We start from the raw sequence: 72089 nt of genomic DNA on the forward strand, positions 1-72089 counted from the left end.
ATGAGCGGGAAAAGTAATGAGAATAAGAGAAAACTTTGCAAAACTCTATCCAAAAGAACTTAAAATTCAAGAGAAATAGATATTTTTTTAGGAAAACACAAATTTCTGAAATTGATCCCAGAAGATAGAAAAAACTAAAATAGATCAACTTCCATGGAAGAAACTGAGTAACTTCACAGAGTGAAAAAATTCGAATGCTCAGAATTCAGAAAGGTAATTAAAAATGAGAAGATGGGATTTGTGTAGCAAGATATGAGTAACCAAGGATACCAATTCTTAGAATGTGACTTTTATTTAGTTGTGATGTGACCACTGACACGGTAAGAACATTTGTACGCCTACAGATGTGTTTAGATGGAAAAGCAAACACAGAAAAGCTGTTCTCTCCCTATTCTTAACCTTCGATGCCAACTTGACTAGATTGGCTTAACAAAGTTCCTGGCTAGCTGTTAGTCCTTCTCTGCTAGGGAGCCCTAGGAAGCCCCAGTTATTGGTGGAAACGATCTGTGTCACATGACCCCCATCACTGACTGGACCCAGGATGAACATCTGATTAAAGGATAGATAGCACAGAATATGACCAATGGTCTACAAAATTTTATTGTTCAATCGCAATCACTTTGGAAATTTTACTAGTACCAAGAAAACCCCAGTTGTTCAGTGAGTCATAGAAGCCTCGTAGATGAGGGCAGTTATCTTAATAGCCATATGGCATTAATAACACTGACACATAAAGGATCCCCAAACTCAGCCGCTAAAAGGCAACATCATAATCCACCCAGGGCGGCTTTGTATCTTAACAGGCTTTCAGTAACCATGCCCCAAAAGCCTGGGTAGACTAAGATTCCTGTTCTTCTGCGGAGCCCCAGTGGATTGTGTTTCCTTAGTTTCTTACAGGCCTAACAATAAAGCTAGAAATCCTGTCTTTGTCAATTCTACTTCCATCCACATGGTAAAATACCCCCTCCCTCAGCTCAAGCTGAGGAACTTCCTGTTCTAGGCTCTAGTCTAAGAAACTAACAATTCTTAGAAAACATTTTGAATTCCTGAACTTGTGGCTTGATTTACCATTTTGGAAAGATTAAAGAAATTGGTCTTTTTCTAAGGCTGAAAAGATGGTGGGGAAATTTATTAATGGTATTCAAGAATATGATGGATTCTTACACAGGTGGTGCTAACCAGCTGTTCTCCATCTCTACTGAGAGCAGAACAAAGGGAAATGGTGTTAAATTGCAGAATTAGGGATTTTGTCAATTTAATAAATCACCCGGTCCTCATTCTCTCATCTCCCATTCCCTGTCCCAGTTGCTAACCTTTTCAGCTAAGTGTTCATTACTAGGCATTTCATTTTCAATTCCATTTATTCCTAAGTAGGAGGACCTGGGCAGCCCTGCTCTTTGATTTATGGATGTACAGTGTACCACACAAGTCCTTCTCAAATCTGCCTCTATGATGAAGCATTGCTTGTCAGAAGCACTATGCTGAGCAGTGGAATGAGGACAAATGCTGACATACTTTTCAATTCCAATCACAGCGAGCCTCCAATGCCAAATAACACAGAGGCACACAATTTTTCAACATCATTTTGTCTATTTCCCTCCAAACCACATGGTCGCAGGACACTTGGCTATCAGTTCTAGGGCAGCCCTGACAGCTGGGAGTTTTAGTATTACATGGAGAAATTTAATTCTATGAAATAAACCTAATGAAAGTACACAGGCACAGCAGAGTCTTGGGGCCAACAAACAAACGGAGAGACACGGAGAGAATCTGTCCGCGGAGAGAGGGTTGTGCTTAGCGGAGATGGCAATATAGACAATGATAAAGACTTGTCAGTGACATCCAGTTGAGATGTGCTGAGAACTGGAAGACTCAGCTCCCCAGGATCTACCCCTTTAGATACTAAAATAAAGCAGGCTTCTTTTAGATTTTAAGAAAATTACCTGCTGAGGTGCCCAGAACAAGAAAGACTACAATGTGTTCTACCCAGAGATACCTAATAACAACAACAACAAAAACACAAATAAAAAAGGTTAAAGCATATGCTGGAAGTTTTTAATGTGTTTAAGTAGAAATAAAAGTCCATGGACTATTCCATATACTAAAGGAGGAGAATAACAGCTAACCAAGTCCTCAATGACATCACACCCATCGAGTTAGAGAAAAACTTTTCACTTACATAAAGCTTTCGATTTTTTCAATCTGATTGTTCCCCTGGGAGTAAAACTGCTACCCGTGAAGAGACATCAGTCTTCCAGAGACTAACACCAGATCACTGCCTACATATTATGCAGAACAACAAAATATGCTCGTACCCTTTACAAATACCATCAGTATCTGAGCACCACCCAATTCATTTGGCTTTGATTTTGCCATCTTCCAAGATTGTGAAAAGCAAAACAGTCATACGGATTTATGGTTGTGCCAATGCTATTTGCAGTAAATAAGCACACTCCCTGAAAGGCACACACAAAGAAGGTAACACAGTCGATGTGAGGGGGCAGCTCTCTCTGTAGAACTTATATTCTACCAGAACCACAAGATCATGAGCTTAGTAGTTTAACATTGATGTTCTAAGTGTGAGAGACTCAGGATGAAAAAAGGACTATAAAAAATACTTAAACTCATCTTTCTTCCACTATTTGTAATCTTTTATTGAAAATTAAAATGAGCAAGCAATTTAAAACTTGTTTTTATTTAAAACTGGATAGGGATTCCTTCAATAATGTGTGTAGGTATATGCATACATATATGTATGTGTATAGTTCTACATCTAATGTGTAATATATGTAAACCTACGATATATAGATATATACATATGTGTTGTATACATATAATTATTCTTCAAGTTTGACTTTTCAAATCCATAATTTATCCCATCCCCTATGACAGATCTATAACTATGAAAGAAATCTGTAGTAGAGGCTAAAGTAAAATGTTGATTTAAAAAGTAAAAAAAAAAAAGTAGCAACTCTGATTCCACAAAACACAGATACCTCATTCTTTGACATCATGTCTCACACTTACTGCCTGCTATAGTAATTGTCACTGAAAGAATCAGAAGATATGAAAAAACAGCCTTAGACCCCACAACTCTGAACTTAAGGTGGGAGGCAAGCGGGACCCATATCTGACACTTACCTCAAAATACGCGCAAATCAGAAGCTGACCAGTACCCCCACTCTGCATGCCTTGTATGCCTTGTCTTATTCTCAAACTGCTTGAGAGCCTTAGCGGAATACTCTGGCCAAAGTTTCCCATACTTTTAACTTTTTTTTTTTTTTTACTTTTTATTTTAGAGGAGAGAGAGAGTGAGCACAAGCAGAGAAGGGGCAGAGAGAGAGAGAGAGAGAGAGACAGAGACAGAGAGACAGAGAGACAGAGAGAATCTTAAGCAGGCTCCACGGTGAACAGAGTTCTAGCCCATGACCCTGGGATCATGATCTGAGCTGAAACCAAAAGTCAAATGCTTAACCAGCTGAGCCACCCAAATGCCCACAAAGTTTGCCATATTTTTAAATCACCAGTGAAATGTTTTAGGACTTATATAAGAAATGCCTATGTTTCTGGGCCATGCAACTGACATTGGCTTCCAGAGCTCATAAATTATTCCTCAGAGGCTTTAAGGGTGACAGGTGGTAAATTTGCTTACCTTGTTCTACACTTCCTTCCAGCCTCACAACAACTTTCTCAATTTGGCAAATTATCTTTCTCCAGCCATTAGAATTGACAGGTAGGCAAAGGGGGTTGAGGAGCACTGGCGGCCTAATTATCCCAGTGACCAAACTTCTAAAACTCTGGAGTCTAATAAGAAAGGGTATAAATGCAAGACATTCTCCTTGATTATGTGGAGGGATGTCATTATATCCTCTAAAAGTATACTTAATGAGATAGTTTAAATACTCTGGAAAGAAAGGGGCTTGATTACTACAACCGTTGACATAGTTAAGAGCTCATTTATTGTGGTTTTATGTATCTAAAATGCACTTTCCGTACATAAGAATGGAAATCTGCTGGCTGATAAACTCTTTTAAAAGGAAGATTCTATCATATACTTAAATCCCTTTGAGGATACTGAGTGCTCCATATGATAACTATTATAATTATAAGCATTTGTCAAGATGGTTTAAAATACTCTTATCACAAAAAGCTTGATTATAACAGTGGACTGATGTGGTTAGCAGCTCTATCATAGTGATTGCATATAAAAGCCTACATCATACATTTGTGAAATGGAAGAATGGTTTTGGTACTAAATGCTAAAAGTCTAGAAAAGCTCCATTTGTGATTTAAGTGCCCTGAGGAAGGACAGGGAGAGCTTAGACATGGGCTTTGAGGCCTAGGCTAAATCCTCATTAGTGAAGTCTCACAGGATTAATAATACATCTGTGGCATTGGAAAAGGCAGTCACAGAGTTTGACATTGTTTTCTACTGCTGACACTACAGAAGAAACATTTGACAACAGCTCAACATATCTGAATGTTATCTCCATCATGATGTGATGTATTCATGGCATGCTATGAATTATGTTGTAAATAGCTCCACGTTCATTTTTACTTTTAGTGGTGGAGTAAACCAAATGGGTTTCTAGGTCCAGTTTCAAGTTCAACTGTTGCAACCACTCCAAGAGATTCCCTTATCTATTTGAATTAAACTTTAAATCACAATGTAAAACCCTGCAGAATCTATTGAAAGTTTCATAGATTGGTTGTGCTGAAAGTGGGTTTAACTGATGGGCATTTTGTTTGACCTTCCAAATGCTTCCTTGAACAAAAAATAAAGAGTGGCAAAACAATAGAATCATACAGATTTATTAAAGTGCTTATGTACCAAAAACACTTAAGGCATAATGTTATTTGATATGTACAGTCGATCTGTGGCGAGAAATAATGATTTTAACAGGCAAACATACAGTTTTAGGAGCTATGAAAGGATGATACTTTCCTAAAAAGCATTGGAAACTTCTCAGAGAGCTATAACTTAAACTTTGAAAAGCTGAAGGAGGTAAATAATGAAAGAGTATGATATTACTTCAGGAAACACCCAATTTCAACTTAACGAGAAGCTGTATCACCTCTCCATACCCATTTCTTACCTAGAGGGGGAAATAGTACAGAGACATATTATTACATTGCCATCTACTCTCTGGCTACTACATTTTCAAAATTCATCAGCAGATGAAATATGATGGAAGATGCTTCATGTCATTTTACCTGAAAAAGTAACCAGTTACTGAAGAAACAAGTAAGGCATTTTATAGTTGGAAGTCTAACAGAATTTTCAGGCTTGAAGCCTCCAGAGGGAGAGGTACCAATTCTTCCAGCTTCCTGGAGAATATGTTTGCTCTTAAAATGTCACCCAAACCATCTCCCAGCATATTTTTTTATTCTCAATTAATATTCTCTCATTGCATCACTACATGGTATCATACTGTTACCGCTGTTGTTATTCTTACTATCCTTATGTGTGTCTAACTTGTCTCAAAGACTAGCGGATCCTGAAATTTTACACAGCACATACAAAAAACCATACATATGCATGCCACACTGGTTTAAGTGCAGGAGCTTGCCAGGCTGTTCTGGGATCTGAGGAATCTCTAGCTCGGCTTACCTGTGACCCACTAAGGTACCATATGAAAAAGTGGTGTACTAGATTCTGGGCTCACTGAGAGCAGGGTATTTATCTTCACATCCACGGTTGCTGAAACAGTGGCCCCAATCAGTACATGTAAAGAAAACAGAAACAAATTCCTTAAAGTAGATTATAAAGCACCTCACAGCCCTGGCTCTAAACCAAGTTCTGTGTTATCTCCAGCCACTCACCCGCCTTGTAATTCATCCTCCACTCTGAAGTATTCTAATATATAGATCTATGTGCTAGTCCTATGCTTACTAACAAGGTACGTGGTAAACATTCAACAAAAAATTCTGAGTATGATCCTCAACAGAGCAATGCCAGGATGGTGCCGATGCGGGAACAATTTATAATCCTCCCACATACACCATCAGAGCCTGAGTTAACCCAGATCCTTCTCTCTCCTATCCTTATATCCAGTCAAGAGCTAAGAAATACCAATCTAACCTCCTAATGTCTCTCCAAACCATGCATTTCTCTACATTTCCATATCATCAGATCACATCACTTTCTCATCACCTTTCATCTGGACAATTTCCATGCCCTCTTGATCTCTCTCAAAGCATTCACCTGCCTTTCTTCACAAAGCAGCCCAAAAGAGACTTGAAAAATACAAATATTATGCCAAAAAACTGGACAATCAAGGAGAAATGGATAAATTCCTAGAAACATATAAAGTCTCAAAGCTGAGTCATGAAGAAACAGAAAATTTGAACAGACCCATTACTAGCAATGAAATTGAATCAGTAATCAAAACACTCCAAACAAACAAAAGTCCAGGCCAGATGGCTTCACAGATGAATTCTTTTTTTTTTATTTTTTTAATGTTTATTTATTTTTGAGAGACAGAGCGTGAGTGGGGGAGAGCAGAGAGCAGAGAGAGAGAGAGAGAGGGACACACAGATTTCGAAGCAGGCTCCAGGCTCTGAGCGGTCAGCACAGAGCCTGACGCAGGACTCGAACTCACGAACCGTGAGATCATGACCTGAGCCGAAGTCTGATGCCCAAACGACTGAGCCACCTAGGCTCCCCATCACAGATGAATTCTACTAAACATTTAAAAAAGAGTTAATGCCTATTCTTCTCAAACTTTTCCAAAAAATTGAAGAGAAAGGAAAATTTCCAAATTCATTCTATGAGGGCAGTATTACCCTGATACCAACACCAGATAAAGGCACCACAAAAAAGAGAACTACAGACCAATATCTCTGATGAACACAGATGCAAAAATCCTCAACAAATAGCAAACTAAATCCTGTAACACATTAAAAAATCATTCACCACAATGAAGTGGGATTTATTCTTAGATGCAAGGGTAGTCCAATACTTGTGAATCAATCAACATGATACATCATACCATTAAGAGGGAGGATAAAAACATGTGGCCTTTTCAATAGATGCAGACAAAGCATTTCAAAAAGTAAAACATCTATTCATTATAAAAACAACAACAGCAAATTATGTTTGGAGGGACTATACCTCACCAAATAAAGTCCTTCTATGAAAAATCCATGGCTAATATATACTCGATGAGGAAAAACTGAGACAAGGATTTCCATTCTTACCACTGTTTTCAACATAGTACTGGAAGGCCTAGCCTCAGCAATCAGAAAAGAAAAAAATATCAGGTATCTGAATTGGTAAGAAAGAAGTAAAACTTTCACTCTGCAGATGGCATAATACTATACATAGAAAATCCTAAACACACCACCAAAAACTATTAGAGCTGATAAGTAAATTCAATAAAGGAACAGGATACAAAATCAATGTGCAGAAATCTGTTACATTTTTATACACCAATAATGAAGCAGCATAAAGAGAAATTAAGAAAACAATCTCATTTACAACTGCATCAAAAATAATAAAATACCTAGGTAAACTTAACCAAAGAGGTGAAAGACCTGTATTCTGAAAACTATAAAACACTGATGAAAGAAATTGAAGACAACACAAGGAAATAGACATGCCATGCTCATGGACTGGAAGAACAAATATTGTTAAAATGTCTTACTACCCAAAGCAACATACAGATTTAATGCAATCCCTATCAAAATACCAACAAATATTGGGTCTACATCAAAATAAAAAGCCTTTGTACAGTGAAGGAAACGACCAAAAAAAAAAAAAACTAAAAACAACCAACAAAACTAAAAAGCAACCTACTAAATGGGAAAAAAAAATTTCCAAGTGACATATCAGATAAAGGGTTTTTATCCAAAATACATAAAGAACGTCTACAACTCAACACTAAAAAACAATCTAACTTAAAAATGGTCAGAGATGTGAACAGACATTCCTTTAAAGAAGACAAACACATGGCTAACAGACACATGAAAAGATTCAGCCATAAAAAACAAGGAAATCTTGTCATTTGCAACAACATGGATGGATCTACAGAATATAATGCTAGGGGAAATAAACCAGTCAGAGAAAGACAAATACCATAAGATTTCACTCATGTGTGGAATTTAAGAAACAAAACAAGTGAATAAAGGAAAAAAAAAAAGAGACAAACCGACAAACAGACTCTTAACTACAGAGAGCAAATGGATGGTGACCAGAGGAAAGGCAGGTGGGGGACGGGTAAAACAGGTGAAGAGGAATAGGAAGGCACTTGTCTTGGTGAGCATTGAGTAAATGAATGGAACTGTTGGCTCATTATATTGTACACCTGAAAATAATATAGCACTGTATGTTAACTACACTGGAATTAAAATATAAAAAAAAAAATACAAATGAGAATCTCAACTAAAATCTATCAGTCTATCTAAATCGGTCAGTAAGAATGAAAAAAAAAATTCTTAACGTGTCCTATGGTGGTCCTGTGTGACCCACTAGCCACTTTCTCTTCTTCCCTGTTATTTTATAGTCACCACTTTCTCCTACTTCCCTAAATACAAGTTCACCCCCACTTCAGGACATTGACAAACACTCTTTGTTTTGGATGATCTACTCACCCTTCCCTCTTAAACTAGTTAATGTCTAGTTAATCTTTAAACACAGATCAATAGTTAAAATCTCAAGAGAAATTTAACTCTTGAGTTCATTTATTTATTAACTAGGGTTCCTAAAAGATGTTTTGCTCTGCCCGGGGCTTTGGAAATACAGGGGTAAACAAGGTATAAACTGTGCCTGCTCTCGTGGAGGCTATGAAGTAAGATTTCATGTAGCTGCAAGTAACTAGAAACCCTTCTAGAGTAGTATAAGCATGTAATGAATATTGTTTCTTATGTACACCAAGTCCAGGAGAGGCAAACCTTGGATTAATACAATAGGTCAGCTAAATGACGTCATCAGTGATCAAGGCTCCTTCCATGTTTTTATTTCTTGTCCTTAAGGCAGAAGCCTCGTATATTCATTCCTATCATTATTTTTTAATATAATTTATTGTCAAGTTAGCTAACATACAGTGTATACAGTGTGTTTTTGGTTTTGGGGATAGACTCTCGTGATTCATTGCTTACATACAACACCCAGTGTTCATTCCTATCATTCTTGGCCACAAGATGTTATTCTTTAGACTCTAAGGCAGGGCTACAGGGATAAAGGAGTGATACTTCTTATCATAATAGCAAACTCTGCAAGAATTACTCAGTTAGACTCCCCATTATAACTTATTTGCCAGAACAATGCCACATTATGCCTCTGTACTACAGCAGAGGTCAGGATATTGAAATTTATTAGCTCAGCAATTGCCACAGAGTCAAACCAAACGTGTAACTAAAAAAGAAGAGAAGAGTGGATGCAGAGTTTGCTACATGAGATTTATAGGTTGGGGGAAGGAAATAAACACTGTGGTGAGCAGAATAATGGCCCCCAACAACTCTCACATCTTGCTCCCTCAAATCTGTAAATATGTTAGTTACATGGTGAAGGAGAATTAAGGTAGCTAACCATTTAACCTTAAAATAAGATTATCCTGGATTATCTGGGTGGACCCAATAAAAGCATCCTTAAATGTGGAAGAGACAGCCAGAGAGATGGCTGTATGAAAAGGACTTGCTCGATGTGGTTTTAAAGACTGAGGAAAGAAGGCATGAGCCAAGGAAAGCAGGCAGCTCTACAAGTGGAAAGGGCAAGAAAATGCCCCCTTCTAGAATTTACAGGAGGAATGCACCCTGCCAACACCTTGATCTTAGTTCAGTGAGATTCATGCCAGACTTCTGACCTATAGAACTATAAAATAATAATCCTCGGCTCTTTTAAAAGCCACTAAGCATGCAGTAATTTGTCATAGCTGCAATAGAAAACTAATACAGACACTAAACAAAATAATTACTTCAATAGCTGATTAACTACAACTCTAATGAGTGTTATAAGCAGAGTACTATGAGGTTATTTAATAGGGGCATGGAATATAGACTTGGAATAAATGCCCAAAGGCCTACATTTAGCACTTAACTTTTGAAATGTAGTCTTTTCATGCCTTTCTGATTCCTGCTTCAGTTCTCACCACCTTTCTTTAAATTCATCCACCACCTTCCAGGTTAAACCCTGGGTACTCAGAATACCACCTAACACATACTAAGATCTTCATGAATTAATTAACTGATTATTAATAAATTAATTAACTAATGGACATCTAAATGGTTAATATTTGCATATGTAGGCCTAAAACACATGTAGATTTGTGACTTGTAAAGTGTTTACATGTTAGCTGTTCTGATAAGAAAATTGAAAAAGACCAGGGAGATTACAGAAAGAAAGAGAAGAGTCAAAACAGAATCTCAAGAAGTATCAACATTTAAAAGGTTATGGATAGGGGCGCCTGGGTGGCTCAGTTGGTTAACTAACTTCAACTCAGGTCATGATCTTGTGGTTCATGAATTCGAGCCCCACATCAGGCTCTGTGCTGACCGCTCAGAACCTGGGGCCTGCTTCAGATTCTGTCTCTCTCTCTCTCTCTCTGCCCCTCCCCTGCACTCTGTCTCTCTCTGTCTCTGTCTCTCTCTCTCTCTCTCTCTCTCAAAAAATAAACAATTTTTAAAAATTTAAGAAGTTACGGATGGTTATATATAACGTTAACATTAAAAGACACTTGGTATTTCATGAAGAATCAAGATTTCAAAACTTAAATGGATAACACTGTATGTTAACTACACTGGAATTTAAAAAAATAATAAATGTAAATGGTTTGATGAGACTAATGGAAAACACATAATCACAAATACATACAAACATACACACAGTCCCTGGGAAGAAATTGATCAAACTGTTAACTAGCTGTGTTTGGACAGCATATATATTGGTTACACTATATTTTGACACTGAAGAATATTGCTTTATTCATTCTATACTCCAATTTTATGAAATAGAATCCACTCATCTTTAAAAAATGTTTCATCATCTCTTTTAAAATGACTCAAAGAGTTTCCTCTTTTAAATGTCCAAAGGGAAACCTCTCATCTTCTTACAGCAAAGCACCTTCCACCTTGACCTTGGATGGTGTCTTTCACCACTGTTCCTTGCCCACTGTCATCCCCTCTGTTCACACACTTGGATCTACATAGTCCAGGCCAAATACAAATCCCATTCATCACTCCTTTTCCAGAAAGCACTGCAAATTGTTGTTGACAATTTCAGTGTTCTGGTTCCACATAGAAAAAGTCAGTCTAGCTCAGTCCTGAACAAGAAGTCCAGGATGTTTATATTTAAAATGTGGGTACAAGAACTGCATTTACATATCACCAACTCCTGAGTGCTGTGGGGCTTGCCTGCTGTTTACACCGGCCTTGCCAAAGCTGTCAATCAATCCTCAGTCACCAGGCACTTCAGGAACCAGACAAGAGACATAACAGCTAACACAATGACTGAATCTATTCAGCTATGAACTCAGAGGATCAATATAAACTGAAAATAATCATGGAGACATTTTAAAACCCAGAGATTAATGGACAATAACCTTAATAAAATGGTCATTGTGTAGGCCAGGTACAAGGTGTCATTATGATAAACTAAATTGAAGGTTATTTTTAACTACTGATACTGCCTCAAGAAGATGGATGCAGTAATGAATGAATGAAAATTTATTTTTACCTTTCTCTACCATTTCATGTCTTAACTTCCATAAAGAATAATTGTAATTCCCCCTAGATATCTCTTAGAAACTGTGAATAAATACTTTATATGTATTTTTATATATTTGTATTTTTAATACAAGTATTAAAGTATAAATGTGTCTAAATGTTCTTGTTTGGATATTTATCTGAAAAAGAAAGCCAAGCCTGAAGTTTCCATTATACATTCAAAGAATTGGATTCTTTGGGTCGGGTGGTAAACCACATTTTTAAATATTTGGGATTAAATCTCTTCTGGGATTAAAACAAACTGGTATAAATACATACCAATACTAATGCTCTATTAGGTAAAATCATTTGGTTATGTTGTTGGACAGGAAGAGCAGAACCTTCTTGAAGATATTATTCAACTATGTAAAAACTGTGATCCTCATGGTTTTCCATAACTCTCTAGTATTATAATGCTAAGATTCTGTCACATATTTCTCTCCCACCCCCACCCACATCTCTTTATTGGCTTAATGTTCTCTTGATGCTTTATTTTTCACTGACATATATAGGCTTCAGATCTTGTTCCTATTCAGAGTAAAACCTTTCACAAATGTATCATCCATTGTGTAGTGCTTCCTTGTCATTTATTACGGGTTGAATTATGTCTCCCCAAAATCTGTGTAGTGAAGCCTAACTCCCATTATCTCAAATATGACCTTATTTGGAAATGGGTTCATTGCAGACATAAAGAAGATGAGGTATTATGGTGGGCCCTAATCCAAATATGACTGGTGTCCTCAAAAAATTAAATAAAAAAAAAAGGAAATTTGGACTCAGAGACAGACATGCATAGAGGGGATAAAATGTGAAGAGATATAGAAAGAAGTGGACTAGAAGAAATTCTTTCTCACAACCCTTAGAAGAAATCAATCTTGCTCAGCACACCTTGGTCTTGGACTTCTAACCTCTAGAAATGTGAGACAATTTGGGTTAAGCCACCCAATTTATGTGCTTTGTTATGGAAGCCATATTATATTCAGCATTCAAGTAATTTTTCCAGATGAAAGATTACTTCTTTTTAAAATATGTCTTCCTATAGAAATCTCTTTCTCTACTCAGTTCTTCAGATTCCCAATCCTAATTTGAAATGGCCATTTCTGAACATTTTTTATTTTCGTTTTCTTTAGAAGCAGCATCCAGAACTAATTGCAGAAGCCTTGATGCAAGGATCAATCAATGAGCCTCCGTTTCCTCACTTGCAAAATGTATTAGAAGTTACTACACAGGACTGCTTTGAGGATTAAACAAAATACCATACATGAAAATGTTTGAATTGCTACTGATGTTTCTGTGTCCTTTGCAATACTCTAACAATTCACAGAATTATAGTAACTGTTTTTGTCTCCACAGACTTCAGGTAGAACTTTCCAGAAACAGAAGATAAATAACAACACTCGAATCTTTATCCTGTGTCGTCACTGATGCTCAACGGTCACCATCATATACTATGATTTATATCCTCTTTCCTTATTCTACAACATTCACACATCCCTGGGTAAAGTTCATCTTCATGTCCTGACCTCATACACAAGCAGGAAAGATTTTTCTGCAGTTTATCCTTATCAGCCTGACATTTAATTACCCAGAGAAGCTTAGTGTCATCTGTGAACTTGAAGATTTTACTGGGCACTTCATCTTCCCAAACACCATAAAAACCTTAAATGAAGCCAGTCCTGGCAGTAATCCCTAAAGCAGAGCCTCTAAATCTGAGTGCTGGGAATGGGTTACAGATGTGCTGAGGTGCAGATGTCTCACGAGCAGCCTTTTCCATGTGAGTAGACAATGCCAACATTATCATTTTCTATAGGTGTTGGGTAAGAAAAATTGGAGCCTGACACCTTAAAGATAGCTTCTGTTAAGATCATTTTATTCATAAAGGTAGTTCTTTTGCCCTTGCCTTTTTTCCTCTCAATAAACTAGGTGGCTAGCCATGAACCTATATTCTCCTTAATTTCTATGCAATTTGTTCCGTGTGTCTGTGTGTGTGTGTGTGTGTGTGTGTGTGTGTGTGTTCTATGTCTATTTTTAGTAGACTACAGCATAGATGATTTTCAAATGTGTTGCCGTCATGATAACTGAAAAATCACAGGAGAGATGGAATTCAAAGTAATGTGCAGAATCAGTCCCGTGAATAAATAAATCAGAAATGAAGGTCAAAGCACTCATATGAGGTATCAATGTCAGAATCAACAGATGAAAACATCTTATGTTCATCATGTGGAACTATATCGTTATGGAGTCTACATACATTCAGAAGCCTTGTAAATGTTACCTTTATTTTATGCCTACTGGATATTCCTTGGGCCATTCCAAAAGGTCATCTCAATTGAATGTTATTTGTTTTACATAAGCCTGGCCAAAGTAAAGCTTTCTGAAAAGATAAGGAATTCCTGTGCAGATAACTCTTCTCTCAGATGATAATGAAGTTGGGGGTGGAGGCAGTCCTGTAGTGTAAGGATAGGAATTCCCAGAGTAAAAGTTGAGGGGGAACAAACCCCAGCAAGGCTGGGACATGTGGTAGAAATCTAACAGCCTGAACAGAGGAGTGGCAGACTCATCCAATGGTTTGGAACCTAAACTCCCCACAGGAGTGGTTCAGTAAACAAATAAAAAATAATAATAAAGAGCAATAGTGAGAGAGAGGTGGAAAAAAAGAAACATGAAAGCAAGAATAAAAGGAAGAGATAGTGGGAGAGAAAAAAAAACAAAAAACCTTGGTGAAATAACCCAATTCATGTCTTGTAGTAACATCTGCTGCTATGTGAAGACAGCTCCTACATATGCCAATAGCAAAACTCAGTTTGAAACTTAAAAACTGTGTGTGTGTGTGTGTGTGTGTGTGTGTGTGTGTGTGCGCTCAATATTTTAGGTAGGTATCTTGTGTCTGAAGAAAACAATATAAGAATTATCTGGAAAGCCAATTACTGATGCATATTGTGCTGTCATAATCATTGCGCTTCTGCATTGTATCAGAAGCAACAAACCTGAGCGTATGACCTCTCTGGGGTAGGATCCACAGTGAGAGGAGGTTGAAGAGAAAAGGCAGTATTGAGCAACTTGTGAAATGATGTCCCTGATCCTAGGAGACCGGCCTATGTGCCAAGCTGACTTTTTTCACTACTTGTCTTTGTGGGAGTCTTTGAGATTCTCTCTCTGCCACCTCCTACTGTACTACCAGTAATACACAGGGTGCCTGCATCATTCTCAGCCTCACACCCACAGACAGGCCCTTGGTGGGCTATGTCATGTCAGAATTATTTTGAATGGATTTCCTTTCCAAATGGTTCCACTCAGGCTCCCTCCAGGTGGGTGGACTGGGAGATCCCTCCGAGATTCTTCCCACTTCATGTGAGGTGTTGAAAGGAAGCTGTTCTCCTGTCCCCATAGAAGGGAGAACCCACAGTGGGCCCATAATCTCTCAAAAGAAGATTTCCCTCATTCATTTCCTACCTCTATGCTTTTCTGGTTGGAGGTGGGTGATCACTAGTGTGACAGAACCATTTTAACTATCTCTTAGCACATCCTGGTTAAAAGGTCTGGCTCCTTCCTTGGAACTTGTGAGATACTTGACATCTACTGCATCATTCCTGGCCTTGAGGGCCTCAACCAAAAACCAAACACAAGCATTTCTTTTTAATTCAATTTTAAATGGCCATATTTGAGGTTAAATATGGTGTATTTAGGTAACTTCACATGTTTCAACGTAATGAATATCTTGTGTATCAGTTTTCCCCTCTCCTACTCTTATCACCTAATTTTGTCAAAATGAGACTTATTAGACAACTCTTCTCTGTCAACCAGAAGTTTTTAAGAGAGACCCAAGAGAAATATATATACTAAATTCAACTCTTTCCCATTCCCGAAATAGTGGTTCTTCTAACAAATAAACAGAACACATACCTCATCCAATGTTCTCAAAGTTACAATCTTCTAAGTGGTCTTTTACTGTAAAATAAAAGAACAAATTGTTACTCACAGCCCAACTTGGAAGGATCACCAGATGCACTGGGAAGAACTATGTTTTGCTATTACTTACAGAAATATGTGGTTTTTCTGTCTAACTAAAGGAACTTTGCTTAGAGAAGCCCTGTGGTACTAAGTCAGAGGCAGGTTCCAATGTTATGAAGCCACTTAATGATGATGGTCACAACTGCTGGCCAATGACTTTTACCTGAGACCAACTATCTTCAAAATGCATATGCACTTCTGTGATATTCTATAACTTTTACTATTTGTGCCTCTCATTTTTAGTAAATGAGTATATGTTTAGCAAACATAAATGTTGTTTTCTCTTCTTGACTTATATCACAATTAAATTTCATGTGTATTTCTGATCCTCTAATTTCTGTAGATTCTGTGCTCTTTGCATAGGGCAACCTGTAATCTGCTGTGGTACATACAGTTTTCTGTTCCCCCTTGTGCCTCTCTAGCCTTTATACAGTGGAAAAACTCAGGAAGTACACATTGAGTGAGCTAATTAAGGCTACTGCTCTTGAATGCTGAATTTCCAATGTCTGTATTATTCTATTTAGCTGTAGTATCAATTTTTTGAGATTATTCAAATCAACCTATCACAATAGCTGGACAAAGTTACCTTTTCATACTGCCCGGAGAATAATATGCATTGTGTTTAACTTTAGGAGTTCTCTGATTTATTCTTCTGACCTTTTAATTCCTTGCAAAAATGAGATCCTTGAGATATACTCATCTTAAGCTAAAACTAATAAGAGAATTTGCCTAATGTTTAGCTCAGAGAAAATGGAAGTGTTCTGTGAACAGCAGTATGGTCTCTAAAAATTCCTTTGTCACCTCAGGATATATAAGAAGTTAAATAATCATATCAGAATGACAAAGAAAATAAGTACAGGATTGTATCACCCCTCTTGCAAGATAAACTTTTCCAAGAATATGGAGAAACTATTGTTTGTTCTCTTCCGTTAGCTGCTATGAAAGGAACAATTTAAAGAGCAAATACTGCATTGTTAAATTCCAAAAGTTTATCTCGTACTTAAAGTAATCTGTGCGTTCATTTAGAAACAAACTACAGATTTTCCCAGAATGAATAACTACAATTTAGAAATAGAGACAATCTTATAAAAAGACTAGATTAAAAACAAGATACTTTATTCATGATTGCTGTTTATTTTTCTAATAGATGTTCTTTTTCTTCTGTAGCTCAAAGAAGAGTTAGTCAAATTGTTTCATCTGTTTGGTTTTTAATGAAATTTTCTGATTGAGTTGATGATTATATTTTCAGCAATCAATGAGTAGTAGATAATGTAGACCTCAACAGCATCTTCTTGGCAAGAACTCCAGGGACTCTTATAATTCTTTATAGAACATCTGTGCTAAGTGGAAACTGCAAGAGAAAAATGAAAGAAACTTAAATATTCGCAAATGGATGAATTTTTATAAATGGCAAATGTTTGGCAGGACTAGTAGAACTTTGCTTATATTTATAAGGAAACATGCTATCAAAAAATGAATGTATGAACATTGTCTTTATTATCCAAGCAATAACTGCTTTTGTCAGTAAGCAGGTATTTAAATGAGACAAGTCAGAAGAAATTGGAAATAAGAGAGATTGAACTGGGGAAACCTACTAACAAGTCCCCTGAGAGGAGATCAAGCAGAGATAAGGAATGTCTCAAAAGAAACAAATTCTTCCAGGTGCATAAATCCAATTATAATCAAACTGAAGTTGTGAGTATATCAAAAAAATGAATGTCAGTCAAAATGGAGTTGCTATAGAAAATAGAATGATGAAGGTAAATATCCAAAGTCAAAACTACATTCGTCAAGTGCATTCAGGTATGCAAGGAAGATTGCCAAGAATATTCCTATCACTGTGTAACTAAATGAATTGGTATTAGCTTTAAACCATTATGCATTTAAGTCATTAACTATCTGTGTCTGTTTTGATTCTATGATCACAGAGAAATCCACTTTATATTTTGCCTTCCTAGAATGAGTTGGTTCTACTCTCTACAATACTGTGGTCCATACAAGAGTTACTTTGCTCATTACAAACAAATCAGTTGACATTCACGGTTTATTCACCAGTTTCAAGGACTCTGGTGGATTCACCAATATAATATCTGTTCTTTACGTAGCCTCTTGAAAGCCAGGCAGCAGCAGCATTTTCCTGGTTTTCATAAACTTTTCTAAAGTGTTACGGGAAAACTGAGCCTTTTAGACATTTAAATTTCTACATCTGTATTCTAGTCTCATCTATAAAATCCCACAATATGTTGTCTAACTAAAATGAAGAGTAATCACAATTAGTCATTCTAGTACTCCAAATTCAATTTAAGTTTTATTTTACAGCTCTTCTGAGAACTATCGTGCACCATTTGTAGAATTATAAAAAAAAATGGTATTACATGAAAACATTAATGAACTTAAATTTTATCAGCTTGTCAATATGTTTATATTGGGGGATAAAAAAGAATGTCGAGAGCAATTCAAAATCAGGTGTCCATTTCTTACACTTGAGCAAGCAGAATGTGTGTGCAGACTATTATGTGTAGGTTGTCAACAAAACACGTCTAGAATTTAAGAATCACCTGAAATTATTATGCCTTAGAAGTTTGGAAAAAGCAAGGAGACTGTCAGCCATGTCTCCCACAAAACAAGCAGCTCATAAAAGACATTCCTAAAGTAGCACATTATTTTACTCAACATAAAATTTTGTACCTAGATTGAAAAAAATTTTTCGGAGAAACTCAAAGTTAGGTTTGTAGTACTTGGTATAATAATATAACAAAATTGAAGAAGAAAAGCCTTCTATTATTTGAATATTTTAATTCTTTGTTCAGTCCATATAAATTGTATATATTACTAAGACTACTGAAATCATGGAATGGTTCTGTTAAATCAGAGACACTTAAAACTACCCAGGCCATGGATAAGACAGGATAGTCTGGATTATGCTACAATAACAAACAAGCTCAAAAATATCAGCACAGGCATGGGGTGCTTGGATGGCTCAGTTAGTTAAGCGTCTGACATCAGCTCAGGTCATGATCTTGCAGTTTGTGAGTTCTAGCCCCACATTGGGCTCTGTGCTGACAGCCAAGAGCCTGGAGCCTGCTTTGGATTCTGTGTCTCCCTCTGCCCCTCCCCTGCTTACACTGTCTCTCTCAAAAATAAATAAACGTTAAAAAAAATTTTAATGTCAGCACAGGTATATTTCTGATGCTATACATCCACTATAAGTTGGTTAGGCTTCTGCTCTACATAATTGCCTTCCTTCATCTATGGCTCAGGCTGATGGAGCAGCCATTGCCAGATGGCAAGGCAGAAGACAAGAGAATATAGTGAAGAATCTATTGATGGGAAAGTGAGATCCTACTACCACGTGCCCAGAAGTAGAAAAAAATCCCCAAACACAGCAGTTGTTCACAGATCTAATGAAAATAAAGGATAAAGAGTAATGATAACATATATAATTACATATCACAATTTTAACAAAAAAAACCTGTTGAACCAAACAGGCTCTAGGAAAGAAGAAAGGCCATTAGTGTGTAAATAGAAATAAAACATGAGCAATGTCTTTCTTGCGCTGAGACAACTCACAGTGTTAAAATTTTGTACTAGGTGAAAGCAAAACATAAACAGGGCCGAAGATAAGGCTATTTATGTTCCCTGCATTGGATTACTCTAGGATTCTTCTAATCACAGTAAGGTAGCACTTCTGAGATATCAAAGGACAGGCCAGCTGTATGGTCTTCCTTATATTCCTTACAACATGAAATATCAACATTATTCTCCTCTCTGCTGAAAGCCCTCACCCAAAGTGATAACAGTGTTTACAACTGCCAGGGCCCCAACTATGTACCTTGTTTGGGGGCTGGAAACACCTGGGGATATTGTCTGAGGGCCCAAGAAAAAACACTGCCAGGCTGACCTTTCCAGCAATGGAGGGCAGTAGGTATTCTGACCCCTATTCTGATTTCCTCCAGAACAGAAATTATAAATGGCATCTGGTAAGTGGCATCTGATCACATTTTATTTGTGCTTTTATTTGTGATATAAAGGGACATGTATTAATTTTTCTGGGAGGAAAAATCAAGCAAACAATCAAGTATAATTTCTAGACAAAAGGACTCTCTCAGTAAAGAACTTGCAGGTATTACATATTCTCCTCCCTCATACAAATACATAGTCTCTCATGAGGAAAAAGCACATAAACTTTAACACACATACCTAGAATTATAGCACTCAGAGTCCATTTATCCCATTTGCTTTCTAAAAAATAAACTAAAAAGGAAATTTATTACATAATGGTATTTTATGGTATTTTACTAATGATCTTTTTTAATGTAGGTCAGGCAAATACAATCAGCTATAAGAAAAAGACCTTAGAAATGTTCAAAATGTTCAAAAGAAGGTAGTGTTGATACTATCTATAAACAACTACAAGGTTCAGAAAATGAGATTTACCACGGAGTTTTCTATAAGGTACACAATAGAAGAATAATGTCCTCCCTACATTTGTAAGTGCACAAATGTATGCATTTCTGGAGTATGTACCTAGGGTAGAACTTGGGAGTTACAGGTCATGCATGCATACATTCTACCCACAGTGCTTCAGTGTAGTGATACACTATCTACTCCTACTAGTAACATGAGTTTCCATGACAACATCTTCATGTACACTTGGTATTTTTATACATACAGTGGCCAAGAAGACCATTGCTATCTGTGACAGAATTCTAAGATGGCCCCATAATCTCAGTCCTGGTGTTACTTCTATAATTTTGTTCACTACATGGTAAGAGGTATTTAGCAAATGTGATTAAGGTTACTAATCAGTTGACCTTAAAATAAGGACATTATCTGGGTGGTCCTAAACTAATCACATAAGCTTTTTAAAAGGAAAGCATTTCTTCTAAGTGGCTACAGAAGAAGAATTCAGAGAGATTCAAAGCATAAGAATGATTCAGCAAGACAGAGATACTCTATTGCTGTAAAGGAGCTAAGACAGCCAGTAAGAAAATGGGGACCTCAGTCCTACAACAATAGTCAACTGAATTCTACCAAAAATATGAGTGACCTGGGAAGCAGATTCTTCCCTAGAACCTCCACATAAGAGGCCAGCCTGGCTGCCACCTTGATCGTGGCCCGTGAGACCTTTAGCAGAGAAACCACCTATGCTTAATAAAATTTTGACCAATCAAACTGTGAGTTCATTAATGGGTGTTATTTTAAGTTTCTAAATTTGTGGTGATTTTTTATGCAGCCACAGAAAACTAATACACTGTCTGTGACTAACCAGGTAGTATAGGACCTGACTTAACCAACCTCTACTCTGGTCTAACTGATTGTTGGCATAGGAATGTAGGTTTGCTGTTTCCCCATGTTCTACTTATGAGATGCTGAAAATTCATATTTTTATATTAAATGTTCTAATATTTTTTGAACCTGGCAAGTAATTCAGTTAAACCAGAAAAAATTTTAAAAAGTCACTATGCAGGCCAGTTTGTAACTCTGGCCTAGCAGTTCCTTTAAATTCCAATGTTCCATGATCTACTAATGAATGTTAATAAAGGCCTTTCACTTTTTGTTTTAAATAATATATATTGGAAATGTTGTAATGCACTAAATGGCTTCTAACTTTTCTCCCAGATGAAAGATTTATAATTATTAATGCACTACCCTTCCTTATCTATGAGATCTCTTCCTGTGCAGAGGATTACAGGAATTAAGGTTTATATTAAAGTTTTGCTTGGGAGCCACCTGAAGAAGTTTCCATGCACCTAAGATGATACGATTTAACTCCTGGCTAAAAACCACCATGAGTTAAAATCCATCAAATACATTTAAATCCTTGAGTTTATAATGATAAAAAAAATAAAACTAAAAAGTAAAATGTAAAAAAAAAAAAAAAAAAAAAAAAACAAATTATAAAGTTTTGCTACATTAAACCATCAGACAAATAATTCAAAACTAAGAAATATTGGGGCACCTGGGTGGCTCAGTCGGTTGAGTGTCTGACTTTGGCTCAGGTCATGATCTCACAGTTCATGAGTTCGAGCCCTGAATCAGGCTCTGTGTTGACACTCAGCCTGGATCCTGCTTTGGGTTCTATATCTCCCTCTCTCTCTGCTCCTCCCCTGCTCACGCTCTGTCTCCCTCTCCTTCAAAAATAAACATTTAAAAAAAATCAAAAACAAGAAATATTTATATTGATGTATAAACTTTTTTCTTGTAATAGAAATATGGCAATAATGTGTATCAGGAAGGAATAGCTGTTTTTTCTTCCCGACTACAGAGGTGGTAGTTATGATTGTGATCTTGGGCAAGTTTCTTAACCTGTGTCAAATTTCTTGATATATAAAATGAACTTACAGTAATAGGAAACTTATAGGATTTTTGTAAGGATCATATGAGTATGTCTGAAGTACTTAGAACGTTGACTAGAACTTAATGTTCAACAAATATTAGTAATTTGCAAAGAGAGGCATGAGAGTTCTAAGTAGAGAGGAGATCTCACCTTGGCCAGAGATATTCAGTAGCTTGATGGTGCTTCCATACTCCTTTGTGTGGCTTTAAATCTAGCTTTAGTCCATCTTTTCAGATCCCTTATCTGCTCTAGTGCAAGCTGTAGAGTCCAAATCATCCAACTGTTCCACATTTCCTAATCTCATGATGTATCTTCCCTCTCATTTAGATCCCACAATATGGAATATCAAGAGTCCTATTTCCCTTTGTCCATCCTAGACAGCAAACCTATAGACAAGTCCTCCACAAAACCGCCCCAGATTTAGCAGAAACTTGACTCCTAATTTCCATGGTAAGTGTCTAAACTTCAGGTTAAAGTACATGGCTAACATCTTGCATTATATTCATTTGCATCTCAATCTGTTTCATTTATAGATGATAAATTCCTCACAGAAAAGTGTATTTTATTTGTGTTCCTACAGAGCTTAGAATGAGGACTTCTAATGTTAGGAACTCAGCAAATGTTAATTGAATTGAAGATGCTCAAAAGCAGCAGACAGGGGCTGCTCACTTGGGTTAGCATGACTCAGTTGTTTAAGCATCTGACTGGAACTTAGGCGATGATCTCACAGTTCATGAGTTCGAGCCTCACATCAAGCTCACTGCTGTAAGCACAGAGCCCACTTGGGATTGTCTGTTCCCCTCTCTCTCTCTCTCTGCCCTTCCCCCATTTGTGTGTGTGCATGCGCAGGCATTTGTTGGGATGAGCACTGGGTGTTGTATGTAAGCAATGAATCATGGGAATCTATTCCCAAAGCCAAGAGCACACTATATACACTGTATGTTAGCTAGTTTGACAATATTTAAAAAAAAAAACACGTAACAACACTCTCTCTCTCTCTCTCTCTCTCTCACACACACACACACACACACACACACACAAACATTTCATGAAAAAAAAAGCAGCAGACAGGCCATTCAATAATGAACACAGATAAAGAAGAAAGAGATGATTCAATATTTACATATCATAAATTGAGACGGGTTTGGTCTGCCCATTTTTAGAATTTTGTGTTTGTTTTGTTGTGTATTCACCTTTACAGGCTAAAAAGTAAAATAACTACCGGGATGAGAAGCCTGAATGAAATCATTCCAAACAACATAATTATTTTTATATCCTCTTGAATTCAGCAATTTCCTATCATTAAATAAGTTAGACTTCCAACACAGCACAATAGCCTTGTAGCACTAACTACTTAACTTGGGATTCTAATGTGCTATCTTATTTGGCCAACAGCTGTTGCTACTAAATATCTGCCTCTCTGAAAGTAATCACATGGCAGAATAGTCTGCCAGTTTAGACATGGATGGTTCTCCTGCTGATTTTCTTTGCCCTCTATCCACCATATATAAAAATACCAGATTTTCACTTTGTGGGACTTACTTACATCTAGGTTACAGATTTATAAGCAGTGCTGGTCAAGGGGACCTTGTTGTAAGTCTACTGAGGGTATCTGGGAAAGGTTTTCATCCACAATAAAAAAAAAAAAGACCTCTTTTTGCCTTTGAATATGTTATATGAGGATACGCCTCCTGCCCAGTGGTTATTTTTTAGCCACAAGAGGACATACCTGAAAACTAAAGCCAAGTCACCAAAAATAGAAGTCAGAAGGACAGGAAAACACCCTTGTCCTGAATAACACTGCTTTTCCAGAAATCAAATCCTAAGACCTGTCATTTATGGAATTCTTTTTCTATTAGATCATAGATCCTTACTGTTTTCCATTTTGTTTAGTTTGCTTATCCAGATCTTACAATAAGAATACTAAGTCTGGGTGCCTAGGTGGCTCAGTGAGTTGAGCGTCCAACTCAGTTTTGGCTCAAGTCATAATCTCCTGGTTCACAGGACTGAGCCCCGCATTGGGCTCTATGCTGACAGCACAGAGCCTGCTTGGGATTCTCTCTCTTCCTCTCCCTTTCTGCCCTTCCCCTGCTCACACGTGTGTATGTGTGTGTGTGTGTGTGTGTGTGTGTGTGTGTGCGTGCACATGCGCATGCATGGATGCTTTCTCTCTCTCTCTCTCTCTCTCTCTCAAAATAAATAAGTAAACATTAAAAAAAAAATACCAAGTATAAAGTGTTTCCCGAATGATGTAGTATTCATCACAATCACAGCAGACTAAAACTTGTGTTTCTCAACTGGAATTTTTTTCATTATAAAGTCCCAGTTAATAGTAATATTCAGTCATAATAAAATGATGACTTAAGGGACATTTAAACTGAAATTATGTGACTGTCTTTATAAACTGTAATACTTGGAAAGATAAAACTAGCAGCAATTTTGTGCAGTTAAACATTAATATCTTGCTAATCCTGGACCTCCCTGGTGATTTACAGCTCACTGAATAGTGCTAATAAATATTCTAGTGTAATGCATGTCGATAATACTTACTATGTGAGAAGGACTATATCAGCTTACCTCCAAATGAAACAGCAAGACATTTGAGCTAGAAATTTTTCAATTATTTTGTGACAAAGAAATTGAGGAAGTTTCTATTTCAAAACTCAATTGATGTATATGGCTTAGTTTTGGTTTGTTTTCCCTGAGGACTTATTCTGCCAATATAGGGCACCTTTTTGTGTATACAGCCATTCCTATACAGTCCTGTTCACATCAGGAGAATTAGCCAGACTCCTAACTCTAACATTCCTATCCTCAAAGGCAGATATCACCTACCTGTACCAACTCAAAGCAAGAAATACTTTAAGATATACAATTAGCAGTATCAGAGTTTGCTGTTTGCATATTTATCTATGAACAGACCTTACTTCATCCTTTTAAAATGAGAATTGTATATAATAACTGGTTACAATAGAATGGGGCAAACAGTGGCTAACTACACATTAAAGTATGTAGAATTCACTTTTTCTTCTGAAGAGAGGGACAATTAAAATGTTAATGACAGAAATTTCAACTTAGGCCAAGTTAAGTTTAAAAAAAAAGGAAACCTATTGGCTCAGGTATCTGAAGAGACTAGGCCAAGTTCTTGTTCAGTTTGATCCAAGAATGCACTCAATATCATTTGAACTTGGTTTCTCTGTTTGACTTTCTCTCAGACCTCCCATGGCTTCAAGTTCATATTCCTCCTCATTACTAACAACATCAGAAGATAAGCACCAGGCTCTTCTTTCAATGGGTCCAGAAAAAGTCTCCTTGGATTCCGCTTACTGGATCTTGGTCCATTCCTAGGTCAGTGATCAGAGCAATATAGTTCCAATGAGTCAGGAGCCAAAAGTGGAGATTTCTGCACTGAATTATATGAATTATATGAAGTGATAATAAAAGAGAGACTGTTCATCAGAATCAAATTGTGGATTTATTACCAAGAGGAGAAACAACAGTTGCTGGGTATCTAAGACAACGATGTTTTAGACATCTTTATAAAGACTTTAAAAAGAGTCAAAATAAAACTAAATTGACATATTGACATACACTCTTTAGACACTCAAAGAAATAGTCATTTAACTGTCAAGAGACAAAAATCACTTTAAGTTTGATTGAAATGATTCATTATTCCCAAATCTTTCAGTGTAAAACTAAATATAAAATATATTTTATACATATTACTATATTTACATTCTTTTTACTAAGCAATAAATTATTCAATGTGGTAAAGTCTACCATGAGGTCAGCACTACAAAGGTGTTTTCATAGAATTAGAGGAGAAAAGACATGACTGCAGATACCAGATTACCCTAACTGAGGTGAAAAGACTTGCTTCCATGAAGTGGTGTTGACCAATGGAATGGAAGACACGGTGATGTAAAATGAGGTGTTCTTGCTATGGACTAAGTGTGAGGGATATAGAAAATGTTCAAGATTGAGTCTTACATTGGAATCCTCAAGGAATTTTAGGATTTAATAATATGAGATCAGATGACAGTCTAGGTGGAAGGAACAACAGTCACCCCCCAAACCACCAAAAACAAACAGAAAAACAGAACAGTGAATAAAATAGTTTTTTAGTGAGACAGTAAGGATATCAGTGTTATAAACACAGAAGAATGAGTGATACACAAAGTTCTACATCAGGAAATTGTAGGGTCCAGGTAAAGAATGACTGGCAAAAAAGAAAAAAAAAACCAGAATGACTGGCAGAATATGGTAAAAATGGGTAATGGAATCATGCAGACCAGAACGCAAATCCCAGGGCTGCCATTTAACAAGTGTGTGACCTTGAACCAATTACTGAGCCTCTCTGTGCCTCATTGCTTTACCTGTTAGCGAAGGTGAAGAAAACCCATTTGAAAAGATTGTGAGGACTCAATGAAAGAATGCATTTAAATGTAGCACAGTCCCTGGCATGTGTGATATATGTGACAATTGTCAGTGGTTATTATTATTACTATGTAAGTTAATGTGATGAAAAAGCAAAGATCCTGAGTTGGGCTCTTTTAGGGAACACACACACACACACACACACACACACACACACTTACACACCAGCCTTACTCAATTCCTTCAGATAACGTGGAATTGTTGTTTGTTTGAGGAGTAAACATAGAAAGGAAGACAATGCATAGCAAGGTCTCAAAAGAATCTAGGGACCATCAGAGAACAGAAACCATAGTTTACCTGGTTTCACAGTAACCAGACCACCATAGCGCAGTGTGGTTCAAGTTCCAGGGCTCTGAGACAAGAGTTCAATGTTTCCTTCTCATAACAACCTGATCACAATTCTCTGATGAATCCTTTTATGAAGATTCTCTGCTTTTCTCTACCTCTCAACTTCTCCTACCTCCACTGAACTAACTCCTCTCTCGTGGCCAGTCAGATCTCAGAAGAGAAGGCTGATTCAATAAGCCATTCTTTGGGTAAAGGATTCACCATTTCACCTCTCTAGCTGCTGGATTATAGATTGTCTATCCTTGGACCAGATGTCCATTTAATTAGCAGTTGCCAGTTAACAGAGTGGCATGTAGGGAGAAGGCAGTTGTAGCATGGAGGGATTTTCAGAAGAAAGCCCACATATAGGACTGTGAGGAGAAACTGGGATATAAGACTCAGTAGACTGTGCGAGGCCTGGCCAATACAAGACAGAGCATTTAAAAAAAATTAGCTAAGGGGTACCTGGGTGGCTCAGTCAGTTAAGCGTCCAACTCTTGATTTTGGCTCAGATCATAATCTTGTGCTTTGTGAGATTGAGCCCTCTGTTGGGCTCTGTGCTGACAGAGCAGAGCTTTCTTGGAATTCTCCCTTTCCTTCTCTCTCTACCCCTCCCAGGGTCACTCTTTCAGTGTCTCCCTCTCTCTCTGCCCCTCCCCTGCTTGCATTCTGTCTGTCTGTCTCTCTCTCTCTCTCTCTCTCTCTCTCTCTCAAAAATAAATGGATATTAAAAAAACTTTTTAAAAAAATGATCATTTACAACAATTATTCAGATATCAAATTGCTGAATGTATCAAAAGAACGATGGTTCGGTAAGGCAGGTCAGTAAGGAAGCGATTACATTTATCCCTGTATGATGTGTAAAGACACGATCCACACTGAATAGAAATAGGGAGGCTAGCAGAGTGGTTAAGGGCATAAATTCAGTGCTTTCAGAGTCTGAACAACATTGTTTGATATTCATATCTTGTCATTTATTAACTGTGACTCTAATTGTTGTGCATCTACTCCAAACCTCAGTTTCTTCACCTGTACACCAGGGAAATTCACCACAGCAGCTGTACAGTGTCAGTGTGTAAAGTGAATGAGATCATGCAGGTGAAATGCTGAACAAAGAATGTCATGTAGTAAATGCTCCTCTCATGTTACCTGTTTTCATTAACTCTCTAAGAAGAGAAGGAGTCTGAGGACTTGAAGAGGTTTAGGTTGAATCCATGGAAGAGTCAGAGGCCTCAGGAGGGAAACTGATCTTAATGCAGCAGAGATTGGCTTCTGCTTTGGATGTACTAGCTCTAGCCAAAAAGGCCATGAGGACACTGAACATACATAGAAGGTCATCAACTTAGAAGAAGAGACAGAACAAGATAATGATACTAGGAGAAAAAGATGATGATGTTGGAAGACTACAAGTGAGCTCCCTAGAGAAAAAAACAGAGATCAGAGAGAAGAGGCCTGCTCCTTCTCCCAACTAGAAACTGAAGAGGAGACATGCCAGGAATGAGAACAGAGAAGGCTCCATGGGAGAGGGTCCCAAGATTCATTTATAGGAACATGTAATTTAAATAATTTGAACTATGCTTAAAATTATGTGTTTGTTGTTGGCCTTTTATCTCACTGCAGGAATATAATACTCTGTAATTAACTGGCAAGTTCAATAAAATGATTTTAATTTATATGAAGTGTTCTGTGAACACTTTCCTTCAAAATAAACTACACAGAAGTAATGTTCCTTAAGCACTACATTATACATAAGAATATTTAGGGGATTATAATACAATGATACATATTTAGAATTTGCTTACTTCTCTACATTGTGTCATTTAATGCCCTACCAGAAAATGGAATTCATTCTCACTGAAATCTACCAATAATTCTGTGATATTTGCTAAAGAGCACTGCCTTGCATCTATTTCTTAAGCCATAAACTTGATAAGAATTTCCTTCCTTTTTTCTCAGTGATGCTACCCAACACACACACACACACACACACACACACACACACACACACATACACACTCACAATCAATCACCAAGACTCAGTGCTTCTATGGTTTAATCACCTGTCAGAATATCCACATTTCTGCATTCCCACTGCCAGTACCCTAATGCAAGCCAAGCCACCATCTTCCTTTATGAGGACTACTGGCCATGGTCTATAAGCCAGTATTGCCACTTGCATTCTTGTCCTTTTCCAATCCTTCTCGATGTCATTACCTAGAGGTACCTTGTGAAACACAAATATAATCACAAATATCCACTACTTACTACTCCACAAGTTCCTTCCCTAGGACTTAAATGAACTCAAATATCTTTGACACAACTATATTGTCTTTCACATCTAGCTGCCATATACTTCTAAAGCTTCATCTTCCACCACTCTCTGACTGGCACTCTATGCCCCAGTCATACTTGACTCTTTCTAGTTTGTGTCTCATCTCCCTCGCCTCCTGGCTTTAGATACGCCTAAAACAACTTTAACTATTCCACTTAGATATTCTTCAGGTCTAAACTTGTATTTCTCTTTCTCTAGTCAGCCCTGACCCCTAAATCAGGTCTACAATGCTACCCATTCTATTTTGGCTTTCCATGACATCCATCACACTCAAAACTACTTGTTTATTACCCTTCTTATTAAGCTGCACACTTACTGAAGGCTGGGACCCTATCAATTTTGTTTGTAGCCAAAGCTGCAATAATAGAATCTACTGTTTATAAGGAACACAATAAATATTTACTAGCTAAATTGAATTTTTGGAAGAATCCTATTAAACTAAATGGTAGTAAACATTTATACTATTGCTGAGTAATTTGATTAATAATTTCAGTTATTTGTAGAGTCCATTTACATCATATGATATATATATATATATATATATAACAAAATATAAACTAAAAGGCATATATATACACAGTACAAACAGATAATATTTACATTTTTTAAATGGATATGTATTTTTAAGTTTATGATTTCACATGCACATTGGTTTCATGACCACTTAAATGATTTTATAAATATGCAAAATTGTTTTCTACAAATATATCCTCTATGTTACTAATTTCTTGGACAAAAACAAACTTGGTAGAATTTCTTCTGGATTCTTTCCCCCAAACCTCTATGATTCAAATACTCTCTTTATAATCATAAATTACTATGATGTTTCCACTGTAGATGTAATTTCTTAAGAGAAAGAATAAACTGTGTGACTTGATACTTGGATATTTCCAGTTATGCTAGTAAAACAGAAACAGCAGGGAAATGTCACAAATGAAAATGATGCTTTATTGTCAAATGTGACCTGTCTTGTATGACAAGTATAAACGTTTGAAGCTGAGAGATACAGGGATTTCCTAGGAAATACATACCCCAGATATTAAAAGTTTATTGCAATTGAATCCTAAAATAACGGAGCCTGAATTATGAAACAGAAGCTGTCTCAGACACCCAGAATTAGACTAGAAGCCAATTAAGTGTTTAATGCTATTGGGTATCATGAACTAATTCTTCCAAACTCTAGGGACAAGTTTCATTCTAACCCTGACCTAAAAATAAAAAGCCAGAGACAGTCTCAGAATATTTTATTTTGTCTCAGCTTATTAATTGACTTGATTCCTGCCCTTGTGTGAGGGCAGTAGGGTACAGGCTATCACAGGGTAAAAGGGCACTTTAAAATTAATGAGTTTCATATGGCAGTTAATGGGAGGTGTTTCTTTCTTCAGAGCATTCACTTCAAGGAGTAAAGCTCAGTACATTTTCACAGTTGGTGTTTAAAAAAAATAGAAATACCATTTCACTCCAGTTAATGACCACTGGTGCCGTGGGCCAGGAGCAAGAGTCCAGAAAGGCTCAAACTTCCTGGAAACCCAGGTTTTCCAGTTATGCAAACCTTTCAGGCTTAGACTAGAGTGAAATTTTGAGATTGAATTCAAGATGAAAGCTAAACATTCAGGATAGTGCAGAAGAAAGTCAACATCGGAGAATAGAGGACCTACTTAATCTTTACCCCATAGTTTTGGACTCATCTTAGGGAAGGGATCAAAGTCCGACCTTTGCTCATTGGAAATAAGACAGACAAATGAAAAAGTGATCATTCCGAACACTCTTCTCTAATGTATGGAGATGTCAACTTTTCCTGTTACCAACTTATGGCCCCAGCTTCCAGGGCCTCTCACATCTCCTCATTGTGACTCAAGATGAATTGTTTTAGTGTCTCATGTCAACTCTACTATAATGTGAGGCCTTCCCACTGAGGATGTAGATACACATGTTTCTCACTTACCCCTTCATCTCACTTTCCAGTGCCTCCATTCCACTTCTATATGGAAGCAATTACATCCTCTCTTAAGAACATGTCTTCTTTCTAATTTACTTGGTTCAGCTGCAATTTCACATGAATACTGAACATTGGATTCATAACCCCTCCACTGATTTTAGAAGTATATAAAACTGGCACCTTCTTCTAAAATAGGGAGTCTGCTGTCCCTGCTGTGTCAGATATTCAAGAAAAACTATCCTCCCTATGCCAGAGAAGCTGTTCTGACCAAGGCTGCCAATGATCCCCCAGAATCAAAATGAAATGCTTCTTCTGGGGTTTCAGTTTTCTATAATGTATCACTACTGACCAATACTTTCCTCCTGGAATCCTCTCCTTCTCTGGTCTCCAGGCCCACACACTCTCCTGGTGCTCCTCTAACTCACCAAATAGTGGACCATTTATTCTCAGTCACATGTGAAATTTGTTCCTTTTCTGTCTAGCCCATAAATGACCCTGAAGCATTACACTGGCTCATCTGTTTTTATCCAGCATGCTGTCCTAATGCATATGTAGTCAGTTACCTAGAAGATCTATAGTTCTTCATCTCTATTTTCAGCCCAGACATCCTTCTAGAACCCCATGCTTCTATACCAAAGTGTCTATTCAATATTTTGTTCAACTGTGTTATAGGAAATTCAATTCAATATATTCAAAACAGAAGTGTCCCTTTCCCCCTTCTGTACTCCCCATCTCATGAATGGCACCACTTTCCACCATCAAATCATTAAATGTAGAAGTATGACAGATTTCAGGCTCTTCTCATTTCTTTAAATCAAATTCCATTGATTCGACCTTCTTAAATGCTGCTTGTAACTTCTCCATCTCTCTGTTCTCTTCCTGATATTTCACATGGGCTTGTCTTCAATGGTCTCTTGACCATGTGATCTTAAATGGCCTCCCTGCTCATTTTATCTTCTTCTAAACGAATATTCACTAAAATAATCTTTTAAAACACATATCTGAACATATTATCACCAGCTTAATGCCATTTTGGGGCTCTCTTAGCCCCATCGTTTTCAAACTTCAGCATGCACTGATAACCTATAAGTCATGTTGGAACAGGTTGTTAGGCTCTACCCACAGAATTTCTGAATCAGAAGATTTGGGATAGGCCAGAAAACGGGCATCTCTAACAAGTTTCCAGGTGGTGGTATTGATTATCGACTAAAATCACACTTGGGAGAACCACTGTATAACTTATAATATACATTTTACACTTCACTGCATGGTGTACAGGGCTTTGTCAACCCCTCTATAGCCATATCACCTTACCACCATTATATGGATCTGACAGATGAGCTCCAGATGTGTAAAAGTGCCTCACTGCTTCTTGCCTCTTTGTTTTTGCTTAGCTATTCCCTCTTCCTCCTTTCCTTTCCCTCTGCCTGCCTATTTAATATCCACTCGTCTTTCAAGATCCAGCTCAAGTATCATCATCTGAGATCATTCCCAGTCTCCACTCCCCCACTACACACACACACACGGGTAGAACTGACTACTCCCTTTCTTGGATCTCATTTATGAGTTGAACCTCCCCTTGTCACAGAACATGTATCATTTATCGTACTTAACTGCCTGTCTTCCTCTTTAAACTCTAAGCCCTTATAGGCAGAAACTCTCTTTAGCATGAATACCTCCAGTACTTTGCGGACCATCTATAATATTGTAGAAATGAAACATTTGATGGGTGAATTAAAACAGATAAATATATAGAAGTTAAACAATTTTATTTTTTTAAGTTTATTTCTTGAGAGAGTGAGCACACAAGTGGGGAATGGGCAGAGAGAGGAGAGAAAGGAATCTCAAACAGGCTCTGCACTGTCATTGTGGAGCATGGCATGGGGCTTGCACTCACAAACCAGTGAGATTGTGACCTGAGCCAAATCAAGAGTTTGTTCAACGGACTGAGCCACCCAGGCGCCCCAAGTTAAATAATTTTAAAAGCCTATGCACGTTCCCACAAGATTACTCTGCATCTTTATGTAAGGAAAACTTATGATTTGGAAAAAATATCCAAGGGTAGTTTATATGTTTAGTATAAGACTAATGTGGAGAAGAGAAGTAGAGCTTCTTTCTTCTAAATTTAATGAATATAGACACTAAAAATAATTTGGCTAATGGAATATTAGGCCATACAACTGACTACATAGCAATTCCACAAGAATAAAAAGACTCCAGCAATTCTATTGTATTCTTGCCTATACTGAGTAAGGCCAGCATTAATTTATAATGCTTTCAGCATGCTTAAATAAAAGGATCTAGACTCTCTTTATAATGAAGAAAAACAATTCATTTTAAACAGGGCATGGAGTGGGTGGAAGGATTGGTTCAGACTATAAATTACTGAATGGCCAACAAAAAGGAAATCTTTATGTTCCTATCGGGTCATTGGCATAAGTTCCTGCATGTTTTATAACACATTACCCAAATATTTTGAATAGTTCATTTATTTATACATTCATTATTTTTAAAATATAACACAAAATATAATAGTCAATAACTAGAATGTAAAATATTGTGCTAAGTACACTGGAAGATTGAAAGAAAGGTCAAAATCACCCCTACCCTATTTTTCAACGGGGCACGCATGGTATTTTGGACAGGACAATTCTTTAGTGTGTGGGACAGTTCAATGCATTCCAGGATGTTTAGGACTCCTGTTATTCATCTATTAAAATACTGGTATCATCCCCCAGTAATGTAACCAAATGCCCCTACGCATTCCCAAACACTTCCTGGGGGTGGTATCAGCTACAGTTGAGATTTATTAGACTAGAGGTACCTTGACAAGGAGGCCCTTTGTGAAAAGTTGTGACACTCTCACTCTCTGGCTGTCTCACCCCATTTTGAAGGGAATAAGAAGGAAATGATGAATACTTTAAATTTTCTAATTTTTTTTTAAAAATTTTTTTAACGTTTATTTATTTTTGAGACAGCGAGAGACACAGCATGAACGGGGGAGGGGCAGAGAGAGAGGGAGACACAGAATCAGAAGCAGGCTCCAGGCTCTGAGCCATCAGCCCAGAGCCTGACGCGGGTCTCGAACTCACGGACCGCGAGATCGTGACCTGAGCTGAAGTCGGACGCTTAACCGACTCAGCCACCCAGGCGCCCCTAAATTTTCTAATTTTTTATGATTAACACTCATTTTACTCCTGTAACTCACTAATTAATAAGCTTAAATGTGAATGGTAATGTTAATGTCTAATAATTAGTTACCAAAGGAATAAATATTTCTTGCACTGATGCCAGCTATTATAAATTGGACAATTATCATCTGATCTGGACTCTATTGTTAGACAACTATCACACATCAGGTAAATCATATGTTTTGGGATAAAATACCACAATAAATTTCAAAAGGTAGAAATATTGGATAAAATGTTCTCTGAGCAAAATTAAATAAAATAAGCAATCAATAATAAATAGCTAACAAATCAAATAGCAAAAAATTAAATAATATACTTATCAATTATAAAAATTACAGATCAAAGGAGAAATCAAAAAAAAATTAGAAAATGTTTTGAAATGAATAATGAAAATAAAGATCAAAATTTATGGGATGCAACTAAAGCAGAGGAAAACATATAGCTTTAAATGTCTACATTGAAAACGTAGATTTAAAATCAATGATCTAAGTTTCCATTTTAAGAAGTAATAAAAAATGGGGCAAATTATGAAGAAAAACAATAATAAAAAGAAAAGCAGAAATCAATCACATATAAAATAATAGAGAAAATGGACTATAGTAAGAAGAATGTCCCCCCGCCCCCTGCCGCCAAAGATGTCTATGTCCTAATCCCTGCAATCTGTGAATGGGTTACTTTATGTAGCAAAAGGAATTTTGCAGGTGAGATTAAGATTGTGGACCTTAAAATAGGGAGATGATCCCGGCTCATCCAGGTGGGCCCACCTGTATTTCATGAGCCCTTAAAAGCAGAGAACTTCCTCCCACTACAGTCAGAGAAATGTGACAGTGGGAAAGTCAGAGGTGGAAGCCTGAGAGGAAGCCTGACTCAACATGTCATTGCTGATCTGAAAGAAAGATGAAATATGCAAGAAAGCCAGGCACACTTAGGAGCTGAAAGAGGCTCCCAATAACAGTCGGCAAAGAAACAAGAGCACCTCAGCTGTACCAAGGACCTAACTCTGCAAACAACCTGAATGACCTTGGGAGTGGATTCTTCCCCAGGGTCTCCAGAGAGAAGCATGGTCCTCCAACACCTAAATTCTGATCTGGTGACACCAAGCTGAGAACCAGTTGAGGCATACTGTACCCAGAATTCCAATACATGAGTACTGTGAGAAAATAAATGGGTGTTGCTTAAGCGCCTCTATGATAATTTGTTATGACAGCAGTAGAAAATTCATATAATTAATGAATACAAAAGCTGGTTTTTTGAATGATTAATACAATTGACAAATACCTAGGAAGACCAATCACGATAAAAAAGAAAACACGAAGTGTCAATAGGAAAAACAAAAGAAGGGGCATTACTACAAATTATGTAAACATTAAAATGTCAGTAAGGTAATTTTATATAAGTATTATGGCAAAAATTTTAAAACTTACATTTAAAACAGTGTCTTGAAATGCACAGCTTGGGGTTCCTGGGTGGCTCAGTCAGTTAAGCGTCTGACTTCGGCTCAGGTCATGATCTCACAGTCCATGAGTTCAAGCCCCGGTCAGGCTCTGGGCTGACAGCTCAGAGCCTGAAGCCTGCTTCGGATTCTGTGTCTCCCTCTCTCTGACCCTCCCCCAGTCATGCTTTGTCTCTGTCTCAGAAATAAATAAACATTAAAAAAAAAAAAATAGAAATGCACAACTTGACAAAACTGATATGAAATATATATGTGTGGGGATTTTTTAATATTATATATAAAATATTAACATATAATAATGTATATCCCTATATTTAACAAAGAAAGTGAATTTGTAGTTAAAATTCTTCCAATAAACAAACTCTAAAACCTGCTAGCTTCACTGGTGCATTGTATTAAACATTTGAGAAACAAATAATAACAACCTTACTTGAACTCTTTCAGAAAATAAAAAAGGATGTAACCTTCTCGGACTCATTTTAAAAGACAAGCATCAGGGGCGCCTGGGTGGCTCAGTCGGTTAAGTGTCCGACTTCGGCTCAGGTCATGATCTCACAATCCGTGAGTTCGAGCCCCGCATCGGGCTCTGTGCTGACAGCTCAGAGCCTGGAGCCTGTTTCAGATTCTGTGTCTCCCTCTCTCTCTGCCCCTCCCCTGTTCATGCTCTGTCTCTGTCTCAAAAATAAATAAACGTTAAAAAAAAAAAAGAAGACAAGCATCAACCTAAAACCAAAGGCTGGCAAAATTAAATACAAGAAAAATTATTTACCTATAATTTTGCACATAATGAAAGAGTCTTAAGAAAATAGTAGCAGAAGAAATCCAGAAATACAGATAAATAATATACATAATAATCAGGTGGGACTTTTCCCATGAAGACAAGAATCAATAAGTAATTCACCATATTAACAGGGTTTTAAGAAAGGAAAAGCCATATTATCTTCATAGATGCAGGAAAAGCATTTAAGAAAAAAACATCTATTCATAGTAAAAATCTAAGCAATTAGAAATAGAAGAGAACTTCTTCAAACTGATAAAAAGCATCCTTAACCTACATCTAACATTCATATTTATGTGGTTAATAACAACACTCTTTCCCTAAGATTGGAAACAAGGCAAGGATATCTACTGTCACCACTTCTTTTCAACACTGTACTAACTCTCCAGAAATGACATGACTATGTAAAAAAAATCTCAACAATCAAAGAAAAAGATAACACTAAGTGAATTTAGTATGGTGGTAGTACAAAAAGGTCAATTTGCAAAAACCAATTATATTTTTACACACTAACTTCACACAGAAATGAAAGTAAGCAAACAGTACCATTTACAACAGCATTAAAAAGTAAAATGTTAGCAATAAATTTAACAAGGGACAGGTAAGATCTTCACACCAAGAACTATAAATCATTGCTGAGACAAATTTAAAAATATTTAAATGAATGGAGAGTTCTACCGTGTTCATACCTCAGAGGAATCACTATTAGTAAGAGGTCATTTCTCTCCAAACTGACCTGTAGATGTAATGCGATCCAAACAAAATTCCAGTGAGTTTTTAGCTGAAATCTGTAAATTGACTATATGGAAGTCAAAGGATTTGGAATAGCAAAAACAAAACAAAACAAAACAAAACGCTGAAAAAAAATGAAGTTGGAGTTTTTTTGTTTTTTGTTGTGTTTTTTTTTGTTTTGTTTTGTTTTGCTTTTTTTTACTATCAGATCTCAATACTTGCTATAAAACTACTGAAAGACAGTGCAATGTGGGCATGGGAATAGACTAATAGATCAATGACACAGAAAAGAAGCCAGAGATCAACTCATATATACATATTCAATTGATATTCATAAGGATACCAAGGCAATTCAGAGAAGTAAAGGAAGGTTTTGTTGTTTTTCGTTTTTTGTTTTTTGTTTTTTCTAACAAATGGTGGTGGTACTACACACCTGTATGGGGGAAAATTTCCCCCCAGTGTCATACCATATCCCAAAATGATGTCCAGATGATCACTGGCAGGATGAACAACCCAAAAAGCGATAGCATAACGTATAAACTTGTTGAAACTATGTTGTACACCTGAAACTAATGTAATATATGTTAAGTATACTGGAAAACAGAATATTTTAATAATCCTGAAGTAGGCAAAGATTTCTGAGGACCAAAAACACTAAAGCAAAGTGAAAAATATATAATTTGAATTTCATCAAATTAAAAACTGCTTATCAAATGATACTCTTAACAAAGATAAAAATGCACAGAGTAGGAGAAAATATTCTCAACACAGTGTCCAAGTACTTGCATCCAGAATGCAATATAGAACACTTACCATTGAAGAATAAAACACAATTTAAACATGGGTAAAAGACTTGAACAGATACTTCAGAAAAATAAGGTATATAATGTTCAGTAAGCACATGAAAAGATGTTGAACATCTTAAATCATTAGGAAAACAGAAATTAAATTCACAATGATAAACCAGTTTGCACACCATCAACACCAAATATTGGCAAAGATGTGAAGCAAGGGGAACTCTAGTACATTCAAGTAGGAGTGCAACATGATTCAACTGATTTGGAAAACTGTTAGTGTCTTATAATGTTAAACATATACCTAATAACATATAACTCAACAATTCCAAATATTTACACCAAAGGATTTGCAAAAGAATGCTCATGTAGCTTTGTTCACAATAGTAAAAAACAGGAAACAATCCAAAAGACCATCAACAGGAACAGAAGAAACAAATCTCGGTATATTTATTCAACAGAATGTTACCCAGTAATAAGAATTAACTAATGATATACGCAAAACACGCTTGAATCTCACTAATAGATAGTATACAAAATAGACAAAAGAATGATTTCAGGTTTCCATTTATACAACATTCAAGAGCAGGGAAAAAAAATGTATACCTATAGAAATTGTATGTGAATGCCTTTGAAAGCAAAGACTAATTACAAGTTGAGGGAAGAGGAGTGCCTGGGTGCCTCAGTTGGTTAAGCATCTAACTCTTGGTTTTGGCTCAGGTCATGACCTCATGGTTTGTGGGTTCAATCCCCACGTCAGGATCAGAGCTACTGACACAGAGCCTGTTTGGGATTCTCTCTCTCTCTCTCTCTCTCTCTCTCTCTCTCTCTCCCTCTCTCTCCCTCTCTCAAAATAAATACATAAACTTAAAAAAAAAAAAGAAGTTGGGGGAAGGATTTTCTGGTTGAGATGGTGGTTATGTGGGTACAGACGTTTGTCAAAACTCATTAAATTATGTATGTAAGATCTGTATATTATAAAAAATTTACCTCAATAAAAATATATTCCTTTTTAAAATCCAAAAAGGAGGAAGGAAGAGTAATCCAGTGAAATGTAGTAGAATTGAGAGACAAATGTTTAAAGTCTATTTGAACATAAAGATCATAAACTTTTAGCTATAACCCAAAAGGAATAATGAATCAAAGAATACAGGTATAAGTTTCACTGTGCTTACTTAGCATATTAACATTTCAGCTGATTCTTCAAATAAAATATAGTAACTTGTTACAATGTTTAAATTCTTTTGACTGACATCCCATGATCTATAAATTCATATATAAATCAACAAATAATGTAGAGTAGTTCCTTGATTTAACTTACTAGTCTGTAAGAGTTTGGAATAAGAGATTAACCCTCAAAACTGGAATGTGAAATTCTATCAATGTTTTATGAATGTTTCTCCTCTAACAAATATATTTCTAAGGTTTAAATCTACTATTGGTATTAGTGTTGGGCATCTATAGAAATCTAGGTGAATGAGAGCACCATGTAGAAATCCATAAAATATAATTTATGTTTTAAGATGATATCATGCGGTCCAGTTTGCAAAGGAGAGGACATTCTGAATCAAGCGTGGGTTGTGAAGAAGGAGCTAAATAGTGTTATTTATTTCAGAGTGGAAGAACTTGAGATTTTCTATTTCCTAATATGGAAAGTTAAAAAAAAAAACTTGAGGATGTATGAATTAAGACCTGCCTCTTGATCTATAAAAGAAACCTAGGTGTGGATTTCCTTGGCATATATAAAAGAGCAAAAAATAGCTATACCTGAAATATTACTCATGCAAAAAATACTATTGCAATATAAAGAGGGTTAACATCCTGCATTGGGAAGTCAAAAGTCAAGTACTAATGATGAGAACTAAAGCTGAGTGAACTTTCACGATGGATGGGGATAAGCTTGAAGCATCTGAAGCTTCCATGATTAACTGTGATTGAAGTCTTTAATTTTTCCTCTAAAATTTTTTCTCTTAATTTCTTTTCTTTTTTAATTTTTTTTATGTTTTTATTTTATTTTTGAGAGAAAGACAGAGAGCGAGCAGGGGAGGTGCAGAGAGAGAGAGGAAGACACAGAATCTGAAGTAGGCTCCAGGCTCCGAGCTGTCAGCACAGAGCCTGACACAGGGCTCGAACTCGTGGATGGTGAGATCATGGCCCAAGGTGAAGTCAGACACTTAACCGACTGAGCCACCCAGGCACCCCTTCTCTTAATTTCTAACTTTTTCTCTTAGTACTAGAGAAACTAACAACTTCTCAATAGATGTATGATGAATGAATACATGAAACAAACGGGAGAATGGATAAGGAAGAGAGAAAGAGGGCTGCCATGGTATGACTCCGGAAGAATGGCAGTACCCCAGCCACAGATAGAAACCTTGGACTTGAGAATGGTCGACACTGGAGAGGGTCTTCTCACAGAATCAAACAGTAAGTCCTAAAATTGGACACCTAATCCCTGCCCTCAGCGAAAATACTTTAATGGAATGTCCTTTCCCAGTGTTATCAGGCTAAGAATATTTGGGAGAATTTTCACCTGTGTCATCAGATGCTCTAGCATCAGAATCAGAAAATCAGCTTTAGCAGGCTGGCAGATGTCCTTTAGAGTTCAATCTCAACAATGCTCCCTATGGAAAGGACACTGATGCTGGGATATTAAATGGACATGAATAATCACCTGATAAGGAGAGAGAACAGGCTGGCAGGCTCAAGTTCTAATTTAAAGGTATGTCCTTCAGAAGTCTGTCCAATGTACAATATCATTTTTATTGCATGGAATTACATTGGTAGAACCTTGGGGGAGCTACATAAAAAAAATTCTTCCCATAATCCTCCAGAGATAAGGCTTTGCTTTTTCAGCTCAGAAATTCATATTCCGGTAAATTTCAGTTTGGTTATTTGCAGCCTATCAAAGATAATGATTTCATCCTTTGAGTTCTAGGCTCACTTTCTTCTTTAAGTCATGAGGATATTAATTTTCTTTTGGACAGAGCAAGGAAATTGAGGTGATCTTATGGTCCCTCAAAAGTAATAACTACTCTCCAGCAGAGATGCTGGCTTCTGTCTTGCTTGAGCAAATAAGTAGCATAGCCTGGGTTTGATTTTTCTCCTTTGAAAACTAATATCATTAGAATCAAATGGCAGTTTTCAGGGTAGGTGTGTAGATGCTAGCCCTCTGTGGTGCTGAATAACCAACTTCACTGTCAGAATTTTTTTTAAGATATTGCTATTTATAAGACCTGTATTATAGAGGACAAAGGGGGAGCATTTTTCATCAAAAGCTGGAGACTCCACACTCTAGTTCCTAATCCACCAGAACTAGGATCTCTTGTGTATATGAGAACATACAACCTCAAACCTCCACCCACGGCCAGCAGTGAGCAGGGTACTCTTCTCTCAGCAGCAGAGGGGAAGGTTGACCTCGTAATCATGTCAGCAACTTAGAAAAGGCTACTTAAAAAGGGTCTGCTAAGATACACATGGAAGACGCCACACCATCTATATAGTAAAATATTAAAAAGTAAATTGTTGTTATCAGTAAAGGGGCCACAGTGTGTTTCTAGGGGATAATAATCTTTTTGTTAGTTGAGATTTTCATGTTTTGAATATGTGACATAAAGTTCTTCTTTGGAAACCATTCATCACTTTAGTGATTCTTTAAGCGTAAAGGGTCAGGTTCAAAGAATTCTGGTAAACAGTGCTTCCCTACCTTGAAAAGTGTATGTTAGCAAGCTAAAGGTTCTCTGTAAACTGTGTTGAACTCTGTACTTCCCAAACATGTTTAACCACGCAACCCATAACATGTACTTGCCTAACACAGAAATAGCCTCCTTAGAACCATCTTTGGAAAATATTTACCTCAAATGATTTCTAAGATCAGATATATATTCTGAAAAGAGGCTAAACCTGAGTAGCCTTTGTTGTGCAGGCTTCTAAACTAGTGCAAAAATAACTGAATAGTATTTCAATGGTTCCTCATATTTTTATTATTTCCTCTCTCAAATACGTTTTCATTGATCTCCACAGCTCCACAAAACAAGTTTTATCTTAAAATTGAGTATTACCATTCCAACTTGATGCCAGGAAACCACAACACTCCAAAGACTTCTGCAAATGATTTCGGTGGAAAATCATCTGACATCAGAACAATAGTGACAATGGCTCAGTTTGTAAGACCTTCTCTGGCTAGAGCCACACCACCCTTCCATGTCCCCAGGATGCTAACTCCTTGAAAACTGCCACCCAAAATCTCCCTCTGCTTCCCACAGAGGTGTGTGCAGTTACTGCCCTTGTGCTCCAAATGACTACTGCTTCCCTCACTCCCTCAATATTTGAAGAACTGCTATACTATGAGAAGAGCACTAGTTAGAATTAGGAACTCCTGAGAGCCAACCCTTACTCTGTAAATCATCAACCTGAGGACCTTCTTAGTTTCTTTTTTAATTTCATGTACTCTTCTGGAAAAGAGAAATAGAACATTTATGCCTCCCAGGGACAACAGTGTCTTGATAAGGAAGAGAGACATTCAATAGACTGATTTTCCCTTCACCACCACCCCTGTCATTTTCTTATACCATAATCTGAATTGCAAACAACTGAAAATAAAGATGACCCTGATATTTATGGTAATGAAATCTTTACCTTGGAAAATAAGGGCAACTAGCTTAAGAAGAAGAGCCAACATCTCCGAACCACCATTACCCAGAGCACTTTCTGCAAAATGTAATCTTCACTACAGGACAAAAGCAGTATTTTCCAAGACTCTGTAGGGCTTTTGTCACTATAATGGTATAGAGGGCTTTGCAATGGACTCCCATTACTCAGGTAGAGAGGCCTGTGGACTGTACACAGAAAGGAGTCGGTAAGTGAAAAAAGGCCAAAAACCACACCACTTCAGTGAAACCCAAAGGGTATTCATTCGTTCGTTCATTCATTCATTCATTCATTCATTCATAAAATATATACTGACCACTTACCAGGAGCCAAAGGAGTAAAGGAAATTGAGGTTTGTCCATCTATATCCTCAATTGCTGCCAGTTCAACAGGCTGTCTTCCTATGTCCCAGAGAGCAGTAGGGTGGCCAACACCAAAGCGAACAGTGGCTCATGGTGGCACTGGAACAGTAGAGGGGCATGTGGACTGGCATGAATATGAGACCATCTCCCTTCTTACTGGATAAGCCAAGAGGTTAATTATTCTCCCTCAAAGAGGGGCATACAAATTCAAAAGGATTCTTAAAGAATGAGTCTGGGTGACTGACTTTTTTTTTTTTTTTTTTTGTAGAAGAAACTCCAGAAAGTTAAGGCTCACGTACTGTGTATTGTTTAGCAAAACATGGCCACTTTATTATCATTCTTACTGGATGTATATTACACTTAAAATTAACTATTTCCTAGGAAAATTATGTGGCATAGCACTGAATGCTAGGTGTCAGAGAAGTGGAACTATCTGTTTTATTTATGTCAAACTTATTTGTCACAAAAGCCAAATCTGAAATAAAAGATTTTCAGTTCTTTCTTTTGATGTTGGATTGAAAGAAACTTCCCCCAAATTACTGGTGGCTTAGTGTGTAGGCAGTGCAGTCATGAGTGTTTTAGTTAATGTATGGTTTGTTTTGCAAAGACTTTTGAGCATTTAAAAGGAATGTTCATGAATTTCCAAATGCTATGTTTGCTGTAGCAAGAGACTCAGAGTAATCATTACCTCCAGCTGTGATTTCCATCTTCCCCACCGCTGCACCCCTGTGTACTTCTTTTCTATTTGACAGACATTCTGCATTTTTAGCCTCCCTGACGATAATTATGTAGTTGGTGAGCAGCAACCATTAAGCTTAGGTGCATTTAGTTCCTACTTAGCCCCAATTATATGATCATGAAGCACTTCATGAGGTAACACAAAGTCAAGCATTATGACAATGTAAAACTAGGAATTTAAATGAAAATGGAGGGGGGAAAAAGTTATTTTGAATGAGGTAGAAGACAAAACACATCTTTTTATAGAGGTCCTTTTTTGATAGATGTCACCTTCCAACAAATTATTTGAACATAATTTATGAAATTACCGTTCAGCCACATATGTAAGCTATAGCAAAATGTGTATGAGATTTTTACCTTTGAAATCTTTTTCTTTCTTAAATATTATAACATTTTAACAATATTGTCCCCCAAAAGTTACTACCTAGTAACTGCAGAGTTTATTTTGTTTTTTGGTTTTTGGGGGAAGGCTCTCACAGTGCTTATTATCCCATTTTAAGATCTATGCAACATCTCCTTCATAGCAGTTTAGGAATAAAACATAGTATCATTTAGATGTAATTCTATATTAATTTCCTTGTAATATGCAAATAAAGCCAGAAGCGTATATACTAAAACTGTACAGCAATGTCTTCAGCAGGCATATTAGGTGTAACTGTGTGTGTGTGTGTGTGTGTGTGTGTGTGTGTGTGTGTGTGTGTGTGTATTTTAGCTTACATTCTCGGGAGCCAGACATAGCTAACCCTAGTAATGATTATTTCCTTACTTTTCACTGTTTTTTTTTAATAGAAATATTGTTAAGGAAACTCTTAATAAGAAAAACAACAGGTAGTATTTTTTTTTAATCCAGCGAATTCCAAATTAACTTAGGGAGTTGTGAGAATGCATATGATATACACAAAGACTCTTCCTCAAAAAAATATTAGACCTAACATTCAAATGTCAAATGATACAGTGGACCTAAATGTATTTCTCATTAGTCCCTAAGTTAAACAATTTGGAATTTGATGGATAAAAAAATACTACCTCTTGTTTTTCTTTTTTTTTTTTTCTTAGTTTATTTATTTATTTTGAGAGAGAGAGAGCAAGCGGGGAAGGGGCAGAGAGAAAGGGAGAGACAAAATACCAAGCAGGCTCTGCACTGACAGTGCAGACAGCACAGGGCTCAAACTCACAAACCATGAGGTCACGACCTGAGCTGAGATCAACAGTTGGATGTTTCACCAACTGAGCCACCCAGGTGCCCTGATACCTGTTGTTTTTCTTATTAAGAATTTTCACTGTGGGGTGCCTGGGTGGCTCAGTCAGGTAAGCATCTGATGTTGGCTCAGGTTATGATCTCCCAGTTGGTGGGTGCCAGCTCCGCACTGGGATCTCTGCTGACAGCTCAGACACTGAAGCTGCTTGGGATTCTGTGTCTCCCTATCTCTGCCCATCCCACCCCCCACTCATGTGTGCTTTCTCTCTGTCTGTCTCTCTCAATGATAAACATTAAAAAAATTTTTTTAAAGAGTTTTCACTGAAATAGTTCAACCAAAAAAAAATGCAGTAACAAGCAAGGGTATAATCATTACCACTAACAGCTATGTCTAGCTCAGAAGAAGTCTGATTCTATTATGTAGCTCTTTGTTACATAGAACTCAGATGTTAATCAGAGAGAACCAAAAAACCTATATACATATCTTATTCTCTAGATATTACGATTACAAAGACACAGCTTTGGAAACAAAAGGATGGAAAATAAAAAAATAATATCTTGGTATCTTGCAGTTCAAAATTGTAAAGAAATTTCATGGGAACAAATGTGCTCTTGAATTGTATATTTCTATTAAAATATATATTAAGAATATATTTTTTTGGAGTTTGGGATTAGAAGACAGGTCAGAGCACAAAATGGAGAGAGGCCTTTTGCCTCTCCTGTGCCGCATACATATTTTGTAAGGAAGCACATGAACTTGGCAACCACCAACTTTGCAGATAAATAAAATAAAAAAATATATTATTGAGTCAAGATACTGTAATATTTAAGAAATCTGGGGCTTCTGTACCAAAATTCTTATTATTTACCGGGCATCTTTCGGCCCACAACACAGTAAAATTTTATTCTTTTGGGTCCCTTCTCAATGGCTGTGAGAAATTGACCAAATAGAAAATAGTGGGAGAAGCCAAAGTGAGATAAGATCCAAGCAATCATTACTGAACCATTTTCTAATGGGAGCTAACATGTTATCCCTAATAACATTATCCTTAATTTACATCCATGATCTCTTTATGTCAACCATCTCTGCCATCCCTTATTATATTTATATGTATTTACAACTTTTCTAGAGCTTAATTATTGTTGACCTGTGATGCCTTTTAGATATGATGAATTCTAATTTCTTATCAGTCTCATGGTCCTTCTGTTGTAATCGCAAATGTAGGAGTAATTCCTTCATGAGTAATAATAGTCACAATTCAAAGCACTTAAGTTAATCTCGTATCTCCTATAGTTATAATGCTTTTTGGGGGATTCACTCTTGGAAACTTAATTGACACCAAAAATTACCAAGACTGATTACCAATATGAATAGAGAGAAAATAGGTTAGAATTTAGAAGTCAAAAACTTTTTTAAGTATATAAAATTGACCACAGAACCAATGAAATCCAGTTCAGGGTGCTTCCCCTTTAAATCTCCCTAGAGTAAATATCACGATTTTTTCTTACTCCAACATACAAATTTAGAGCCATCCATCTTAAAACTTCTATTGCTGATATATATAAGAAAACAGAAAATCTCGGAATGTCAAACTGCAGAATTAGTTTATCTAATGTCCTTCGTATTGCCAAGTGTGAATGTATCACTAAGAGCTTGGTGGTGGACATTACTGGGGAGAGGAAGACCATTACACTGAATAGCCCTCGAAATTGATATCCACAAGTCAAATTGCCTCAAGTCTGTAGATGTGGCTTTATTTATTTATTTATTTATTTATTTATTTATGTTTAAATATTTATTTTTTTAGATGTGGTTTTAAAGTATACTTCACGGTCCACTATATGGTCCAAATATATTTCACAACTCCTCAGAAAAACGGTCAGGACTTCAAAACTGGCTGAAATGCTAATTTTCTCTAAAATATATGTATGAAGTCCAAGGAGAGCTCCACTCAATAGGTGTGAGTCAGAGGTCTACGTTTCTCACTGTGGTCACTAGGATTGCCTCACCGAGCCATTCCAAGGGAATGTCACTGAAGAGAAACCATCACCAATGGGCTAAAGGACAACCTGATCTCTTCAGGTACACTAGCAGGCAGGAAAAAGGAAGCAAGGGGCAAAATCAGGGCCACATACTCCACTCTAGCCTGTCAGTGTTCTCCTCGGGCTTTGATGTCCACATTAAAGCCATATCCTTCATCCTCATTTTACAGATGGGCACATTCAGTTTCACTGTGGGGAAGAGAATCCACCTGAGATCAAGCCTTTAATCCTGGGCTAGTATTAAAACCACACCCGACCCCTCCTTGGAAAATATGCATTAGAGTCAGGGAGAGACCTGTATTCAGTAACAGACTCAGTTCCACTAGTTCCAAAGTTCTCTCTAGACTGGCAGAAAAGTAAAAGTGCCATTTTTTTTTTTAATTTTTTTTTTACGTTTATTTATTTTTGAGACAGAGAGAGATAGAGCATGAACGGGGGAGGGTCAGAGAGAGAGGGAGACACAGAATCTGAAACAGGCTCCAGGCTCTGAACTGTCAGCACAGAGCCTGACGCGGGGCTCCAACCCACGAACTGCGAGATCGTGACCTGAGCTGAGGTCGGACGATTAGCCGACTGAGCCACCCAGGCGCCCCAAAAGTGCCATTTTTTGAGGGTTGCCATGATTTTGTCACTCATGAATTTTAATTTTTCTATAATATTTTATTAGAAAAGTTTTAAATTCACCCTGTTTCTGACAGAAAACAAGCAGCTATGTTGTTTAAATACAAACTTACATAAGGTGTCTTTAGTTAAAGCTCAATATTTAGTAATAAAAATAAAGGGAAGTCCCCTAAAACCATTTACCAGTGGGATATAGATTTTGTTTCCTTCAATTTAAGAATAGAAGTTCTTACTTTCAATGAAGTACCACAGACCATGTAGCAATATCTTGTACTTTAAATCTCTCAACCAGGCTTCTAGAGAAATAATGGATCTGAATGCTGTGTCTTATCAGTGAAATACATTTCATGGTAAATTCAGAAAGCAAGCATTGAGCGGAACAGATGTATGGTCTTTAAGGGCCATTTATTATACCAATCCTATTAGAAATAATAATAATGCAGCTTCTCTCTCTTAATAATATTTTGATCCTTGTCCTTTTGCTACACATAATACCATAAGTTAATACTTTACATGAAAATCCATTTCCAGAACAATCCTATTGGGCTGCTGTACCGTAGTAAACTCTAATCTCTGGAAGAGAGGGAAATTGCCAGAAGGGATAACAAGGTCTACCCTTTAAATATAGGCTGCTATTTTCTTTTGCAGTTAGTAGAGGAAAAGAAGGAATCAAGGGGACACCTTTCAAAGTATTTATTAGAGTACCAAATAAAAGACTAAAAATAAAGATAACCCCCCAAATAGAAGACCAAACCACCCAAGCCAGGGATAGTGACAATAGATGGCATTTTATTCAAATGAATAAATGAATTCTAAACAGGAATACAGCACATAATGAAAGATGACATTACCGCCTTAAAGAACCTTTCAATACAAGGCAATTCATAAAAATATGGGTATATATATTCATGTGGTGCAGTATTTTTCAATTATTTTTTACAAATAGTTGTATAGCTTCCTCCTACACAAACATTCATAGGGCACAGGTGAATCACGTTAACAGAGGAAAGGCTATTACAAACAATGGTGAGAGCAGTTTGCTATTTCCCCACCATCTCCCTCACTCCAACTCTTCTACAAAAGGGAAAGGCAGAGACAAAAACACTTCTAGAAGACAGAGCCCAGGGGGGATATCTCATCCTACAGGCATCCATCCCTCTCAATCATTCATTCCGTAAATACTTACTGAGTATACACTATGCAGACAAGCGGCTAGGGCTGGGGATACAAGAAGGTGAATACAGTTCCTGCCTTCAAGGAAATTATTGTCTAGGGGGAAGAGAAATCTACAGACCATTACAATACAGCACACTAAACTCTCCCCTTTGTCAAAAAGCTGAGAGCACTTGGAATTAGAAAAGGGTCTGCATGCAGGGGGAGCAAGGGGGCTGGTGTAAATGCTCTAATTCCATGTATCATTTTAGATCAGGGAATGCAGTAAAATATTCCACAATCACCTGGCTCTCCAGACCCTCTCCCCACTCCTGCATTCTCCCCATCCACACCCCCCATATACTCCTAACACAGGCCCCAAGACAGCTGCCCCAATTTGTTGTGTCCTACAGATAGTTCTCCAAAAATAAGCAGATAAAATCATTCTGGGAAAAATTCAATTGAGTACAGCTCCTAGCCTCCCAAACCAGTAACAGAAACTGGTAAAGCAGAAGTAAACTAGTAAAGCAAACTAGTAAAGCAGAAGTTTCATCGGAGACATTAGATTAAATAGACATGAGACACCAAAAGCAAGATACAAGACCAACAAATAAATTTTCCAATGAAATTGGCAAGTATAGTATAAATTTAAAATGGTTTTGTACTTAAATCCAAATTAAGAATATGAATGAACCAAGTGAGAATTTGGGAGGAGGATTTACAGGAAAGATTTGTACTGCAAGAGGGATCCTATAGAAACCATGTGCCCCAGAGGGAGAGAGGGAAGACATTCCTCTTCAAGTCAAAAGGGAGGAGGTTCAAAAGGGCCTCTCTTCACAGTGAAGATGACCCAGTAAACTAGTATCTGCCTCCCACCTAAGAGGTTTAGTAAACAAAGGGATGGGCCAGGGAGTTACTTTGATGGTGCAGAATGAGAGTTGCTTCTGTATTGGGATTGGTCTGCCCTCCCAGAATTTATATGGGCAAAAAGTATACAAGTGTTTTCTTTGACCAGGAGTGGTCTTTAACAAAAGAGAGCACAAACCATTAGAAGGAGGGGGACAACACAAAACAAGAGGAAAAAGCAGCACTCACAGCAGGGGAAGTACCATCCTTTGTGCCTGGCAAGGGCGGTGTTGTGGGGGGCATGCTCTGGGAACCAAGAATAGCACCATTCCGAGTCAACTCTAGACAGCCACCAGGCTACCAGGGTGAAATGCCAGTGTGTGACACTACGAATCAAGAAAACCTTTCTTACATAATGTTTTCCTCTTTCCTGAGCATTCAGGGAGAGAGAGAAAATAGAGCAAAAGAGGAAAAGGAGGAATCAATAAAAACCCTGAAATAAGGATGCCAGGGGGAAATCTTCACAAGCTGGGGAAAAGGGCAAAAGAAAGACTGCTTCTCCTTTCAGTATCACACTGGAGCAGTGGTTAACACGCTTCCCCAAGAGGAATCATTATGTCACTTACTATCTCTATTGTTTAGGGCCCAGACTCTAGAAGTGAACATTAACTTAACAGATTTCTTTCCATGAGAAAATATAACCCAAAAGGTACGGTTCTAGGACAACCTGTTACGAATTTAGGAAACTTAGTTCAGTTTTCTTCACCTTAGTGAGTATATGTGTTCCAGAAACGCTCTTAAACCATTTCTATCATGCTGCTCATTTCCTCATTAATGAGTTACATAACTGTTTGTCACGTGCTCACTTCACAATTGCATGAGAGCCATGTTTTAAACTCTTAAAAAATATTTTGCTGGAGAGGGGTATCTGGGGTGGCTCCATTGTTTGGGCATCTGACTCTTGGTTTTGGCTCAGGTCATGATCTCACAGTTTGTGAGTTTGAGCCCTGTTTCAGGCTCTAAGCTGACAGTGCGGAGCCTGCTTGGGATTCTCTGTCTGCCTGTCTGTCTCTCTCTCTCAAAATAAGTAATAAATAAACAAAAAAAAAATACTTTGCTAGAGACACAACCTTTCTCTGTTTCTCATTGCCAACCACAGCCTGCTGCAGAACTCCAGCCAACAAAAGAGAGAAAATTTAACTGGAATTCAGCTCCAAAGTTTTCATTGGTACATATGGCTGGTCCTTCTAATTTCCGAGCTGAAGCCATATTAACAATGCAAAGTGACTTTAAGAGTTTCAGTAACCTGAGGATGACCATAAATGTCACGTACCTGTCAAAATGTCCTTTCCAATGATAGGAATGCTGCCTTCAATATATTTTAAAGTAAAGCAGTAACAGAAAATAAAAATGTCTTTGATAAAAATCCCATGGGTTCTGTTTGTTCTGCTTACCTTAAGCTACACTACATTGTAGTGTTCTAAAACTACAGGATGATAGAGAGGTTCACATGGCCCACTAGGAGGAAATCAGAATATATATTTCTTCATTCTTCATTCTTTTCTCTAACCATGATGTCTCGTTTTTGGTTAAAAAACAGTTTTATATAGAATTTATATATATTTCTTTTAAATACACATGGCATGTTTATTTTTTATCTTTTTTTTTAAGGTTTATTTATTTTTATTTTGAGAGAACAAGCGAGCACTAGCAGGGGAGGGGCAGAGAGAAGGAGAGACAGAATCCCAAGCTCCTGGTGTGGAGCTTGAACTCACAAACCGTGAGATCAAGAGTCAGATGCTTGAAGACTGAGCCACCCAGGCACCCCTTTTTTAATCTTTTTTAATGCTTATTTATTTTTGAGAGAGAGAGAGAGAGATCAAGCACACGTGAGCGAGTGGGGAGGGAGAGGCAGAGAGAGAGAGAGACAGAGGATCTGAAGGAGGGTCTGCGCTGACAGCAGAGAGCCCTGCACGGGGCTTGAACTCACAAACCGTGAGATCATCACCCCAGCTGAAGTCAGGTCACTTCACCGACTGAGCTTACCCAGGTGCCCCTGCAGAGAGTATATTTAAATTCAAAAGCACTATAGGTGCTAGAAAATATATTGTACTGAATCAGGTATTCATAAGAATATAAAAAGCAAGCTCCAAAAGTAATAATTTTCATCAGGACGATTTCATTTGAATTCTACTTCATCCAAATGATACCAATAATGTATTTTTCTTAGGCAATTATAAAAACAGATGGAATCTTATTATAGATTTTTGCATAGCAACAGCAAGATTTACTACAACCAAAGTTGAGATGACCTACAAAACCCGGCACAGCCTGTGGTATATAAGATTTTAACATTGTAATGCCCCAAACACAGACATTTGCATGATATAAAATTCAGAACTATGAATAAATGAAATTGGTTAAAACACACTTTCATTAAATATAACATGTGATCATACAAAAACATTAATATACCTAATTCAATAAGAGTGGCAATGCATTGGGGCACCTGGGTGGCTCAGTCGGTTTATCTACGGCCTTCAGCTCAGGTCATGATCTCTCAGTTCGTGAGTTTGAGCCCGACGTCCAGCTCTGTAGCTGACAGCTCAGAGCCTGGAGCTTGCTTCAGATTGTGTCTCCCCCTCTCTTGGCCCCTGCCATGCTCATGCTCTGTCTTTCAATAATAAATAAACATTAAAAAAAAATAAAGAAAAAGAGTGGCAATGCATAATAACTTCATGTTATACATGGTTTACAGCTCACATAGAGTATGATCCCTGGAATCAAGTGTGAAAGTTGGGGTCTACACAGATTCAAGATTAACACAGAGTCAAGGTCTAAAACCACTTCTTACTGGCTGTAGAATTTGGGGAGAAAAGTCACTTATGCTATTTTAGCCCCCATTTCATCATAATGCCTACTGTAAAGTGTTTTGAGCACTAAATATAACAAAAACAATTTATGTGAATTACTCTATATACTTTTAAATCCTGTGTTCGTGTTCATTTATTATTAGAGTTTCCATTTAGTGCATTATTTTCTCTTCTTGGGGAAGGAGTGCCATTATAATGAAAGGTTCTTCCTGAACCCTAATAGATTATAGGGAGAAAACATAATCTGCCATCGCTGAAAGCTCCAATACAATTAAGTGAGGCTCTGAACTTGAGAAATGAAGAAGGAAATGGAGAACCATAAATGGAGGCCCCTCTGCTGCTGTTGCTTCTGAACAGCTTCTGCTCATTTCTGCCAGCAGAGTGAGAAAGCAAAGAATACATTACTCTCAGTGCATGCAAGAGAGAGCCAAGTACAGCAGCTTTTACCCATGACGGGCAATGGTTCCCAGATAGCAGAGCTCCCAGCAAGACTCTTGGGTCTGAAGCCAGGCAGGCACCTCAGAGTTCTGGGCTGCAAAGAAAGCCCTTCTCCTCTCCTTTTTTTTTTTTATTTAAAGCCCTGGGTCCACTACAGACCAGCACCAGAGCAGCAGAAATTTAGGAGTTGAAGACCCATCATGCCATGACACTGATATGCTGAGGGTGACAGAGTAGCCTCCGTCATATTTAGCTCTCAGTAACTGATAGAAAACAGCTGGATAACATCTTACATTTCCAAACCACAGCACAGCATGGACAATAAATAGAGGAAGACATTAAAACTCAGGAAAGGACATTCTGATGAATACAAGTTTCCTCATATTTTAAGAAAATATCTTATTCTAGGGTGCCTGGGCAGCTCAGTTGGTTAAGTGTCCGATTTTGGCTCAGGTCATGATCTTGCCATTCCTGAGTTCCAGCCCTACGTCGGGCTCTGTGCTAACAGCTCAGAGCCTGGAGCCTGCTTTGGATTCTCTCTCTCTCTCTCTCTCTCTCTCTCTCTCTCTCTGCCCCTCCCCCACTCATGCTGGCTTGCTCTCTCTCAAAAATAAACTCTAAATTTTTTTTTTAATAAAAGAAAACATCTTGTTCTTTGGGGCTACAAAGAAAATAAATGGGAAAAAATTTAAGTGATTTTGAGTCAAATTATTCTCTGGAGTAATAACTGATAAAACAACAAAAGCAAACAGACATTTAGAGTATTTATAAGCAGCAAATGGTAACTTTGGACTATTAAATAAGGCATCATGTTAAACTAGTTTCTCCTGCAGTTTAGAGAAACAGAATATCCTGAAAGGTAAACACTAAGTAATATAGCAGATGATATGCACATTGCAGATTCATAACTATTGTTTGAAACCATTCATAAATTTGCAAAACGGTAGATGTTGCCACTTTCTCAACGTGTCATGTTGTCCAAGAAGCCACCTCCATATACAACTAGCTTTTCAGCTTTGGAGAACAGCTACTCCTTAAATGATTTGTGTAGTCACTCAACAATTTAAGAAAAAGTGTACACATCGTATCTAGCAGTCTCTATGTTTTGGGTATTAAACAAGGTCATATGAAAGTGATAAATTCCAGCCTGCAGCTGCTGGGCTAATAAAGTTGCCCGTGAGTCAAGTTCCATCTAAATATATGCACATGTATTTCTATTACAATTACATTTGCCCATACGACATCAATTATCTCAAGAGTTAAAGGGTATTTCTTCACACCCCTATAAAAAAAAATTACTCAGAGTAAATTATGCTTTCACCAAATCCCCAAATGTATTCAATATGCTCCAGGATAACATTGACTTCATTTAAAAGGACAGCTTCTAGACCCTGCCTTGAATGTTCCCTGCCATCATAACTGAGAAAATAATGGTTTTTACTGTCCAATACTATTCATTAGTGTGGGATTTTTATCTCTCATGATTTTGGTGATCAATATTGAAAGGAAATGACATTTTTGACCCAACATTTGTTCACAACTGTATCCACAGACCTAAGGAAAATACAATCATTTTTCCTTAATATTTTTTCAAAATAAGGATACTACCTAGTCGTGATGTCTTCTTTCTGTGTGGGTGGATATCATAATTCCGGATTAAAAATAGAGATTCCAGCAAACTATTATTTTCATTGACCCCAGGAGAGTCCTGAAGGAAGACAACCATAATAAAAACGGCCATGGCGGGGCGCCTGGGTGGCTCAGTAGGTTGAACATCCAACTTCAGCTCAGGTCATGATCTCACAGCTCGTGAGTTCGAGCCCCGCACAGGGCTCTGTGCTGACAGCTCAGAGCCTGGAGCCTGCTTCAGATTCTGTGTCTCCCTCTCTCTCTCTGCCCCACCCACTCGCATTCTGTCTCCATCTCTCTGAAAAGTAAATAAACAATAATTTTTTTTAAATAGCCATGGAATGCAGGAATTGTGATGTCACCTTGCAGTCATCTGTCATTAAAGCAACTACAAAATGTAAAGTAGGAAGAGCAATAAGCTGGATCAGAGCACAGCTCTGCCCATAAGGAACGGCCTGACCCACTCCACTGATGGACCTTGAATCTGAAAAGGTGAAGGAAGGTCATTTCAAAAGTCCTCTTAGTTTGAAAACCTTAATTTGGGTAAAGACAATCTTGACTTACACTACGACTTGCAAAAGTAGCAACAGCCACCCCCTCCAAAAATAACAACTTTTATGATTACTTTGCCCTCTCCCAGTAACTCACCTTCAAACATAGAAAGGCCACCCTTACCTCTGAAAAAAATGAAAACTGTCCTTGTACAATGAACTTCTAGCATATGCATAAGGACAATTTTAAAATTATGTCAATCCTATTCAGTAATTTCACATGTGTATATAATTTATTATTTATGCGCATACACACTACATATAACCTTCCCATTCTATTGCCTGTATTCATTTCTCCTAGGTACAAGCCAAGAGTCAGATGTTGAATTGAATACATGTTGATATAGTAAATAATAGATGGCTGCCAGCCATATGTTTCATGTTACAGAATATAGTATCCCGCATGGTGATCCACTACTATTTCAAAAACATTTTCTGTTCAGACATGATACAAACACCTCCTCTTGTTTACAGGACCTACAATCTGATTATGAGTTATAAACTTGGAACATTTAATGTTTAAGCTGCCTGCATTTAAATGTATAGCACAATCTGAATAACTAAGTGCATCAACCATATTAATTTGCAGTCCTGGTAGGAACTATAAATTCAGAGGAAAGTAATCAATTCACCAAGAAAATAATGTTGATCTCTTAGCCTTATATCATATTCATCCTGGGATTATTCCACTGCCATTCATCAGAAAGAGATATATAGCAGGTGAAGCAGCAGAAACCATCAACCATTCTTAAATAGAAGCAATCTTCACACACGGTTTTCTAGAAAAAATGTACTGAACAGGTTGTAAACAGCAAGAAAACACTGAGTCACTATACTTCTCAGTTCAGGGAATGAAACAAAAGCTTTTTCTTGGTATTCACTCCCCTCCCAGTTTGTGACAAGAAAAAGGAAAGGTGGGGCAGCTGGGTGGCTCAGTCGGTGAAAGGTCCAACTCGGTATCAGCTCAGGTCATGATCTCATAGTTAGTGTGTTCGAGTCCCGCATTGGGCTCTGTGCTGACAACGTGGAGCCTGCTTGGGATTCTCTCTCTCTCTTTCTCTCTTTCCCTCGGCCCCTCACCTGCTCTCTCTCTCTCTTCCCCTGCATGCTCTCTCTCTCAAAAATAAATAAACATTAAAGGAAAAGAAAAAAAGGTTAGTGGGATACCCTGTAAGCTACTAAAAGAGATCATTTCCTTTGCTCAAGAAATGGTATTAGCGACTTATCTGGTGGCCACATGACCCTCTCCTCTATTACTAAGACCATCAATGGCCTGTGGTTTTAGTTTTATCATTTTCTAACTTAGATACTGTGCTTACTACATGTGGAGTAGGTGTGTTGACAGGAGAAAGTCACGAGCATATGACAGAATCCAGTATAACAATGTACCAGGAAGTTTTCCACAGCCTTGCCATGAGCAGTAGAAGAGGAATCAGCCTTATCCCAGCCCACTTTAGGAACATGCCTGTGAGGACTTCTCCGAATGACAGCTTTCAAGGTGCCCTTCTACATAGCTTTTAATCTGCATCACCTTTGTCAGAGATCTGGAAATGTCATTCCTCAAAAGTACTTAAAAAGTTTGAAGGAGCTGGGTTGCTCTTCTGGAAAACCAAGACAATATTCAAAAACAAATTTAATGGTCAGTAAACAGGCCTTGCAGGAAAGTCTAAGGTACAGACTATTGACCGACAGGGAGCAAAGACTCAGAAGTTATGAAGGCCCATTTCTGAATGCTTGACTTGTTTTAAGAAGATGAAGGTGGAAATCAGGTAACTTGATATTTATACTTAGCTTTGTTATTAAGAAGGCATCAAAGCTGTTGGACACTTCTGTAGCTGGTGTAAAATTATAGTTGCTTTACCTTGAATTTATCAGGCAAAGGCCAAATAACCTTACATAATGAAGACTCAGAATAGGATAAAAATGCACTTGATTGCATTTTTATTAACTCAACTACCCACCTCTTTTCAGTTTTCCTAATTCAGTTAATTTGTGAGGAGAGAGAGAATCTTGACATAGCATGGGTTTTGTTTTTTATCGTTGTTATTGTTGCTTTGTTTTTTGGTGTTTTTGCTTGTTTGTTTGTTTTGCCATTCAGTGCTCAGTGAACTAGAAACTGGAAAGATGTGCTCATTTTTAACTTAAGGTTTATGAAAGATAGGGGAAGGCTGGACCCTACAAAACTCATGGATACCTGAAGAAATGTCATTCCTCAGCACGTATCTGAGAGGGAGACCCCTAAGAGACGTTTCCTCCAGCATAACTATCAGTAATTATCAATCCATTAATGAAAGGGCTGCCCAGAAGCAATGAAGGAATGAAATCAATCTCCCTCAGCTTAAAATTCAGGCGCTCTCTTTTTTCTCTTTTCATTGTGCCAGTTGCTTCCTGTCACCATTTACGCATAAAACTGGTATAAGGAGGGGCGCCTGGGTGGCTCAGTTGGTTGAGTGTCTGACTTCGGCTCAGGTCGTGATCTCGGGATTCATGAGTTCGAGCCCCACATCAGGTTCTGTGCTGACAGCTCAGAGCCTGGAGCCTGCTTTGGATTCTGTGACTCCCTCTCTCTCTGCTCCTCCCCCACTCATACTCTGTCTCTCAAAGATAAATAAATGTTAAAAAAAAATTTTTTTAATTAAAAAAAAACTGGTACAAGGATTAGACTAGAGGTTAGAATTTAGTGTTTCAGTCCAGGTTCAGGATAGCATTCAGGAACTTGCTTTAGACCATGTTGATTCCAGTACCTACAAGAGTAGGTTCCTAGAGGACATTAGTCCAGCATTCTCAAAATTTAATTCATGATCTATCCAAAACACAGATCTTCTTTCCAACTTTTCATGAGAGTTTCACCATTACATTGTCTTCCAACCCAGAAACACTAGAATTTTCCTGTCTCCCTATAGAACTTATGTATCCTTAAGTCCTGTCGGTAATTTGCCTAAATGCCTCTTAGTCACATTTCCACCCCTAGTCTTCCTGACCTCATTCCCAGGGCAACCAACTATAGACTCTCACTATCACATCATGCATGGAATCCAAAACTGTTAAATAAGCTTTTCTTTTCTTACCCGATTTATTCCACACATGACCAATGGATAAAAGGCATTTATATCACTGTTTTGCTCTTGAATGTATACTACATCCTTGCTGTTTTTAAATCAAAGTTAAATCTCACCTGGTTTTGAAGGCCCTTTATTCTGTGCATCTCCCCTACCAAAGCTACAAGTGCTCTCACACGTCCTTATTGCTGCAAAGCCATCGTTGGCTCAGGGAGAGGACTCTCATCACAGCACAACCACATCCGTGTTGACATCTGTGTTCCACTCTTGCCACACTCCACCCTGGAAGGCTCAGTTTTCTCTACTCTGCCGCGCGACACCCAATTCCTCTTTCTAGACTCAACTTAAGTCACCTTGCATCCACCGTATCTCAGTAGACTATCTTAACCTCTTATAGCCTTTTTACTAGGATCTTACTGCAGCTTACAACTTATACCTCCCCACTGAACACTTTTTAAGCTGTGGCCTTACTCCATTGTTGCCTATATATTGACATCCCACAGCAGCTAGTTCAATACGTAAAAGCTGTTCAATACATGCTTAAATCATCAATCTATTAGTACCAGAAGTGCTCTAGTATACTCTAATACAGAGGCACGAGGTACAGAGAGCAATGGAGATTGAGTGTTGACAAAAATGAAGCTATTTGGGGCAACAAAGAACACTGCCATTTTTCCAATTATACTTTGAGTACCTAGAAGGTGCAGGAAAGCACTGTGTGAAAGGACATCTCTAAATAGTGTAGCTTATTTAAATCTATCCACCACCTTGCTAGTTAACTGACTGCATTCATTTGATAGCAAAGAAACTGGTTTTAGGAGAGGCTCTCTGACTTGCCCAAGACTCTCCACCTGGCAGAACCAAGATGTGTCTCCAGGTTTGTCTCACCCTAAATCTAGTGTTATTTTCCCTGCCTCGTAAAATAGACATAAAAAAAGAGTGGACTTTTAAAATGGAGAATATATATAAATTACGGCATGAAATACTAGCCTCTGCTATCCTTTTTCCTCTCTGAAAGGCAACTAGCCATGATCTTTCCCAGGCACAGACTTTCACCCTGTCACCTCCGACTCCATGATTTATGCCTGAACAAAAGAGAGCATGCTGCTGGCCCGTGAAGTGCCCTCCGGAAGAGCAGCAGCAGTGCTTGGAGAAGCACTGAAAATGCTTATCTATATATTAAGATGGTATCTCTGGTATTTCTGTTTTTTTTTTTAATTTTTTTAATGTTCGTGTTATTTTTGAGAGAGAGACAGACACAGCATGAGCAGGGGAGGGGCAGAGAGAAAGAGAGAGAGACAGAGAGACAGAGAGAGAGAGAGAGAAAGAATCCAAAGCAGGCTCCAGGTTCTGAGCTGTCGGCACAGAGCCCGATGTGGGGCTCGAACCCACGAACTGTAAGATTATGACCCGAACCGAAGTCAGATGCTTAACTGACTGAGCCACCCAGGCGTCCCTCTGGTATTTCTAATTCAATACCCCTTCCACAAAGATATACATGGGGAAGACAGTTTTCTCTTTGAGAATTCCTTATAATTTTTAACAGAAGTCCAAATGTGAATGAAGAAAAGCCCATTTCTAACATTCTATGCCATCTACCTTGTACTCAGAGGGGCAGGGGAGGGAGCACTTACAGAGATGTTAAATGGAAGACTGGGAGGATCAGGACAAGAGAGTATCTGTCGTCCTTTAAGCCCAGGCTGAGGCTTCTGGAAATTGTCTGATAGGCAACCAGGAGGCACTGAATTTATTGTACAGGAGGGTGAGACTACCTAAGGGGATGCCACAAAACCCTCCAAGTAGCCATAAATAAAAATAAGTAATATGTCCTTATTGCAAACTCATACTACAGTTGAATAGCAAATTGGATCAAAATGTTTAATTTAAAAAGCATCAGATTTAATACTACCTAGTTGACCCTGGGTAAGATACTTAAGATGCCAGTTTCTTTATCTTAAGCACACACAAGAAATGATAAAGCCTGTCTCCCATTCCCTAGGGGTGTTGTGGAAAAAGGAAAATAAGGTATGTGAAAATAAACATAAAACAAATTTATAAGCAGGGAGGCACTACAGAAAGGCAAGTATTTTGTACATTTTTATAATGAGTGAAATGGAAAGGCATAGAATCAAACAAGTAAAATAAAATCTCAAATGTTTAGGAGGATCTAGATTCACTCTCTTTGACATTCAAGGATATTCAGAGGTTTATTACTTGTCATGATTAGGAGCATCTTCTTTCCATCCAGCCAGATTCCTTAATTCCACAGTTTTCATCCACTTTCTACCGATCTCACTTCTATTAAGTCGCAAATGCTTATCATCTTCTATATAATCAGCTCTCCCATTCTTGAATAATTTTTTAGGACTTGGTGCCTTGTAGCCTAAGTCTCATTTCTTTAGCCTTTTCTCCTAATACATATTCTACTGCCTTTATAATTTGCCTGATCCAGAATCAGGAAGGAAAAATTTCTGGTTCCCTGACCCTTATTAAACTGTGGTGATCTCTCTAAAGTATGTGTATTTTGATTAAATGAAGACGAATCTTATGCTGCTTGTTCTGATTAACAATAATGAACAGAATCTATATATTCCACCGAGATTTTATATAACCGGCAAACATTTTAATATTCCATGTGGGCTCTTTAAGGGCTGCGGTGATGGAAGGAGGGAGGCCGGCACCCTGACAGGACACGGAGCCCCCAGTTGGAGACAGCAGTGTTTTCTGCTGAAGTTGCACACGCTGTCAGAGCAACAGCCTCCGTCACAGGATGCGGCACGGAATCTGTAACGAGCTTCATCTACTTTTCGACCGAATTTTTAATTTGCTTGTGCCTGAGGGATAATGTGGCTGCTCCTTTTTTAGGTTTGGCTCTCTGTTACTCTGCTCTTCTGACTCTGAATTCTGCCTTTGGCTTTAAAATTTAAATTATTTTCCCACAGATGTGTCCATGATTTTGTCCTAAATTTCTGTCTTCTGTGTGTGCCACATTGCTCTCCATTTTTAGTATCAGTAACTGCTCTGAAGTTTAAAATAGGAGTGTCATTAATCCCTGTCCAGAGTCAGGGAGTCTGAGCTCAATCAACTGATCTTTCCCCAAATACAGGATGGGACCACTCCCTATAAGAAGCCAGGACTCTACTTTATTTTTCTTAGATATATCGGTGTCCTGGGATCTGCTGAGTGATAAGCAGAGAAGGACTAGGCCTAATTTTTTTTAACCTTTATTCATTTTTGAGAGACAGAGAGAGAGAGAGAGACAGAGTGGGGGGGGGGGGGGGCGCGGCAGCAGAGACAGAGGGAGACACAGAATCTGAAGCAGGCTCCAGGCTCTGAGCTGTCAGCACAGAGCCCAACGCAGAGCTCAAACCAATGAACTGTGAGATCATAACCTGAGCTGAGGTCAGATGCTTAACTGACTGAGCCACCCAGGCGCCCTTGGGCTGAGCCTATTCTTAAAGGCATGTGTGGAGTATGTTTATTAAAGTAGCCCAGATTCTTCCCCTGGCCTAGTCTAGCACTTGACTTTGCAGCTCTTCCCACCAGGTGGCATCTATTTCCCCACCCACTGAATCTAGTTGGCCTTCTGAGTTACTTTGGACAACAGAATGGGGCAGAACTGACAATGGGACAATAGGAATTTGGGACTCAAGAGGCCTTGTACACTTCCACTGTCTTTGATGCCTTCCACCACCATGACAACAAACACCTGCTAGCCTGCTAGAAGGTGAGAAAACACAAAGATAGATTCATCCCGGCTGAGGGCATTCGAGACCAGCCATCCTTCAGCTAACCTACCAACACACTTCAAGTGCAGGAGGGAGCCCAGCAGAACATCCAAGCCCAGCCAACCCATATGCTTATGAGAAATCATAAATGGCAATTGTTTTTAAATCACCAAGTTTTGGAGTGATTTGTTACACAGCATTATTGCAGCAATAGCTAACTAATATAGCATGGATGGGCATCCTTCCTGCTGAGAAACAAGTGAGTTACTAGATGATGACAAAGTATTAGTCCTTAATGAACAATGAGAGGGAAAAGATTGGCATGGCTTTGGAGCTCAGACTATGGAAGGTGTTTATTTGTGAGGGCCAGGAAATCCAAGAGTTATGTCTCAGTCCCGTTAAGCTACAGGGGACTTGAAGAATGCCGCTCAGGACTTTACTTCCTAGAGCTAATCCAACTATCTTCTGGGCCCCTTCCATATCTTAGAATCTCTCTCAAAAACAGCTGCCAGGATCCCAAGGCTCTCATAGCTAATCCCTCCTTCCTGTGAGTTCTCTTTAGAAAATTATTTTTCTTTTCCTGAGAAAACAGTTCTTTCTTTTACCTTCTCAGGTCTTTTCTTTTCTAGGTCTTTCACAGTAGAAATCAATGGCCCAATAATCCCAGATCCCAAATCACTGAGAACTCAAAAGGGCAGGAATGTTTAATCTTCAGATGTCGGGGCTCTATCTAGTGCAACAAAAAAAGAATGGAAAAAGAAAAAAGACTTTATATTAATGATTTAATGTTCATATCCTGCCATTTGGTATTAAAAGTTGATTCCCAGAGAATACATTAGATAACCCTAAGATAATGTCACCAAAGCCAGCTTTCTTAATTTTGCTTAGTGCACACATGCAAAATTAGTATGGTTTATCCCATTCCTTCTGGGTAAAGCAAAACCACACTAAAAACACTGAATTTTCACTGTGACTCTATGATACCTAGATTATACTCCTATTGTACTCTTCCTATATCACAATTATAAACTTCAGCTTATTTATTCCTTTCAAGTCTGTAAACAGGTCATTTTTGATTCATTTTGGATCTCTTTGGTGTTCAGCCTAGTACCTAGAGTACATAGGTACTTTATATTTTCTAACTGTCCTCTTCCATTCTTGACTTGCATGACACTGTGCCTTATTTTCTTCATAACTTTTCATAACTTGATTTCTGTACTTTTCCTGAGTACTTTCTATTAGACTTAACTTCTCTATTTGATCATCCCTACTAATTCATTAACAGAGTTAGGCTGAAAGCATTTTGTATAACATCTTTTTAAAAAAAGTTTACTTATTTATTTTGAGAGAGAGAGAGAGAGAGAAAGGGAGGGCAAGAGCCCACAAGCAGGGGAAGGGCAGAGAGAGAGGGAGAGAGAAAATCCCAAGCAGGCTCCATGCTGACAATGCAGAGCCCAACGAGGGCTCGATCTCACAAACCATAAGATCAAGAGTCAGATAGATGCTTAACTGAATGAGCCACCTAGGTGCCTTGATTTGTATAACACCTTACATACCTACTGGGTCCAAGAAATACCAGTTTGGGGCTATATTAATATTGCTTTTCAAAAACACTGATCAAATGGTTTTGTTCTAAGACTTTATCGATCCTTTAGTTAGATTCACACTGTGAAGCTTCAAAAGGAGATCACAGTATGTACGATTTCCCAAATGTGTCAATAAGAGAACTTCTGTTATGGAATAACTCATAAACTTGTCTTCTTCAGAATGCATTGTGAGTTGCACTGCTCTGGACTCTTATTTTATCAGTTGTTCTAAAGTGAGATTCAAGACTGACACAACAATGACTTCTTTTCCACAAATGCAATACTGGACGATAAGGTCTCTAGTTTCAAACATTGGGGAATGAGTAGAACTAGAAAAGATAGCTCAGACAGCTGAAAAATTACAGTTTTTAAGCAATTCTTTATTCATATTGAAGGCTTTTCGTTAACTTTTTAACATCTCATTTAAAAATGGGCGCCTGGGTGGTTCAGTCGTTTAAGCATCTGATTCTTTGTTTCAGCTCAGATCATTATTTCATGGTTCATGACTTTGAGTTCCATATCGGGCTCTGCACTGGCAGTGTGGAGCCTGCTTGAGATTCTCTCTCCTCTCTCTTTGCCCCTCCCTCTCTCTCTCTCTCAAAAATAAATAAATAAATAAATAGATAGATAGATAAATAAATAAATAAATATCAGTGACTATAGAAGAAGGCTGATCATTGAATTACTAGAAAACTTTCAAAACCTTTTGCAGAAATGGAGGTACGCTGCATACTTCCCGTTTATAATGATTAGTTCTTGGTATTCTTTCTCCCTTTATTCTTCCTTCAATAACATGAGGCTTTGTATTTTAAACTGACTCAATTAATGAATGGCAGTAATTTTATACTAACATTACAAATAAAGCAAAGACCTATATTCACCTATACTTGCTGACTTGGCTATCTAAATATGAGAATTTGGTCTCTGAGATATTTCATATCTGTGATGGCAAGAGTTATGGGCTGAATTGTATACCCCAAACAAAATTCATATGTTGATGTCTTAACCTCAGCACACCCCAGAATGTGACCAGATTTGGAAATAAGACCTTTAAAAATATAATTAAGGTTAAATGATATCATAAGGTGAGCCCTAATCAAATATATATGCCAGAGATGGGCACACACAGAGAAAAGACCGTGTGAGGATACAGCGAGAGGGTGGCCAACTACAAGAAACACCTCAGACGAAACCAAACCTGCTGACACTTTGATCTTGGACTTCCAGCCTCCAGAGCTGTGAGAACATAAATGGCTGTTGTTTAAGCTACCCAGGCTGTGGTATTTTGTTACTGCAATCCTAGCAGCAAGTAACCGACCAATTGCCCAAACATCCAGGTAATCACTGGATTTTTTGCCTTTTACTCAGATACGGATAAGAATTTAGCACCTCAATGAGACTGCAGGTTTTAAACTAGACTATTACCAGCTGTATGATGCTGAACAAGCTATTTAAAATCTCCAAGTCTCAGGGTGCCTGGGTGGCTCGGTCAGTTAAGCATCCGAAGTCTCACAGTTCATGAGTTCGAGCCTTGTGTCGGGCTCTGTGCTGACAGCTCAGAGCCTGGAGCCTGCTTCGGATTCTGTCTCCCTCTCTCTCTGCCCCTCCTCTGCTCATGCTCTGTCTCTGTCTCTCTCTCTCTCAAAAATGAATAAACATTAAAAAAATTTCCAAGTCTCATCAGTAAGAGGGCACTGATAAGAATACTACTTCTTAGTGTTGTTGTAAAGATTAAATGAGCTAATAAATGCTTCAAAGTGTTAATTAAGCACTGTTCCCAGAAGCAGAGAACAAGACTCAATACATGTTACCTATCATCATTATTGTTGTTCTTGTGTTAGTATGACTTAATAAAACCAGAAAATTCAATTCCTCTATGCAGATTCCTATCTTTGTAGGACTTTAAAAACACAAAGGGACAGAAAGTCCCAGCCTTAGACTGTACCTTCTGTTATGAAACTAGAAGGGCATTTATTCGAATCAATTTATAGGATTTTGGAACTCCTCTGAGCAGCGGTGGGCGTTGAGGGGCTGGTAACATTTTCCAAGCCTTTTATTAAAGTTGGTGTATGAATTTTGCAGTCATACACCAATAAACAGAGTTAACAACTGCTTGTACACTTCTATGATCAAATAGCCCGGTAACATCTTAAATATAGGCTCAGAGTGCTCTACTAAAAATCTGTGACACCTTCCTTCAGAAGAGAGCTTTGCAATAGCTCACCTACACATTTCCTGTTTTGTCATCTGCTTGTCACTCTCACAGTGAAAGCAGAAGGGGCAATATAGCTAAACAATGGTCAGAACCTGAAATGTTAGAATTCTGAGAGCAAACAGGAGGCCACAGGAATACGAAATGAGAAACGGAGAAAGGAAGAATCTACTCTTAACCAAAGCTTTTCCCAGGCATCCTGAAATTCAGAGCAGGACCTGTTCAGTGCTAGGGGAATTGGGTTTCAAATCAATGCCCTAATTTTCTTTCTTTTTTTTAAATTTTTTTTAACGTTTATTTATTTTTGAGACAGAGAGAGACAGAGCATGAACAGGGGAGGGGCAGAGAGAGAGGGAGACACAGAATCCGAAACAGGCTCCAGGCTCCGAGCTGTCAGCACAGAGCCCGACACGGGGCTCGAACTCACGGACCGTGAGATCATGACCTGAGCCGAAGTCGGACACTTAACCGACCAAGCCACCCAGGCGCCCCACAATGCCCTAATTTTCCTAAATGAAAGACAGCAGAAAAACTAGAGCACATATATATAGAGGTAAACCTACCCAGCATCTCACGGACTTGAATAAGAGCACTTTCTGAATTTATTTTGGAGACAATGATTTGCTCAGCTTTCTCCAATGGCTTAAGATCCTCTGCCTGCAATTCTGTGTACCACCATACACGCCCTGCTCTGCTGTATTGTGAATCCCTAATTCGGGATCTGGATTCAATCTGGGTTGAAATAAGCAACCATCACTTACTAGCTGTATGGCATTGGGCAAGGCTTTTAATCTCTCAGCATTCAGTGTACTCACCCATCTTGAAATGGGCCTACGTCTTGTACTGTTACAACAGTTATCTCATATTGCCTCATTTGTGCTAAGTATTGAGCACAGTGACTAAATGAAAAGTGCTTGATAAACATTAGGGATTATTATTATTGTCCAGAAATCTTCACACTCAAATCCCTATCTTCGATCCTATGACTTCATTTGTATACATCTTCTATGCACAGACTCCTTTTCCTGAACATGTCTTTGACTCTCTCTACCCCTTGGATTTCAGTATATGGTCTGATATTAGGAGGAAAATTCATATTGACATGTGATCATTGTGACTATTAGCACTAATTATCTGACGTGCTTAAAGAATAAAGTATTTTAGTTAATTAGGTAGTTAACCTAGAGGAAACACATGTGCTAACTATATCTGAATGATTAGAATTTAAGAAAACCAGGGGTGCCTGGGTGGCTCAGTTGGTGAAGCATCTGACTTCAGCTCAGGTCATGATCTCCCTGTTTGTGAGTTCAAGCCCCATGTTGGGCTCTGTGCTGACAGCTCGGAGCCTGGAGCCTGCTTGGGATTCTGTGTCTCCCTTTCTGTCTGCCTCTCCCCTGCTCGCACTCTGTCTCTCTCTCATAAAAACAGAACATTTAAAAATTACAAAAAAGAGTTTAGTAAAACAATGAACCCACTAATTCCTGAATCCTGATTTGAGGATTTAGAAGATACTTCAGTATTTTAAAGTATTTGGGAGAGCATAATAGAAAAGAAAATCAATGAATAATATGAAAATGAAATGGAGAGTTCTGGGATTTAGGATCACTTGCAACTAAGGTCATTTGGATTTTAAAAAATTATTCTCATATCATCCTTCATTGTATCTGTTTTCCTGAATAAAATACTTCTTTCCCTCCATTGGTACACCTAATATAGAGGTAAAACATCTGCAATCAGCTTTTGTGTCCTGCTGACATATTTTTAATTCTCCTACTAATGAATGTAGTATGGTACAAGCTACCTTGTCGGAAACCACAGGGACTGACAGCAGTTAGTTATTTCTGAAGATTACCATTAATTTTCAAGAAACTCGTGACAAACATGTAGAAAGAGTAGCATTTTGCAAATAATGTATTGTCCTCTTTAATATAGAAATGACCTCTATATTCTCACGGGTCCCAGTTCTTCAAATAGGCTTCTCTCTATTCTTGAGAGCTGAGCATTTTATCAAATTCATCAAGAAGTCAGTTTAATCTATGTTTGAACTGACCCCACATTTTTATCAGCCAGCTTGTTTTTACTTTTATATATCTGGATGATCAAATTTTTCCCTTTTTCCTTAGAGAAGGACTGATGATGCTTCACAGTTCTGTGCATTTGCAAGGAATTACTTTTACATAACACCTATAGTTCTGAACACTCCATAAAAAGATTCACTGTGGTCTAAGAATTTAAAAAGTCATAACTGGTTACCTCAGATTATAAAATTTCATAATATGCTTCAGTTTTTCAAATAGCTTGAAGGGTGCCATTAGATTCAATATATAAAACCTTTCATACAATTAAAATGGATTCTGGTGTTATTGTGTTGGCCTCAGTGCCTGCCATTAACTGTCTGAATTTTTGCCTCATACCAATAATGCACAAACTACTTTAAGATGACTTAATGGATTTCAATGATTTCTGAATCCTGACTTCATTTGGTTTTATTACACAAAAATACTTCCCTCTTGCCATACTACCTTTATTTATTTTTTTTTCTGAAGTCACACTTTTGTGAATATTCTAATCAACCTTAAAATTCTTGGAAGTTACTCTCTCAGGTTAACAGCTTCAGAGGCAAGGGTACTTCACCAAACCATTAAAGTGTAAAATAGCCAGTAGGAGCAGTTAACAAAAGAACAAAAGTAGCAACCTCAGAGACCCGTGGGAAGCCAGGAGACAATATTCGGGAATACAGATACCAGGCAGTCACTTTTGCTCCCAAAGTCAGGTGAGTAGAGGTTTTACCCTGACCTGGAGAGAATACCCGCATACCAGTCTAATGCCCCTGAAAATTCTCCTGCAGATCCTTCAGAATATTGAGAATTTGTGGTAACATTTTAATAAAGGAAAAATTCCATCAATCCAGCAATGTCTCTAGCCAGTAAGATGAGTCACTCTGAATTGCATGAAAGTAATTTAGGAAAGCCTTGCTGGTATCTCAGTAACAAAAATAAAATCATTTTTCGTTTTGGGGCTGGTGGGGAAGGGGTTCCAATCTCTACAAGCAGACTAATTTCATCAGTAAAGTGGAGGGACTGAAAATATTCTGGAAAAAAAAAATCAACAAAAAGACCCTCTGATTCAGAATCTGAGGCTGTCTTTTTGTGACAGGTTGTGAGGTGTGGGGGAGGGGAGTAGTGGCAAAGAGGGGTTGCCTAGGATACAGAATACACAATGCAAAGAAAAGTAAGACTGCCTTCTGTAAAGCAATTGAGAAAGAAAAAAGAGACTCAATATTTTCGCATAACAACCCTTAAAATGCTAAGCAATACTGGCATTAATACTGGCAGTACAATTCAAGATTGTCCTGGAGACAGAGGACATTAAGGTACTCAAACTTTCTTCTCCCAATAAGAGCATCAGGAACACTGTCTGGAACCAGGCGGGTGAGGGACACAAGACAGAACAGAATTAATGCTAAAGGAGGAAAGGAGAGGAGATCAATGCCCTGATAAGGCAGGAGAGTGGTATGAATAGCATGAAAGTGACCTGACCCCCGATCCATCCCTGGTATACTTTGCATGCACAAAAATTACTGAGATTAGCCACTCCTTTCTGACTTTTCAGTGTATTTGTTGGCTAAAAATAATACAGCCTTTTTAGATTATAAACATACCCTGAGTCCTGAGGGTATGGTAAGGACATTACTTTTAGAAACATGGTAAAACGGCCCCCCAATTCACCATGAGAATCTCAACACTTCAGAGTTTAGAATGCTGAACTTGCCTTGCTCTCCCTGGTACCATTTCCCTGATCCTTCAGATCTCATCTCCATTATCTGACCTATTCTTAACCTTTCCTCTTATTCAGAGTTACATACTAACACCAGTTATATAACCCTACACACACATGTTGACTGGGTGTGTTTTGTGCTTCATATGAGATGGGTGCGAGGTCCAAAAGGGCTCATTCATACATTATTCATGCAACAGGAAATTGGTGCTGACCACCATCTGGGAGCTCAGGTGGAGCTGAAAGGCACAGCCCCTGGTACTCCTCCATGTGGACCTATCTACATGGCTACTCGGGCTTCGTCAGAGCATGGCCACTGGATTCCAAACAGGAGGAAATAGGAAGCCCCCAGTCCACTTATGGCTTGGACCCAGAAGACCTAGAATGCCACGTATGCCACATTTTATTTATCAGAGCAGTCAGATGACCAGTGCAGAATTACAGGAAGAAGAATTACACTCTACTTTTGGATGGAGGGTGGCATGTATGTATGGAGACCGAAGGAACTGATGTCAGCCATCACTGGAGACCATCACACAGACTTAATTTCATTCCATTTCTGACCAGGTTAAGCAAAACACGCTTTCAGAGTCTCTCTACACTGTAATAGTTCTGTAAATTCCAAATCAACACAACAAACCTACTCTTAGTGTAATGTGTTTTATCTAAGATTTTTCTTCATTTAGTCATTAAAACTAAAAAGCATTGTACATTTTCATTGGCTTAACTGTATTATTTTGAAGCAAATAAAGCATTTAAAACACTACTAAGTAAAAAGTTAGTTACTATCCTTTTTCTAGTGTTATGATATCCACCAATAATTTGCTGAGCAGAAATAATTTTGAAGGAATTATGCTGAAAGTAAATGAAACTTTAAAGGCAACAGATGCCTGAAAAGCTGACTTGAAAAGAGAAACGCATAGTATGATAGCAACCAAATAATTATGAAGAATAACAGCTAAATATTTAACATTTTAGTCACGCTTTGAGAAAGACAAAATCTCTTTGAACATAATGCAGTGTAAAAAGAAAAAAAAAAGATGAGAAAGAAGAAAAATACCAAGTAAAGGGCTAGCAGGAAAAAAGTGAGACCAAAATTGGTAAAATATAGCATTTCAGAGAGAATCTTAGTCAAAAAATAATTGAAAAATGTTTATTTATTAGAAGATCACTGCTTTATTTACCCAAAATGAAATATGGATATGTCAACCCCCAGTTCTGTTAAATTAAATATGCCCAGAAAACCTCTTAAGAAATTAAAAAGATTCTGAACTATTTGTCTTATTTATTAGTATTACAGTCTGACACCACACATCTCCAACTGGAAGAAAACTAAAAACCCACATACCAAGGTGCCAGACTGAGAAACACACGGCACTTTCCAATAACCAAAGTCTGGCTATTTGTAGGTGGTGAAAATCTATTTAGGGACCTCCTTATAGCTTGATGAGAAAAACATCATATGTTTACTTTTAGGAGTTTCAGTAAGAAGAAATTTTAGATTTATTTACAGCAAAGAGGGAAAGGTATTACCTGTATTCATGAAATGTAGGTATCTTATGGAGACTGGAGGGAATTCTTTTAACACATTTCTTTAGAAAAGGTTGGCAGCTCAGAGAGAAAACTTTGTAGAGTTTTTAAATATTTAATGTCCCATTGCTGCTTTGCAGCCTGAGAAAAACTTGGGGTTCTTTATTGGCAAATATTTCAGAGCTTATCTCAACTTGTATGAAATTTTAAAAAAGTGTTTAATATTTCTAAACTGTAAAGCTAGATGAAAAAAAAAAAAAACAACAGCTTTGGGCAACAAGGTAATTCTTTGCAAAATTAAAAAACTGAATATTAAATTTCAAAATCATAGCTTTTTCACAGATAAAAATGTTCTTGTTATTGGGGATTTAATTCATTATGTTTTCATTAATATTTGTTAGTTGTCTATTGTACATGAATTATTTGAATTAAAGAATTTGAATGACTCAAATAATTATGTGGCCTCTATTCTTAACAGTGAATAATTTAGTAGGTGGACACATTTATCAGACAAAAGGTAATGATGAGCCTTATAGTCTTGGGGAGATTCAGTAATATATGAGGATGGAGATAAAGCTAATTATAATAGTATGACTGCGGAAATATTTTTTTAGAAGCTGCTGGAAAGTCTCTCTTAATAGACTTACTTCAGATCTTGAACTACATATATTATTAACTTCATAAAGTTAGGTCACTAATAAAATAATGTGTATTGCCTGAAAGACAAAGCATATCATTTATATTTGATCTTTTATATACATACATATATATTAAATTATGTAACCCCTGTCTACTGTCAGAATCGTCAAGACAATTGGTGATAAAAGGCACAATATATGGAAATTTCTAAGCTATAATGCATTTTTAAAGCTAAATATTCAGTTGATATATTGAATAGTGGCAGTGGTTAGTAGGAGGGGTCCTATACCACAGTATTTGGCTTTAATTTTTCTACTATTTAACAGCTAGGCCTTTGGCAACTTAATTAAACTCATCGTGGTTCAAATTTCTCATCTTTATAGTAGGGATATGGCATATTTTATCTAAGATGTCTTTCATTGT

At 37.7% G+C, this 72089-nt stretch overlaps 3 long non-coding RNA genes across 3 annotated transcripts; 2 read left to right on the top strand and 1 right to left on the bottom strand.

Annotated features, from left to right (window-relative positions):
- Positions 1-16841: 16841 nt before the first annotated feature.
- On the bottom strand, positions 16842-54821 carry LOC132683189 (uncharacterized). The gene is made up of 3 exons (XR_009612091.3): positions 54564-54821; positions 43008-43145; positions 16842-17062 (listed from the first exon to the last, which is right to left on the bottom strand). It is a non-coding gene; the product is annotated as an uncharacterized LOC132683189 (long non-coding RNA).
- On the top strand, positions 20356-25505 carry LOC132683187 (uncharacterized). Its single transcript, XR_009612089.1, has 3 exons — positions 20356-20479; positions 22379-22501; positions 25267-25505. It is a non-coding gene; the product is annotated as an uncharacterized LOC132683187 (long non-coding RNA).
- A 14131-nt stretch (positions 54822-68952) lies between the features above and the next one.
- Positions 68953-70207, top strand: LOC132683188 (uncharacterized). Its single transcript, XR_009612090.3, has 2 exons — positions 68953-69093; positions 69698-70207. It is a non-coding gene; the product is annotated as an uncharacterized LOC132683188 (long non-coding RNA).
- The last annotated feature ends 1882 nt before the right edge of the window (positions 70208-72089 follow it).

Source organism: Panthera onca, chromosome C2 (genome assembly GCF_046562875.1).
Source record: "Panthera onca isolate mPanOnc1 chromosome C2, mPanOnc1 haplotype 2, whole genome shotgun sequence".
NCBI lineage: Eukaryota > Metazoa > Chordata > Mammalia > Carnivora > Felidae > Panthera > Panthera onca.